Raw genomic sequence first — 72,089 nt, forward strand, 5'->3', positions numbered from 1 at the left:
GGTACAAATTTGGAGATTCTAGAGGGGACCAGGTACCACCGCATCAGGACCTTATAATTTGCTTCAGACGCCACAACATTTTGTGATGAATTTTTGGTGTTGGTCCATATATCGGTCCATGACTCTGCATCAAGGTTGAGTGACAAATCTGTGGCCCATGCGATAGCATAAGGCGGGAGGAGGAAAAGTCACAAACTCTGGTAAGGCCTGCTCGGGACCAGGCTGAAAAAGTGCCCGGCTCCGCGCAGGCCGGGTAGAAATTCGGGTGACCCATAAACGAGAGCAAGGGGAGATGCGGGGATAGTAGTTTGAAGGGGGTACGTACCTTGTGCCAAATTTTAAGGGAGTGACTCGTAACGGGGTTAGTAAGTGACCTACATGCCTGTGGAGGGAGCCAAAGTAAATTGGAAACAGAGACAGGGTGAGCCTCCACTGCTTCCAGACTAACCCACAGTGGGATCTCAGACACAGCGTGGTATAGGGTCAATTGTGATAGCTGAGCTGCATAATAATAGTTCCTAAAGTGTGGGATTCCCAGGCCTCCATGAAGTTTATGCCGGAAAAGAACAGCCTTAGAAACCCTGGGTCTGATATTACCCCATATATATTTGAAGGTTCGACTTTGAATAGCTTTATGGAAGTATAATGGAACCATGACCGGGAGGACTCTATATAAATATAATAACTTGGGTAACAGAGACATTTTAACAGCCGCAATGCGTCCAAGCCAAGAGACACATAAAGGTTGCCAGGAATTAAGGAGGGATGATAATTTACGAAGCATGGGTAAATAATTAATTTGGTATAGGTGGGCTGGGTTACTGGTCAATTTCACACCTAAATAGGGAATATAGGATGTGGACCACTGAAACAAATAATTTGAGCGTAAACCTTGAAGCGTCTCTGTAGGGAGGGAGACCGCAAGGGCCTTAGACTTCGCCTGATTCACCTCGAGGCCTGAGATTTGTGCAAATGAGTCAAGGAGTTTAAACAGGTTAGGTAAAGTAGTATGGGGTGAGGTTATAAATAATAGGGCGTCATCTGCAAAGAGACATAGTTTATGAGTTGTGGAGGCTATCTCTAATCCTCTGATATTGGGGTTAGATCTAATTAAAGCTGCTAAGGGCTCAATGGCGAGGGCAAAGAGCAGGGGCGACAAAGGGCACCCCTGCCGAGTGCCTCGCTGAATCGGGAATCTATTAGAATTAAAGCCGGAGTATCGAACGAATGCTTGGGGATTGGCATATAAGGCCTCAATCCAACGAAGGAAATGAGGGCCAAAGCCCCATTTATGTAGAATATACGTAAGGTAGGGCCAAGAGACGGTGTCAAACGCTTTTCGAATGTCGAGAGACAGAAGATGCATAGGGATACCTCGAGTTCTAGCTAAATTTTGCAATAGAATGACCCGGCGCACGTTATCACTTGCTTGGCGTTTGGGAATGAATCCTACCTGATCTCTATGGATCAACCCTCCAATATGTGGATTCAGGCGTGTGGACAAAATCTTTGCTAAAAGTTTTACGTCTAGATTCAAAAGTGATATGGGCCTGTAGTTGGACCATACAGAGTGGTCAGCATCGGGCTTGGGTATCATAGAAACGGAGGCTGTAAGCGTCTCGCTACCGAGGGCACTCCCTTTCAGGAGGGCAATAAAGGAGTTCGCCAAGAGAGGGGCCAGGACATCAGCAAATTTTTTATAGTACAGCCCTGTAAACCCGTCAGGGCCAGGTTGTTTATTAGGTTTAAGCAATTTGATAGCTTGAATTACCTCAGAAGGTGAAACCTCCTCTTCAAAGGCATTGCGAATAGGGGTAGGGAGGGAGGGAATCGGTAAATCACGGAATAAAGCCTCGGCTTTATCATGAGGGAAGGGGGCAGGGGATTCGTACAGTTTGGCGAGGCGTTTAGAGAATTCATTTACTATTCTGGCCGGGTTACTAGTGTGGGTCCCATTGTGGAGTTTAAGTCTAATTGGTTTGTGGGTACGCTCAGGTTGTCTAAGGCGGAGAGCTAAAAATGTGTCAGGCTTGTTAGATTTTGTGTAAATAGTATGATAGGCCCTGCGCGGGGATTTGTCAGCTGCTTCTGAAAAGAGCAAGTCCAATTCCAATCGGATACTATCTAATTTAGACTTGTTCGCTTCCGAAGGTGTAGTCTGAAACAACAGGAACTGGCGTTGATATTCGGATTCTAGATGCTGTATACGTTTAAGTCTATCTTTTTTGAGGAAAGAGGCGGTAGAAATGCATTTACCCCGTATAACTGGTTTATGTGCTTCCCATAAAAGAACAGAAGGGGTGCCTGGGGTGGCATTGTGCACGAGATAATCACGTAATGCTACTTCAATATCAAGCCGAAAAGATTCGTTCGTAAGATATTTATCATTCATACGCCAAAACCTTTCATTAGATTGCGGTATAAGTGAAGAAATAGTGGTAATCACTGCACAATGGTCAGACCAGGTGATTGGATGAATAGAGGATTTAAGGAGGACTGGGGAAGATGCTACGGGAATAAATATATGGTCTATTCTAGAGAATGAATTGTGGGGGTTGGAGTAAAAATAATAATTTTTCTTTGTAGGATTACATTCCCTCCAAGTATCCAGTAAGGAATATTGTTGGAGTAGAGACCGGAAATGAACCGATAGTGATAGGTGGTCTGGTGCATAGGGAGATTTATCAATAGATGGGTGTATGACTAGATTTGAGTCCCCACACATAATTAAGGTGCCCCTAAGATGGGTTCTAATTACCTGAAAAAGGTGAGAAAAAAAGGGGATGGGATTGGAGTTGGGAGCATAGTAGGAAACTAGCGTAACATCAGATTCTTGAAGAGAGCCCGTCAGGATAATATACCGTCCCTCAGGATCTTGGATAGCTGAGGCGAAGGTAAATGGGAGGGAACGATGGAGAGCCAGGAGGACCCCTCGTTGTTTTGTAGTCGCAGAGGCTGTATATACCAAAGGGTAGTTGCTATTGAAGAATTTAGGGGTACTACGTGTAGAGAAGTGTGTCTCTTGGAGTGCTACTATTCCTGCTCTTAAGGACACAAAAGTGCGAAATGCCTTGACCCGTTTATTAGGGGAATTAAGACCTTTTGCATTTAGTGACAATATATTCAAGGGGGCCATGGGTCCAAACATGGGTGGAAACTATACTGAAACCCGGGACCCCCCCCGGGCCAACCGACCATAAGTAGTAATAAAGGCACGAAAAGAGAGCGGATTGGGAGAAGAAAAAGTGTAGAGGGAGAAAGATGGGGAAACATCGGAGTAAGTACAGTGGTGTGAAAAAGTGTTTGCCCCCTTCCTCATTTCCTGTTCCTTTGCATGTTTGTCACACTTAAGTGTTTCGGAACATCAAACCAATTTAAACAATAGTCAAGGACAACACAAGTAAACACAAAATGCAATTTGTAAATGAAGGTGTTTATTATTAAAGGTGAAAAAAAATCCAAACCATCATGGCCCTGTGTGAAAAAGTGATTGCCCCCTAAACCTAATAACTGGTTGGGCCACCCTTAGCAGCAACAACTGCAACCAAGCGTTTGCGATAACGTGCAATGAGGCTTTTACAGCGTCCTGGAGGAATTTTGGCCCACTCATCTTTGCAGAATTGTCCTAATTCAGTTACATTAGAGGGTTTTCGAGCATGAACGGCCTTTTTAAGGTCATACCACAACATCTCAATAGGATTCAGGTCAGGACTTTGGCTATGCCACTCCAAAGTCTTCATTTTGTTTTTCTTCAGCCATTCGGTGGTGGACTTGCTGGTGTGTTTAGGATCATTGTCCTGCTGCAGAACCTAAGTTCGTTTCAGCTTGAGTGCACGAACAGATGGTCGGACATTCTCCTTCAGGATCTCTTGGTAGACAGCAGAATTCATAGTTCCTTTTATCACGGCAAGTCTTCCAGGTCCTGAAGCAGCAAAACAGCCCCAGACCATCACACTACCACCACCATATTTTACTGTTGGTATAATGTTCTTTTTATGAAATGCAGTGTTCCTTCTACGCCAGATATACTTGGACACACACCTTCCAAAGAGTTCCACTTTTGTCTCATCGCTCCACAGAATGTTGTCCCAAAAGTCTTGGGGATCATCAAGATGTGTTGTGGAGAAATTGAGACGAGCTTTGATGTTCTTTTTGCTCAGCAGTGGTTTTCTCCTTGGAACTCTGCCATGCAGGCCATTTTTGCCCAGTCTTTTCCTGATGGTGGAGGCATGAACGCTGACCTTAACTGAGGCAAGTGAGGCCTGCAGTTCCTTGGACGTTGTTGTGGGGTCTTTTGTGACCTCTTGGATGAGTCGTCGCTGCGCTCTTGGGGTAATTTTGGGCGGCCGGCCACTCCTGGGAAGGTTCACCACTGTTCCATGTCTTTGCCATTTGTGGATAATGGCTCTCACTGTGGTTCGCTGGATTCCCAAAGCTTTGGAAATGGCTTTATAACCCTTTCCAGACTGATAGATCTCAATTACTTTCTTTCTCAATTGTTCCTGAAATTTCTTTGGGTCTCGGCTTGATGTGTAGCTTTTAAGGATCTTCTGGTGGACCTTACTGTGTCAAGCAGCTCCTATTTAAGTGATGCCTTGATTGTGAACAGGTGTGGCAATAATCAGGCCTGGGTGTGGCTAGAGAAATTGAACTCAGGTGTGGACAACCACAGTTAGAGTATGTTTTAACAAGGGGGGCAATCACTTTTTCACACAGGGCCATGATGGTTTGGATTTTTTTTCACCTTTAATAATAAACACCTTCATTTACAAATTGCATTTTGTGTTTACTTGTGTTGTCCTTGACTATTGTTTAAATTGGTTTGATGTTCCGAAACACTTAAGTGTGACAAACATGCAAAGGAACAGGAAATGAGGAAGGGGGCAAACACTTTTTCACACCACTGTATGTAAGGCGAAAAATGAGAAATGAAAGTTGGTACGAATCGGGAAATTCCGGATCGCCCGACTTTAATGTGCGTGGTCCCGACGGCAGACTGTTCCGCCATAGGGAGAGCGCACCAGGTAAGGGGGAAGCAGTGGCTGTCCCCCGCAACATACCGGGAAAAGAAATAGCATTGTTGATGTTAACATAAGACATGCCAAGACAGCTTAAAATCTCTATATTGAGGGTATAAAGAATACACTTACAATGAACTTCATAGAACATAGTGTAACATAAAAAAAAAAGAAAAAAAAAGTAGGAATATAGTTAACAATATTATTGTCAAATCCTGCGTGAAGGAGAAAGAAGGGGGGGTATGGGGAAGGGTGGGGAGAGAGGAGGGAGGGGGGAGAGGAGGGGGGGAGGGGGAGGGAAGGGATAATTCACCTATGAAGGTGACAGTGGAGAAAGTCATTAAACACAGCATGTCAACTCTCCTGGGCTAACGGAAGCTCATGTTCCATGGACCTTAATGAGGAGCAAGTGATCACCATGACAGTCAAGAGGGTCCATGGGTGTGGTAGAGGAAAAGGAGAGAAGACATGCCGTAGAGCGTAGAAGCATAATCAAAATCAAAAGCAAAAAATCAAAAAGCAAAAAATCAAAAACCAAAAATCAAAAATCAAAAATCAAAAACCAAAAACAAAGTCAAAAGTTCTCCTAACACACAGGTGACTGAAAATCTTAACAGGCTATACGAGCCAATGGGCCAAGGCTCAGAGCACCCGCAACATGGGGTAAAACAGGAAAGTCACTAATGAGGTGGCAGAAGCAGTTCAGCGAGGCACAAACACTCTAGGACTATAGAGGTTTGAGGCAGAGGTTTTTGCTGGTGTACCCTTCCGGATGGATCTTGGAGAACGCATGTCCCTGGGATCTCGTTTGGGGGTCGCTGTATGAGGATAAGGAGTTAGGCGGGCAGGGGTGCGTGGAAGTGAAGTCTCAGATTGTTGCTCCGGAGTCGTTAGATGTAGAGACTCAAGGAGGCGTTGCAGAGTATCTGGGGAGGCACAGGTGTATTGTTGACCATTATAGGTGAAGTGGAGAGCAAAGGGAAATCGCCACATGTATTTGATTTGGTGATGGATAAGCACCTGTAACTGCGGTTTCATGGCTCTCCGCTTCGCAATTGTAAGAGGGGCTAGGTCAGTAAATAACTGATAAGTGTGGCCTTGAAATGTGAGGGTATCCTCTTTGCTGCGGGCAGCTGCGAGAAGTTGCTCCTTAGATCTGAAAAAGTGAAGTTTCACAAGAATATCTCGCGGGGGACCGTCAGGTTGACGGCGAGTCAGGGCTCTGTGGATCCTATCAAATTCCAGGCGCTCCATCGGGATCGACGGGGAAAGCTCTTGGAATAGGGCCGTGGTAAAAGACTGTATATCTTGCACCGTTTCCGGAATGCCGCGGAGGCGCAAATTCGACCTCCTGGAGGGATTCTCGGCATCTTCAAGCCAAGAAAGAAGCATGGCGTTTTCCTCACGAAGGGCTAGATGCTCCTGAGCGTGCTCTCTAAGGGTCAGTTCCATGTCGTCCGCCCTGGTTTCAAGGTCAGCAGTGCGCTGTCCTAATTCGCGTATCTCACGTGTCAGTTTAGTTGTTATTTGCTCTGAGATCGCTTTCAGGGCCTTATGGAGCATTTTTTCAAAGTGGGCAAGGAGGTCAGCTTGTGGCATACCTGGAGTTGGGAGTGCAGGGAAGTCCTCTAAGCTGGGTCCACCATCCTCATCAGTATCGTCGCTGCGAGGGTCAGCTATATCAGCGGGAGAGCTGGGGCGCTGTGAGGTAGCCTGAGCTTGTGCTTTCGTGGCCATCTTGGACGAGGCCCGCGCGAGCGCTTCCTTAATCGGCTTTGGCTTCTGTTTACCCCGGTGTCCCGTTAGGACCATCCCAAGGGGGGTGCTCGGCGGTATCGGCGAACCGTACCGGCAGGATACCTGTTAATTACGCTGTCGATGGCTCTGTAAAGTCCCGGAACCGCTGCGGGGAGTGCGGAGCTCTAATGGCAGACGTCCATCACGTCGAGCTGCGCGCATGCGCCCCCGACTCTGCTTTTTTTTTTAATCGCCCGTCGGTTGTTAAATCCACATATGGTTGATTTATCTGATAGCTGTAACATCCAGTTGTGAATGGCTATTCCCTGGATTGTATAAAGAGAGGCATTCAAGTATTAGCAGTTCCAAGAGTACCTGAGCTTTATTACCCATACCCTCTATTCCCTACTGAGAGACTGTGTTCTGTTCAACGTTTTGCAAATAAAAATCCCTAAAGTGGATTCAAGCGTCGGTCTCTACAGTTTATTGGGCCATTAACCTTGGGAAACCCCTAGACGAGCATGAGGAGGAGAAGGTAGCGGTAAGCCCAAAAATAACCAACCACTCCTTCGGGGGTCAGTGCTACACAATTATACAGTTCAGGATGGCAGCTTAAAAGAGAGGGGCTAGCAGCATTTAATTTTTAAATTGTAGTTTTTTACTTACAGCAGCGAGGGGGGGGGGGGGGGTTGGGGGGTTTGCCGAGACAGAAAAAGAGACTCCCAAGTTAACAGGCAGGAAGTGTGGGGAGAGGATGGGGGAGAGCAGAGAGGAGATAGCGGATGGCGGAGACATGTAAACTGACCACGGTGTCAGGGCTCAGCAGCCATGATAAACCATGGTCAGTTTACATGGGGAGGGCAAAAATGGGCAGGATCAGACAGTTTTTTTTAAATTTCCAATCACTGTGTTTAACCTGCTATAAGAAAACAGAATCACTTTTTATTTTCAGGTTAACAATCACTTTAAAGCAGAACTTAATAATGATAATAATAGTACATTTTATTTATAATGCACTTTACATCAAAAGATCTCAAAGTGCTACAGGTTAAAATGAGAAATGAGCAGTTTATACAATAAAACAAACATCTAAAAAGAACAAAAAGCTTTGCTAAAAAGAAATGTCTTAAGACCTTTTTTAAAACAGTTTTTTTTAAGACTTACTGAAGATTCCCGAGGGAATTTGAGGGTAGCCGACAGATTTTTCTAGCGGTGCTGGAGGATTGAAGACCGGGTAGGCACAAATGAAATAAAATCTGTTTAAAAGTAAAGTGAATGTTGAGCAAAGGGTTTCAGTTTTAAAGTGCCCTGCAACAAATTGGTGAACTTTTTGTTTGGATGCAGCAGTGGAACAATCTGTAAGGATTTGTATGAATACTCTGCTCTTGTTTTTTCAATAGAGCAGTGTGAAAGCACCCCTACCTTGTATCCCACAGGGCTTGTGTTCAAGACTGGTATTCACCTGTTGTTTAATAGATTGGCTAAACACTTAGCCCAGCCAGGCCATCTCTCTATTTAAAGTTACACTAAACACAATTATTATTCTGCAAAAATAAGCCATACATACCCACTTTTTAAAGCTCAACTCCAGGTAGAAAAAAAATATATTACTGCCCATACTGCAAGGCTTAATAGCTTGTTTTGTCCAGGGGAGAGGAGAAAGGGTTTTACTTAGTGGATCTTTTGCTCACCCAACAGACAATGCTCCGATCCAAATGTGGACTGTCCCTCAGCATCCTCACATCCAGACCAAGGTTATGGACCCCACTCTGGTCTTGATGATGTCAGGAACCTAGACCAGGGCTGAGACAAGGGGTGGGCAGGAGGGGAGAATTCCCTGGGAATTGTGATATCATGTGAGGTCGGGCGGGCATGAGACAGCCGTACTGTAAGGGATTTATTTATTTGCCAGAGTTTGGCTTTAATGACCCTATAATCTATTTTCATGACATTTTCTCTCTATCTCCTGCATTTTATTTGTGTAGTGCACAGCAGCTGCAGTCATGTACTCTGTTCTACGTACACTGCACATCCCATACTCCATCTCCAAGGTGAGCAAGAAAGGGTGGTTATGTTCCTACATACAGTATGACCCTCTAACAGGAAGTTGGATGACAGCAAGAACAAAAAGGGATTTGGAGGTTTGGAGAAGGCTGAGAGCAAGAGAGGGGGCTTTTTAAATTGAGAACACATACTTGAATATATATATATTTTTAAACCACACTTTAGTGTCACTTTAAGCTGAGCTCCTTCCATCAGGGATTACCTAGGGAACAGTTATGCCGTGTACATACGATCAAACTATCCGGCGGATTTGGACAATCCGCCCGTGTGTGGGCTCCGGCTGACTTTTTTTTCCAAAAGTTCCTAGTCCGCCAGAAAAGTCTGGTTGTGTATGGGTAGGTCCGCTCATTTGGACAGTCTGATCATGTGTACGCGGCATTAGCGTTTCTGACTCCAGGTCCTTCGGTGTTTCTTAGGTCCCTGACTTTTCGAGAATATTCAGTGTGACCTTCAGTGTTTCCTAGTGTCTTTGATTTTAAATAAGGTCCGTTGGCATGGACCATAGGGTGAGTACATGTATTGAAAACTGGCTACAAGGGTGAGTTCACAAGGTGGTGATAAATGGGGAGTACTTGGAATGGTCAGGGGTGGGTAGTGGGGTCCCCCAGGGTTCTGTGCTGGGACCAATCCTATTTAATTTATTCTTAAACGACCTGGAGGATGGGGTAAACAGTTCAATCTCTGTATTTGGGGACGATACTAAGCTAAGCAGGGCAATAACTTTTCCGCAGTATGTGGAAACCTTTCAAGAAGAGCTGAACAAATTAATGGGGTGGGCAACTACATGGCAAATAAGGTTTAATGCAGAAAAATGTAAAATGCATTTGGGTGGCAAAAATATGAAGGCAATCTATACACTAGGAGGAGAACCTCTGGGGAAATCTAGGATGGAAAAGGACCTGGGGGTCCTAGTAGATGATAGGCTCAGCAATGGCATGCAATGCAAAGCTGCTGCTAACAAAGCAAACAGAATATTGGCATGCATTAAAAGGTGATTACCTCCAGGTATAAAGCGATAACTCTCCCACTCTACAAGACTATGGTCTGGCTGCACCTAGAGTATGCTGTCCAGTTCTGGGCATCAGTCCTCTGGAAGGATGTACTGGAAATGAAGTGAGTACAATGAAAGGCAATAAAGCTAAAAAATGGTCTGGGGTATATTAGTTATGAAGAAAGGTTTTGAGCACTGAACTCTGGAAAAGAGACTCATGAGAGGGGATATGATTTAAATTTACAAATACCGTACTGGTGATCCCACAATAGTGATAAAACTTTTTAGTTGAAGGGAATTTAACAAGACACGTGGCCACTCATTAAAATTAGAAGAAAAGAGGTTTAACCATAAACTACGTAGAGGGTTCTTTACTGTTAGAACTGCCAGAATGTGGAATTCCCTTCCACAGGTGGTGGTCCCAGCTGGGGGCATCAATAGTTTAAAAAAACTATTAGATACTACCAAAACATACAGGGATATTCAAGGTAATGCTGACTTATAATCACACACATAGGTTGGACTTGATGGACTTGTGTCTTTTTTCAATCTCACCTACTATGTAACTATATGTAGAGTGACTCAAAGATACCTAATGTCCCTGACTTGCTGAAAAGATTCTGATTCTGAGTGACCCCAAAATTCAGTGTCCCTGACTTTCCGAGAAGACTCTGAGTGACCCCTATAATTTCAGTTCACTTTTTTATTTGTCATATAATTTAAGCACTTACCTACTGGAAGATTTTCCCCTCTTCATGGCCCGGGCAGTTTTTGCTATTCAGCTATTCAGCAATGTGTTATTTTAACTGGTAATTGCTCAGTCATGCAGCACTGTACTGAAATGAAATTTATAAAAACATTTCACACAAATCGAGCTTTCCTTTGGTGGTATTTAATCACCATTATTTTTCTTCTACATAAATGAAAAGAATGCAGAATATTTCAGAAAAAAATAATTCGTTTTTCTTAGTTTCTGCTATAAAATTTTGCAAACAATTAATCTTTCTTTGTAAATTCAGGACAAAATGTAGTTTGCTACATTTCTTTGATAAAAATAACCCAAATCAGTGTATATTATTTACTCTGTAGGAAAGTTATAGCGTCTACAGAGGACAGTATATACAGTATATTTGAAAATTGATCAATCCTGATGTACTGATGGCCTATCTAATTTCTATCTCATTTCTAAAACGCCAGAACAGTAGAACCCCCCCCTCCCGACTCCTTTTTTTGGAAAGTAGACAGTCCAAGGTATTTTGTAAGAGGCATGGCAAGTTTTGAAGTTGTAACATTTTTTTATTTAAATCGTTTTATCTCAATTTTATTTTTACATACTGTAACCAGTACAGTACAGCATAGTGACACTGTACTACTCTGGGGGGATAATCAGGTTTTTTTTTTTACACTGTTGCTTATATCAGTGATGATCACTGTTATAAGCAATAGTTTTAGCTATCATTAATGGCTTTCATTCATGACAGCTTGATTACTATTGTGATCTGCAATTGACTACAACTAATCATATGGTACAGGGTTCTGGGATTGGCCCATGTACCATGTGATAGCTGTGGGCCAATCACAGCATCACAATAGTACGCAAAATAGTCATGAATGGAAGTCATTCAGGACTGTTTTGTTGACATTGTAATCTTGTGATTGCTGTGACCAATCATAGCGATCACATGATACCCCGGCACTCTCAGCGGCTGGGTACCAATCACCGTGAACTGCTGTGAACTAAACATTTGATTTTCGAATAGTCAGTACAAAAATCGTCACACAAAAGGAAAAAGTACAAATGCGTGCTCGGAATCAAGGAACGACTGGGAAGAGTTTGGTCTTGTAAACTACTGTTCATAATCTAGAATTAGCATTTGTGACGTGGCAATTGATGAAATGCCGAAATGCAGCGCACATTCTCATCTTCTTTAATGGGATAATAATGAAATTGCTTTGCTGGTGATACTGATGTAGTTATGCCAAACTTATTTTAAAAGACATTTGTTTTCTACGATCTTAAAATCATGAATCAACGCTCACAAAACTTCTACTAACTTTTCCTAACACGAAATTGGCATAAGGAGCCCAAAGGGTGGCGCTTGAAAAATTAACTTCCTCTTTATACTCTCATAGTCATCACTACGTTTGTGTTTGTCAAACGACAATTCGCGGATAGTTCGTGCGTTAGACAAAATCCTGCATGCACGCTTTTGACAAAAATCAGACGCTCTGTCGTCCAACGATCGAACCGTGTGTACGAGGCCTTAGATGGTACTAACACTATGACTAACTGCTGTTTAGCGTGAAATGCATTAGAACAATTGGTATTCCTCTTTTCCCTATACTAATTTGAGATACAACAATATTCAAAAGTTTACATTGAAGTATCGTCATCCATTTTTTTTTGTCCTGTGGAATATTTTGAGTATGACAGGCACCTGATGATTTATAAAGGTGGAATGTGAGCCAACCTAAAGGAGCACTACATTCTGTACTGAACAGCTCATCTCCACCTTGGTCCATAAAATCGCTTCAATGTTTTCTTAAAAAATGCATATTTTCGCTGTTCCAACTTCTGTAAAGTAAAATCTACTACTGCACTTTGCAAAGGTCTATGAAAAATCCTATAATAACACCCTTTTTCCTGATACTTAGACCTGGCCCATCTAGTTGGGAACATGGACAAGGCTCTTCTAAAGTATTGTACACATGATCGGATTTTCCGCAGACAAAGTCTCAGACTTTTGTCCGAAGGATGTTGGCTAAAAGCTTGTCTTGCATACAAATGGCACACAATTGTCGGCCAACAAACACCAATGTAGTGACGTACTAGACATATTACGAGAGAATAAAGAGGAAGTTCAATTATCATGCGCCACCCCTTGGGCTCCTTCTGCTAATTTCGTGTTAGTAAAATTTTGGTGAGTGTTGATTCGTGCTTTTCATTTCACGCTTTTCAGTTTGTTTCTGAACAGCTGTTTGTCAACCAGTAATTATTATTATTAGCCTTGGAAATATTGCTTTCACCCAAGTCCAGTCCAGGAACAGGAGGAGGAGAATTTCTTGGACCAAAAATTGGTTGCTTTATTAATCGTGACCAATTATGTCTTATGCCTTTGCCGCAGGAGCACGATTTTCTTAATTATCTCCGGGTGGCGGACCCCTGCTTTCACCAGCTCTTGGCATTGTTGACCCCCTATATTAAGAAGCAGGACACATGCATGAGGCTTTTATTTTACTTTTTGGTTGAATAATGATTTGATATGGTATATTTTCTATATTTTTGGATGCATAGAATGCACTTTTTGGTTAAGTTCTATTGGCAGATAGCATGTCTAATTTTATTTATTTTCTTTTTTGAATGCACAATAAAAATTGCGGAGAATAATACTTGGCTATGTGTTTTACTTCAAATGACAGTTTGGGAGTAGGCAGTTACATTTAATATAATACAAAGTAAAATTGACAAGGGACACCAACATAGTTGTATATTTGATCTTAAAAACTAGGGGATAGTGGTGTTGTGGTAACTTGCCCCAAAAAACAAAAACAAAAAAAAAAACAACAACAAGCATAATAATATTATTCTTGATATCACTAGAAAATAATAAGCCTTTTAAATTATGTTTGGCAGAACTCCATCAGTATCACCAGCAAAGCAGCATCGTTATTATCCCATTAAAGAAGAAGAGAATGTGTGCTGCATGTCGAGATTTCATAATTTTCCACGTCACGAATGTGAATTCTCCATTACAAATGCTGGTTTACAAGACCAACCGCTTCTGGCTCATCCTTGCTTCTGAGCATGCGTGTTTGTACATTGGACTTTTGTCCGACGGACTTGTGTACACACGCTCAGAGCAGACATCTGTCTGCGGAAAATTTTAAAGCCTTCCATCCAACATATGTGCACTGTTCACACCACAGTGTTGATGTCACGTCAGCTTTTTTTCCACACAGAAAACTGCATACACGTTGCAGATTCCTGCGCAGAAAAAATCTGCACATGATAGCAGTGTTGTATGATAGCAGTGTTGTAGTGTAAACAGGGCACAAAGAGTAACATTTTTATTTATTTTTTATTTGTGCCCTTGCAGAAAGCGTGCAGAAAAACTGACATCTCCGCACATAGTGTGAACGAGGCCTAAAAGTATAGTACTATGTACAACAGAATGTACTAATGTTTTCTATCTCTCTTTAAAAACCAATAAATACTATTGAAAGAGAAAAGTATAGTACTAATGAAGTCTAAGGTGTATCTGGAAAAAAAGTTCTAAAATTAATTTCATGTGGTTCATAGAAACCAATTAGCTTCCAACTGTCATTTCTACAGCAAAGTATTAAAATGGAACTGAACCCATTGATTTAACTGTTTCCCAAAACAGCTACATTCAAGCCATGTTGTGAATGATAACTATCAAGCCATCAAATAGCTGATGTAATAATTGATCACTTGTGCAACCCATAGCACCTGCAGATCACACAGAGGCTAAGATGGCATCTTCCTTGGCTGTTAAGGATAGGAGGGTTTACTTTCACTTTATACATCAATGACTGATTACTGCAAACAGCAAGGAATTAACTTGTTAACATATGTAGCCCCATCTACCTTTGGTAGGTGCTTAATAGTGCTTTTCTGACAGTGTAGGATATAGAGACAGGCAAATTTAGCCAGGCATGTATCCTTTTGCTAGGCCTGGTTGTTGATTCAGGGTTGGAAATTTCAGAATAGAAGGGGGTGTGACCGCCTACACTTGGGCTCAGGGATACCTTCTCTACTTGACAGTGGATTGTGCTGGAAAGAGAGGATGGCCTGAGACCTGAGTGGCAGGAAATCCATGTGAGAGGATTGACCAATGGTTAAATTACATGGTCAAAGGGAGGTCTCTCATAAAAAGGGGAGTCACATGATCTGGGGGGGTTAAAATTGGAGATTCGGAGGTTCAGGTCCAGAAGCCCGGGAGTTCAGAGATCCTGGAGCCTCTGGGAAGGAGGCGAGTCCAGGGAGGCCGAGAGTCTGGCCCCCAGAGACGGAGCTAACGTAGTGCTGGGGAAATACCAGACGTCCCCATGCGGGGGATGTGCCGGGCAACGTTGGAGGAGGAGGAAGTAGAAGCAAAGAGGTGGAAGAAAACTGGGTGAATGACTTTCTGTGAGTAGAACATGGACTGTTAATTGGGAGAGAGCAAAGGGAATGCAAACCCAGGAGAGCTAATCCAGAACTTCATACTGTGTATCCACGGAACACAGTATCAAGCACTTTCAAAGACTGAGGGAGATTTGCTATACAAGTCATGGAAATAGACAGTGTGGCCTGTGACTTGGAGTTCAACACCCACAGTGTATCTATCAGTCTGGCAGAAGGGATTATTCAGAGTAATGCTTATCTGTCTAGCTCGGAAGTGCTGTACCTTAGAGAGAAATGGAACCTGGAAAGGATCGATATCTGAGTGTTAAGTAACAAAGCTACGGCTATAGTTTAACACCCATCAGAGAAAATGGGGTCAGATGGGGCATCTCATATACGTCACTGAATAGCTCCACAGATGTATTCCCAAAACAAAGAAATATAAATCTGAAACAGTGACTATTTGGTGTCTTGTGGATGCACGGGGGATCTGAAGCGGAGTAGTCTGGCAAAAGGTAAATTAACAAAATCAGCAGCCCCCGTGGGGGTACCGCTACACATATTTTTCATACACTAGCCTATGAGGATTGTGCTTCCAAGGACTAGTGAGGTGGTTATATACATCTCAGGATTGGTGGGATGATTATATATCTTTAAATTACTTTTTTTTATTTTTGCATAGTATTTGCTATTTTGTATAAACATATAATTTAGCAACCTGTAAACACTGCATAGTTATTCCTTCAAATAACATAGCAATTAGATTAAGCAAAAACTGAAGTACATTTGGATCTGGATCCACTAGGGGGCACTGAACACATAAATGTGTGATTTCACACAACAGTTTGTAATGTTCTTAAACCTCCTCCTTTGATTTACAGACATTATATTACAGTAGATTTAATTGGTATCTTGTACTAATTATACTTCTGAAAGGGAAATGGAACAATCTAGTTACAGAAATCTTCCAGTAAGCTGTGGATCGCTGTGGATGCTTTGTTATATCTAAACGCCCTACACTGCCAATTAAATGTATTAGTAGACCCAAAGAACAAACTCTTTTTTTTCCCTCCTTTTGGTTTTTTAAATATTGAATTGAAATTTTTGTGTTCTTTCTGTTAGATAAATGCAAAAAATATACCTTTTGAGCATGACAAAATCTTGTGAGTTGATAACTTCTTAGCTGCACTGTTAACAGTAAAGCCCCGTACACATGGGCAGAATGTCGAGGTGGCATTGGGCAGTTCAATAGAAACTGGCCTGTGTGTACTGCGGCCGGTCCCCCATGTCAGAACACAATAGCACAGCAGGGAAGTTCGCTGTACTACCATCTGATTGTTAGTACAGTGGCTCAAACCTGAGCTGTCAGTGTTTTTCGTTCAGCCTGCTGGGTTGAACGAAAAAAAAAATAGCTGTGTGTTCTAGGCTTTATGCAGGCCATAGGTGATATGTTTTGTAAGACCCCTTTCACACTGGGGCACTTTGCAGGCGCTACAGTGCTAAAAATAGCGCCTGCAAAGCACCTTGAAACAGCCACTGCTTTGTCTCCAATATGAAAGCCCCGAGGGCTTTCACACTGGAGCGGTGCGCTGGCAGGATGATAAAAAAGTCCTGCTAGCAGCATCTTTGGAGCGGTGTATACATCGCTCCTGCCCATTGAAATCAATGGGGCAGTGTGGCTATACCGCCGGCAAAGCGCCTCTGGAGGCGCTCTGCGGTGGTTTTTAACCCTTTCTCGGCTGCTAGCGGGGGGTAAAAACGCCCTGCTATCGGGTGATTAGCACCGCAAATCTGGTGGTAAATCGCCACTAAAAATAGCGGCGCTTTACCGCCGACGCACCTCCCGCCCCAGTGTGAAAGGGGCCTTATTGTTTTCTTTTTCGTTTATCCAGATTACTGGCTCAACAGATTCTTCCATCCTCCAAATCCTCTTCCCCTCAGAAATTGTATTCTGAGAGTGTGACTGTGGCTGTCACTGTCAGAATACATTGATCAAACAATCAACTTCTGTCAAGCAGGGATGGCTACACACTGACTTAAATTCGGCCGGTGCAGAAGGTGATTTTGATCAGAATACAGAAAGCAAAAAAAAAAAAAAACAACCTTACAGATGTTCTTATACTTCTCTACACTACTTACATCATGGTTTTAGTGTTTTGTATGTGTCTCCATTACAGAGATATATTTCAGGATTAACCAGTGAAATTGACAACAGTAGTTTTAACTAACAAATAAAAACTGGTTACAAATGCTTTCATTATGTAATAAGTTCACCTCCATTGAAATACTATGTACTGCTATTTGGACCATGATTTACACAAAACAAGAGAAAGCCAAATTACCACTTTTTTCAATGACTTGAGCCTGTAAACAACACAAAATTGAGACAGTTTAATTGGACAAAAGGCTGGTGGAAACTGAATACAAATTCTTCAAACAGTGGTTTAGGATGCACCCCTGTCATGCCGTATGGAGTGCAGCCTGTGGGTCAGGTCCCAATTTGAATCCAATATTATAAGTTTTTTCATATGATCAAATATGGACTTCTACTGGAATATGTAGGAAACACATTTTTGTTGCCAGAAAAATGTTAGTGGTGTAATAACAGCTTTTCCTCCAACATGAAAAAGACTGAGCACCTTTGAGAACCACATTATGTATTCTCCTTCAGAGGGGAGGCCTGTATAAAATACACTTTCCACACCAAATGTTTTTTTTAGGTCTTCTGATTTTATATAATTATGGATTACTGCAATTCTCAGCTTCTGAATAAAGTAACCTTACTCATACCTTACTGTTGTGCACCTTATACCTTACATTTATCACTCTCCTTATCCATAAATCGTTACAAAATTTACATTTGTTTTAACCATGACTTTTGTTGGAAATATTTTGTTTACAAAACTGCAATCTTTTTATCTCTGAATTAAAATCATGCAGTGCATTATTTCTTCCTGAGCAAGTTTGAGCAGAGGGAAACAAATTGTGGACTGAGCCGCAGAGACCTGTGGATTCCCATTTGGTCAAGGAAAGAAAATGTTGTCATATATACTTATAAATGTTACAAAAATCATCTTTACGGAACTGTCTTTCGTAAGCAAAACAGGAGCATTCATGATTAGTTGCTTTGTTCTGTACAAATTAGGAAGGCAACTTGAGTCATCACTGTATGAAAACGTATGTCATACTTATGTTCTTACACAGAGTTCAAAATGTCATTTCAGTAGTTTCCATGGAGATTTGACATCACTTTCTGTACAAGAGTAATTCTTCCATGCTAATTGGGCAGTGATTTGCTTCTGTTTTGTGTAGTGTAATTTCCCCATGTCCAACATGCCAACATATTTACATTTTTCCTCTTCTATATTTCAGTCCTTAAATCGCTGATTCTGAATCTTCTTGTAAAATGGCTCTTCCCCCTCTTCACTACCCTCCCTTTCGCTTGTATGGGGTTTCCTTCTCAGACTAGCTTCCCTGCTAGCAAGGCTAATAGCTTCAGCTATTAGAGGTGTTGGCACACCTCCAGCAACATTGACAGTTGGTCCACAACGTGGTTCAGAGTCAGGCTCTATGTCACTAATGGAGGAACCAGGAGACACCCCAGCACCTTTTGGTGGCCTGTAGCCACGAAAATCTTTGCTCATGTCATAACTTCCTGGTTCTTGGGCATCCCCAACTTTTTGTCCTGCCTTCCACTCCCATGGGCCATTGCCTGAGGAGAGATGAACAACAGGGTGATGAGGTGCATGAGCGTCAATAGTGACAATGCTGGAACTATCTCTTTCTGAGGGTGAGCGATACTGTGAAGAGTCAGAACTGCTGGTTGTTGAAGAGGAAGATGTTTCAGAATGTTTTGGAGTACCCGCACCTAGCGCTGTTGCCTGCTGCTGTTGCTGTTGCTTTGACATGGCAATCACTTGCATTAATCTAGGAGGATTTGTAGTTGCTCGTGGTGCCCCACCTTTTTCAGCCATCATCATCCACTTGGCTCTAATTGCTGAACTGCTTTTTGGGGAGCCAAGTTGATTTTCTTCAGGGATGTGAAGAAGTGGTGGAGCTGCAGGGCGTGGCTGAATAAGTACCCGAGGAGCTCCTGGCCGAGCTTGAACCGTGGGATAAAGTGATGGAGGAACTCTGTCAGGGTCTGGCTCATCAAGTAAAATACCTGAAGTTTCAGAGGCTGCTCTTCGATGGGCTTGTGCCAATGCTACCTCCTCCCCAAGTGTCAGACTACGCCCTTCTATAGGCTTTGGCTTCCATTCAGGACCTGCTGGCCTCTGACGAGAGCCTTCAGTGGGCATGTGCATAGTCATGTGCCGACGGCCAGTTTCGTCCATGGATGGGGTACTCACCCGGGGCAAAGTGTTGCTAAAAGTCACCATGTTCTCCTTTCCCATGGGACTTCTAGGGGCTAATAAGTCAACATCCACGCTGGCACGTTTTAGGCTGCCGAGAGAATTTTTCTCACGCTGAACCTATAAAGAAACATCATCAGTCAATGAAATCACTAAAAACAAAGCAATTCTTTTTCAATAGATGTATTTATGGAATAGATGCTGCCCTTAATCTCCTGACATATGCTACAATCTGATTGTAGTCTCTACCAAAAACTGTGTAGAAGAGGGGCCTGCTTGATTTCAAACAAATTCATTGGATACTTTAGGTAAGTTCTCATATTACATGGTTTTAGTAAAGAGAGTACACAGAGATTGTATGGTCAGACTGTAATATGTATGGTGAGTTTAATGATGAGTATGCTTAAAATGTATGCTGGCTTCCAATCAAACTCATTTGAAAAGGAAGCTATAAGAAAGTTGCATCACAAGACAATTTTAGTGAATTCATTATTTTATTTATTTCAGGTACTTAATATGATAAGTATCGTGGGTTTTGTGGACCACCTGTGTCACCAGTAGAATACACATGCACCCCCCTTCCCATCCAAAAGGAAATAGGTCTAATGATTTCTTAATGTTTGCCCTGCAAAGTGGTGTAATTTACGCTATATGACACTCCAAGAATTTGAGACAAAAAAACTGATCACAAGCCATGAAGCAAGACAGTAAGTCAAAACATTGTTGGGGCAGACTTTGTTTAGGTCTCAAAGATGACCGGCATGGGCAGGCAGAAAGAAGAACAGTAATTGGTAGAGGGGATAGAGTAGTTATTAAAGGGAGCAGTCGGGGTCCCTGGAGCACCTATTGAAGCTGAGTTTGTACTTGCCATTTACCATGTCTGCATTGAAAAAAAAACTACTTTGATCCAATATGCTCACCCTTCGATATCAAAGGCCAGTTATACATTGCTATGAGCACTGAGGCCCTGGGGTTCTGGCTGGGGTGCTCCTGGTGTCTTTTTCTACTTTCAGCTTTTCTTCGCCCCTCTGTCTCCTCTCCTTCTCCTATCTACTTAGGCTCTTCCGTAGGGATGGTCTCTACCTACGAATTCCTTTGTTTCTTGTATAGTGAACTCAATATATAAGCATCTCATCCTACTTCCCTGGTATAGGTGCATGGATTCTATTTCCTTTTATCTACATTGCTCTCTGTTATGGTATGAATAATGTGCTCTTTGACATGCTAGACGTGTTGTCATTTGATATAATTTATCTGCTTGATGTACGACTGCTACTGACTAAGTCACCGTTATTATTCTTCTGTCTGTATATCTGATCGCAGTTACACATTGTATTTCTTAAAACTTTAAAATAAAGATTTATTGAAAGAGAAAAACCCTACTTTAAACAACAGATTGCATTACGCACTTGTTACCAATGCGCATAACCAGGGTATAAAAAGTTGGCATAAGAGTCAGTCATGGTTACGGAGGACTGGTGGCTGGTCACAGTTTGTGAAAGAGAACAAGAAAGTAAAAGACTTCTTAATCTAATTAATGGTTTAGGAGAAATATATAATTAATAGAATTTATTTTCATTATTTTAATATATGTTAACATTTCATATTCTCTCACCAGATGAGTTGGTCATCTGGATTATAGTAATGAAATCTCTGTCAGTAAAATTTTTAGGATTCTTTATAAGTACTGTAAACTTATACTTGATTGCTCTAGCCAAGCTTACAGTATCATTCATTGCATTTAAAGGAAATGTATAGTGTTTTTTTTATATTTTTCATAATGTATTAAATTCAGGAAATAAAAATGCATTTATTATGAATAGTTTTGATTTATAGTCTAGTTAATGTGACGCTGCATACAGCAACATCTCGGATTGATTTCAAATGCAAGTGAAAAGGGCTACCTCCTGCCATACCTGCCCTCATTTTATCCAGTGTTATACGTACAGTATATGGAAGCTCTCATAGTTAAGGGTTAGGACTACACTACACAGAAGCGGCTTGATGAGGCAGCGTGGCTTCCACATATGTATAGTTGCAAAAGTTGTGCAACTAAAACCTCTGTTTTTAACGCAGATTGATAAACAATGTAATATTTTTTTCGTTTTTTTTATGCTGGCTACCTGGTAAGTTTGGTGGGAAATGTTTGTTCTGTGCAAAGCCCTTCCATGTGCACCTTACTTTAATAGCTAGTCATAAATTGATTGGAGCAGTTGCCATTTTTATTTAAAATGCAAGCGAAATGCACCTGAAAATACACTACATTTGCCCTTTGACACAACCTCAAAGCCAACAGTCACAGACCATAATGCTGCAAAGAGAGCTCCATAATTTGAGAAAGATCCAGTTATATGACCTAGCTCTCCTCCTCCTGAGACCTTTTCCCTATTGTTATTACTGGTGTTTTGCTTGTGTCAGAGTCATAAAGCCAGTGCTGTCCTTTATAAATAAGGCAGTGAAGCCTTAAAGCGTGATTCCGCCGTTTTTTTTCTTTTTCTTACCTGTGTCACAGGTGGGCGACTGCTACCGTCGGTTAGCATCCACGTTCGGCGTTTTTTTGACCCCCGGCGCGACGATTCTTTTGCTCGGGATAACTTTTAAAAAAGTGCTCAGGCGTTTCCCATTTTAAGTGTGGGCGTCTGAAGCCCACAGGCACTTACTTCCTCTATATTGATGACGCTCGGCTCCCAGCATGCTCCGCTCCATCTCGCGCATGCTCACTGATACTTCCTCGTGTGCAATGGTGGTAATGGCAGATACAGCTGCCTGCCCACTTTAAAAATGGCAAATTCGGACACGCCCTCGTCACGTGACCGGCGTCCTAACAAAATCTCATGAGATTTTGCAATTTCATTGTCCCCCCATGGATTCTTGGGAAATAGCTTAGAAATTTCCCAGGGACCATTGCGAGGAGGATAACCACGCCTACTCCCACGGGAGGACAACCCGGAAGTCAGCAGAAACATCTGAAATATAAGGTAAGTAATGAATATTTTTTTTTTCAGGGTTCATTTAGGTAAGTATGCTATCTTGTGATTTTAATAATATGAAGTTGAATTTTTAGGTACAAAACCGCTTTAAGGCTATATTCACACTAGTGCAAATTGGATGCTGATTTCTCCACATTCAATTTGCATGACAGGAGACTGTCACCTGCTCTCAATGGAGCTGGTTCACTTATCTCCAGGGCACAAGGATCCTGTGTGTTTTTGGCTCTGTTTCAGGTCCGAATTCAGGCAAAAATTCAGACCTGAATTTGATGTTTATATTAACTGATTGAAGAATAAAAACACTATATACAGTCTTTTAGAACATTTGGTATTTATTTGAAACCCAAATGTTGAGGAGGGTGGCAGCGGTGGTACTAGAGGGGTGGCAGTGGTGGTACTTGAGGGGGTGGCAGTGGTGGTACTTGGGGGGGTGGCAGTGGTGGTGGTGTACTTGGGGGGTGGTGGTGTACTTGGGGGGGTGACAGCGGTGGTAGTGTACTTGAGGGGTGGCAGCGGTGGTACTTTGGGGGGTGAGAGCGGTGGTACTTTGGGGGTGGCAGTGGTGGTGTACTTGGGGGGGTTAGGCAGTGTGGTATTTGGGGGGGTTAGGCAGTGTGGTACTTGGGGGGTGGCATCGGTGGTACTGCCATCCTCTCCCACCAGCACCACCTCTGCCTCTTACTGATCCCATCCCCCACCAACACTGATATCATCCCTACCCTATCCCCCCCATCATCTCTGTTGTAGAAGTGATGGTGGGTGGGTAGGGAATTGGGATGGGATCTGTAAGAAGCAGAGGCGGTGTAGGACTTGGGATGGATCGATTGCACTGCAATTCAAATCATCAGCCACTTGAATGCCTCCAGGGATGCCTTTCCTCATGGGGAGAGAGAGAGACCCTCCCCTTCACTTGATTGGTGTCAGCTGGTCAGCTGACTTCATTTTTCAGTGTCCACCCCGCCTCCCTACATTCTCTCTTTGGATAGGCGGGGTGGGATATGGTGGTCCAGACAGTCTCTCTGAGTCTAAGCCTCTACTCAGCTCAGCTGGCAAAAGTCCTCCTCCCCGTGGCGGAACGAACGGCCAGGCAGCACAGCCACGGCGGGCCTCCCGAGTTACCATGAGAGGAAGAGTAATCAGTTAGATTACTCGTTACCCTCTAAAGTAACTGAGTTACGTATCAGTTTATTTTAACTCAGTTACTTACATCACTGGTAACGAGTAATCTTAACTGGGTACTCTTCCCCTCATGGTAACGCCGTTCCCATTACTTGAGCAGCGTTACCACAATTACATCCTGTCTGGACCGCCCCATCCCGCCCCGCCTATCCAGAGAGAGAGAATGTAGGGAGGCGGACACTGAAAAATGAAGTCAGCTGACTAGCTGACACCAATTGAGTGAAGGGGAGGGTCTCTCTCTCTCTCTCCATGAGGAAAGGCATCCCTGGAGGCATTCAAGTAAGTGACTGTCTGACGAATCGAATTGCAGTGCACTGTGCAATCGATCCATCCCAAGTCCTCCTCCACCTCTGCTTCTAATGCCGCATACACACGATGGGACGCCTGTGCGTAGGCCCCAAAACTTAGAAAGAAGTCTTGGAGAGGCCCTTGTCCTCATCAACATGGGGACAAGGTGCTTTGGTGTGGGAGGGCTGCAGGGGTGGGGTGGGGTGCACAAGCACAAGGTGCTTTGGGGTGGGGGTCCCCATGTTGAGCGCACACGGCCTGGTATGGTTCGAGGGGAGGCACTCGCTCATTCCCACCCCCTTTCCTGACTGGCCGGGCTGTGGGCTCGGATAAGGGTCTGCTATGGATTTTGGGGGGACCCCCATGCCGTTTTGTTCGGCGTAGGGGTTCCCCTTTAAATCCATACCAGGCAACGGGGCTCGCGAGGTGTCAATCTCGCACTTGGAGGCGGCGACATTCACTTCCTTTGCTAGTCCCGTGTATAGAATACTGGTATTTAAAAAAAAGTCACAGTTACTTTGCTGAGTAACTAATTACTTTTCCAATGTAGTAACCGAGTTATTAACGCAATTACTTTTTGGGAGAAGTAATTTGTAACTTAACTAAATACTTTTTTAAAGTAAGATGACCAACATTGGACGCAACGGACCCTTTATGTCAGCCACATTGTTTTTAGTGTGAACCCAGCCAGAGATGAAAGCAAACTGTTGTGCTCTCATTTTAGAAAATTCTACAACCCATTGCAGTGCACCCCACGGCATGCACAAAAAAAAGCAGTCACAAACCTTCTTCTAGATTTTCACTTGGAATAAATAAATAGATATCAGATTGAGATCCTTATGTGAAAGTAGAAATAGAATGTGGCCTGAATGAGCTAGGGAAATAGTAATACTTTTCCAAAATCCTAACAGCACATTGGTCATTTATAACCTAATAAGAACAAATGCATGCTGGAGCAGTCAGTTATAAAGTATGCCCTTTACTACACCTTTAGCATGTTACATCAGGTTTTACATTGTCATAGTGGCCATTGTGCAGGAAATATTTTTTTTCCTGATATCTGTGCCAGGAAATTGTCTGTCTGGGGGATTAGGGTATTGGTTTGGTGAGTTTTTAGGCTACTTTTATATAATACAATAAGTCCTGTCAGTGAGTGTGTCTAGTATATGTATTCTATACATATTTAATTTAACATGATGTTTTAGGCTTCATTTTTTTTAGAACAATCAATGAATATTTGTATCTCACTAACCTGGCGCTGGGTAGCCTGGCCACCAGGACGGGGAGACAGTTCATCATTGCTTGAGGATTTGTTCTGGTGATATACAGATTCATGTCCACGTTGTGTCAAAGCACGTAAACCGTCTTTACTTGGGGGAGCTGGCAAAGAGTCCTCAGAAGATGCCCGAAAATTACCCACAGCATGATAAGCCTAAAATTGATTGATATCAAGCAAGGCTATTAGTTCATAAAGCATGAATAGTTAACGCATATTGAAAGCTCATTATATGACATCTGCACAGTGATGTAATAATAAATTTTTACATAGTTGGTAGGCTTGAATAAAGACACCAGTCCATCCAGTTTAACCTGCGTGGGTGTGTTTATGTCAAAACCTTACTATATCCCAGTATGTTTTGTTTGTTAAGATGCCCTAAGGTTTTTTTTTTAAATGATCGACCCTTCTGATTTTGGAAGGCAGTTCCACATCCTTACCGCTCTGACAGTAAAATTTTCCCTTGATAACGTGCATGCGCTTGAAATGCATCAGGGGGGGCCTATGTGCTGATGTCATCATCGCCGCGTACTCATGCTAGGAGTGGCAGCCATTTCTGTGGATTTGGACAATCTGTTTTTCTTGCTGCAGCATTGTATTTGCTTTTATTGAAATTTTAAATTAAATACTACACTATATTAGTACTCTTTGGACTCCCAGTGGCGAGATTGTTTATACAGTTTAAAGAGCTTTCTGGATCCCTCCATCCAATTGACAAGAAAGTTTGGGAGAATCCCCCACTCCATAGGAGCAGTTAAAGGCATATCTTTGCCTTACTTCTGGTGAGTGCATATATTGGTGGAGGCTCACCGATGGTGATTCAGTGTTCACAATACTGAGTGGAGTGTAATGGCAGTTTAAGGCTATATTTTCACTTGTTTCTGGTGAGTGCATAGATGTACTACATTTAGCCACTGGATGATCCTTACAACACATGGTGGATACCCAAGTCACTTTACGGACAGTTTTTTCAACATTATTATCATACTTTGGACTTTCACACATACCTTTTTTATACTGTTTGATATCAATATCGAGTGATGGACACCACTGGCATCTTTTATTACTTTAGGTTGTTTTGTTCTAGCTGCTGTAGTCCACATAGCACTCACTTTTTATTTTTTGCATTTATAAAAATATTACAGTATTTAAAAAAAAAAAACACAAATGATCACTCACCAAATAAGCAGCGATGCCTGCTCCAATAAGGAATCCTGCATACACATCTACTGGATGACTGCGGTACTGTGTGATCTGGGTTAGTCCACACACTCCAGCAGCAATGGCAAATGAGAAAACTAGCAATGGCTTCAGAAGTTTTGTACTATCTGTTATGATGGAGTTAAAATACATCTGAAAAATAAAACAGTGGTATTAGCCTGTATTGTGACCCAGTATGTTGCCATTAGCTGTCTTACATAGTTACATAGTTAGTCAGGTTGAAAAAAGACACAAGTCCATCCAGTTCAACCACAAACCACCATCACTCTAGCATGTAGGCACTATACAGTGGTAGCTGCTTCATAAGGGGTGCAGGGGTGCTGTCCCCCCTAATCCATGCGCCCAGCCCCTAATCTACATGCAGGGTTATTTCTATGGTTTTTTTTTTGAAGCATGTGATTAGAGCCTGAGGCTCTAATTGGCTTCAAAAAAGGGTGGTGGGATCAGTTTGACTGATCAACCGAATGAATGAATGGGGGGGAGTCAGGTGGTTTGTTTGCCGGCCCCCCCCAAAAAAAATTAGAGCACCAGCCGCCACTGACACTGTACTATACACTGTATACTATGAATTGCATAGTTAGGTTGAATAAGTCCATCCAGTTCAAACAAAAAAAAAACATACAATCCCATATACACAATCCTTTACCCACAGTTAATCCAGAGGAAGGCAAAAAACCCCAGCAAAGCATTCTCCAATTTGCCATAGCAGGGGAAAAAATTACTTCCTGATCCCCCGAGAGGCAATCGGATTTTCCCATGATCCACTTTACCTATAAATGTCAGTACCCAGTTATATTATGTAGGTTCGGGAAAGAATCCAGGCCTTTTTTAAAGTAATCTACTGAGCTGGCCAAAACCACCTCTGAAGGGAGTCTATTCCACGTTTTCACAGTTGCTTTCACACCGAGGTGTCGGCAGTAAAGTGCCGCTATTTTTAGCGGCACTTTACCGTTGTTTTATCGGCACTATTTGGCCGCTAATGGGGTGCTTTTAACCCCCGCTAGCAGCCGAAAAAGGGTTAAAAGTGCCGCTTTGCTGGCGGTTTGGTGGCGCTGCCCCATTGGTTTCAAAGATGCTGCTTGCAGGACTTTTTTTACCATCCTGCAAGCGCACCGCTCCATTGTGGAAGCACTCTGGCTTTCACACTGGAGAGACAGGAGAGGCTCTTTGCAGGCGCTATATTTAGTACTGTAGCGCCTGTAAAGTGCCTCAGTGTGAAAGCAGGCTTATTGTGAAGAAACATTTGCGTATTTGCGCACCTTTTCTAATTTAAAAATTGGGATAACAGCCTAGGAAGCTGCTATGAAAGCAGAAAGCGAGCCAAAACTTATCAGTGCAGTGCCAGTAACTTGCAAATTGCCCCATTGCTATAGATGATTTTATATAATTTTCCTTGTAGAATGTTCATGCAGGTTTGCTCTACTCTAGATAGACCAGTGTTATCAATTAGGCCAAGTTGTGATGCTATAAAGTTTTAAAGGAAACCTGTAATAAAGGGTCATGTAGGCTCCCATCATGGACCACCTCTTGCTTATATTCAGGTATTTGCATGGACAAAGTGTCAGTTTCTCTTTTACCAATAATTAGAAATCATGATGAGCATATTCATCTGGTTTGTGATCATGTGGTTATTATGACAGCCATTCATAGTAATCACATGAGTTTCTTTATAAACAAGCCTGCCTCTTCAGCTGTCATTGTGTCTAGCAGAGAGAGAGAGAGAGAGAGAGAGAGAGAGGGAGGCATTTTGACAGCAGTGGCCTACAGGCTGCAGCTGTTAACACAATATATAGACTGCAAAGGTGATTGATATAAAGACAGCGTTATTATTAAAAGCCGATAAGTATAAATTGCATTTTTTTTTATTTTTGTACATTTGACAGCTTAAAAAAAAGATACACAGATATTTATAGGTTATTATATAATTATAGTCAATTTAACTGATGCGTGCAGTTTTAGCATCCAAGCATCAATGACCTGGTCTCAAAAAAGCATAATGCTGACTTTGTCCTTTTTGTTTGCATATAACATCCTTTTAGATCCTGCTGTGTACAGATCTATCCTTCAAACAGATAACGTGGAAGAAGCCTTGTTTGAAGGAAATCCTTTGCATCCTTGACCTCAGTTTCTTATTTTCCTGTTTTCTAAATAAGACACTTTTTTTTTTTTTTTGTCTTTTTGCATTCCATTTATAGTATTTATACTTGTCTATACCTAATGGAGAAGGTATAATAATAATTACATGTTTCATTTCTCTTGTGCAATACTGTGTCCTGTGGCAACACTACCTATTGGAATGATACTAATGAGCACTTTCAGGCCAGCGGATACTCACAGATACGTAGACAGCTGCAAAAGCCGAAAGTGTGGCATGTTGAGAAGGGAACGTCTTCCTGGAAACATAATTTTATGACATGCATAGGTAAATAAAAATAGTATACAGGTGCATATTGCAGCAAAAGAACACAACTAATAGCAGATACATAACAAAAGTGCTTTTTAATAAAGAATGTCTACGTAAAGACATCCCTGTCTTTGGTCTGCTGATGGAGAATTCAATGTGTCATCATTCTTTTACAACACTCTTTTGACATGCTATATTTACCTCGCACATTATTTTCTGGAAACTTGCTGTAGGTGTGGATATTCACGGTGACATAAATTGCCCCATTTTTTCTGTTTTGCAACTGCAGTTCACTGTTGCTAGGAAGCAAACAGGGTTGCTTAGCTACCTTTCCTTTGATGCACCTGCCCTCGCTATGCAAACGCTTTCTTGAGTCTGTGCTTTACATGGTCTTGGTGTATCTTACCAGTTATCTAATATGCAGATAAATTTACTAGTTAGATTTTTTTTTTTTTTTTTACATTTGTGCTTACCTGGCAGACAAAATAGCATGCTGGTCATTTCCACTGCATATGTCCTGTGTGATATAGGGGTTTGTGGCACATGAAGTGCCAAGCCTTGTGTAGTTAGGCTTACAGACCGTGAGGAAGAATGGAGCATGATATCCAGTAGCTAGCTGAATGACATCAGTGACCAATGCAGTTGCACACAGGCCAAAAACATGAACACCTAAAGAAAAGAGAAGAGACCAGTGTAAAACAAACGAAACAAAATCAGAGAAAAAATCATTTGAAATCCTGCTTACCTACAAATCGAACTGTCCTCCGCAAAAAAGAATTGAAATTGCAGCCCCCTGCATTGATACTTCCTTCAGAGCTTCCACGACCCTTCAGTTTGGACTGGATACAGTAAAGGATTCCCTCTCCAAGCATGATCTGAAGGAGCGCAGAAGAGAAATATATTAGCATAATGAACTTCTGCCTTCAAAGCAGTATCACGAAGAAAAGAGGTACTCACAGAGGCTGCAGGGGCAGCAAATGCAAGACTGAGCAACATGAGTAGTGGGATAAGCTCTTCATTGCTCTCAACATATGGCATAGAGAGTGATCGATCATGACACTGAAATCCACCCTGCGCGGGCCGGAAAACGTCGGTTAGCTCCAGAAAGTACAGAGATACTATGGAGGAGGCCACAATGGGAAGCTTAAGGAAAGGGAAAGAAAGAGCGTAAGGTAGAAGACAGCAACATACATTTGGGTCAATTTTCTGATTTGTATTGCATTTACAATACATATATAGATATATATATATATATGTACATTAGGGGTGCTGAAATGAATCATTGCATCCATGCATCGCGATTCGGGTGTCCCCGATGCGGCATTGATACATAAGGACCGGAAAATCGATTGCGGGTGACGTCATCCCGACTTGCTTACTCTGGGGGCACTCAGCAGGAGGGAGTGGTCTGGGGCACCACCCGGAGGACCCAAGTAAAGGAGGATGCGGGCTGCTCTGTGCAAAACCACTGCACAGAGCAGGTAAGTATAACAGGTTTGTTATTTTTGTTTTTAATGTGTTGTAGAAACTGACAGTGAGGCACAGCTCACCCTGAGTCCTGAGATTGCATCACTGAAACCTTGGTTTCTACAGTGAATTAAACTTTTACTTCACTTTACTAGAAATATCCCACAGGTGCTTCCTGTCTACTGGATTACATTTTTGTTGATTTGCAAGTGCACCCTACTTGTGTGTGTGTGTGCATGTATGTATATATATATATATATATATATATATATATATATATATATATATATATATATATATATATATATAGTGCCTTGAAAAAGTATTCATACCCCTTGACATTTTCCACATTTTGTCATGTTACAACCAAAATCATAAATATATTTTATTGGGATTTTATGTGATAGACTAACACAAAGTAGCACATAATTGTGAAGTAGGAAGGAAAATAATAAATGTTTTTCAATTTCTTTTACAAATAAATATGTGAAAAGTGTGGTGTGCATTTGTATTCAGCCCCCCCGAGTCAATAGTTTGTAGAACCACCTTTCACTGCAATTACAGCTGCAAGTCTTTTTGGGGATGTCTCTACCAGCTTTGCAAATCTAGAGTGACATTTTTGCCCATTCTTCTTTGCAAAATAGCTGAAGCTCTTTAAGATTGGATGGAAAGCTTCTATGAACAGCAATTTTCAAGTCTTGCCCCTGATTCTCAATTGGATTTAGGTCTGGACTTTGACTGGGCCATTCTAACACATAAATATGCTTTGATCTAAACCATTCCACTGGAGCTCTGGCTGTATGTTTAGGGTCGTTGTCCTGCTGGAAGGTGAACCTCCACCCAAATCTCAAGTCTTTTGCAGATTCTAACAGGTTTTCCTCTAAGATTGCCCTGTATTTGGCTCCATCCATCTTCCCATCAATTCTGACCAGCTTCCCTGTCCCTGCTGAAGACAATAATCCCCACAACATGATGCTGCCACCACCATGTTTCACAGTGGGGATGGTGTGTTCAGGGTGATGTGCAATGTTAGTTTTCCACCACATATAGCATTTTGTTTTTTGGCCAAAAAGTTAAATTTTGGTCTCATCTGAACAGAGCACACTCCATATGTTTGCTGTGCCCCCCACATGGCTTCTCACAAGCTGCAAATGGGACTTTTTATGGCTTTCTTTAAACAATGGCTTTCTTCTTGCCAGATTTGTGGAGTGCACGACTAATAGTTGTCCTTTGGACAGATTCTCCCACCTGAGCTGTGGATTTCTGCAGCTCCTCCAGAGTTGCCATGGGCCTCTTGGCTGCTTCTCAGATTAATGCTCTCCTTGCCCGGCCTGTCAGTTTAGGTGGACCTACCATGTCTTGGTAGGTTTGCAGTTGTGCAATACTCTTTCTACTTTTGGCTGATGGATTGAACAGTGCTTCGTGAGATGTTCATAGCTTGGGATTTTTTTTATAACCTAACCCTGCTTTAAACTTCTCCACAACTTTATCCCTGACCTGTCTGGTGTGTTCCTTGGCCTTTTATGATGCTGTTTGTGCACTAAGGATCTCTAACAAACCACTGAGGGCTTCACAGAACAGCTGTATTTATATTGAGATTAACCACTTCAATACCAGGAACTTTCGCCCCTACCTGCCCAAGCCAATTTTCAGCTTTCAGCGCTGGCTGTTGCACTTTAAATTACAATTGCTCGGTCATGCTACACTGTACCCAAAACATTTTTTATAATTTTGTTCCCACAAAAAGAGCTTTCTTTTGGTGGTATTTGATTACTGCTAGGGTTTTATTTTTAGCGCAACAAATAAAAAAAAACGAAAATTTTGTAAAAAAAAAAAAAAAAAAAGGTTTCTTTGTTTCTGTTATAACATTTTGTAAATAAGTAAGTTTTCTCCTTCACTGACAGGCACTGAAAGGCGGCACTAATGGGCATTGATGATGGGTACAGATAGGTGGCACTGGTATGTAACACTGATAGGCATTTATAGGCAGCACTGAAAGGCTGCACTTATGGGTACTTATGGGTGACACTGATGGGCACTGATAGGTGGGCACTGATAGGTGGCAATGTCACTGATGGGTGGCACTGGACACTGATAGACGGCACTGATGGGCATAACTGATAGGGAGACATCTGGCATGCATTGGTAATGGACACTGGCACCATTTGTGGGCACTAATTGGCATATTTTGGGCACTGACTTTCATCCCTGGTGGCCCAGGTTGGTATACCCGTTCATCCATCCGTGGTGTTCATCCCTGGTGGCATCCACGGGGGGGGGGGGTGCTGATAATCAATCAGTGCAGACCCCCCTTTACTCGCGCCTGACAGCCGGCTTTTCCTGTTTACACTGTGATCATCCGTGATTGGACACGTGGTAAAAAGCCTCCATCAGAGGCTCTTTACCAAGATTGGTGTAGCGGTGTGTCATACTGACGCGTCGCAGTATCGATCGCCGCGCTGTGTGCCCCCACAGGTGTGCACCGCCAGTTATCCTGAAAGACATCATATGACGTCCAGTCAGGATAACTGAACCACCGCCTGGCCGTCATTTTGCTATGGACCGGGTGGGAAGTGATTAAATTACACACAGGTGGACTTCTGGAAGCATTTGGTTCCACTAGATTTTAGTTAGGGGTATTAGAGTAAAGGGGGCTAAATACAAATGCATGCTACACTTTTCATATTTATTTGTAAAAAATTTTGAAAACCATTTATCATTTTCCTTGTGAATGAATACTGTGTATGAATACTTTTTCAATGCACTGTATATATTTTATATATATATATATATATATATATATATATATATATATATATATATATTCATTTAAAAATGTCATTTGTTTCCAGGAATGCATATCGAAGAATGCATTATTTCAGGAAATGTAATGATTGCATCTTTAGAGATATGAGCCCGGAAAAAGATAAAAATAACCACCACTATAATCATGCTTTGGTATACTTAGATATATATAGATATTTGAAAATACAATAATAGCAACATTAACTATTAAAGCATCAAACCACTAATAACATGCTTAATGTGCATCTACAAGCATGAGTGGTTAAAGTTAGGAGGGATACCACTAATTTCAAAAAGATTGCTGTTAAAATTCGATGAAATGAAATGCCTTTCCACAGCACTAAGAGCACAATATTTTGTGAACAGAGGGGACAAAAGATTGATCTTTGCTACATGTGCATAGTATAATGTGTTTAGAAAATGAAAAGGCTGCATACCAACACAAAAAACCTCATGTATAATGTTATATCTTTTTTTTTTATGGCCTTGGAATCTGGATGGCTTATGCCTTGTACACAAGACAAGACTTTCCCGCAGACTAGGTCCGATGGGATCATTCAGTCAGAAATTACGATTGTGTGTGGGATAATCTGATCTTTTTTCTTTTAAAAATTCCGAAGGACCTATAAATAGAACATGTTTCAAATCTGTCCGACGGACTTAATTCCTATCAGGAAAACCGTTCGTCTGTATGCTAGTCCGAAGGGCCAAATACGATGCAAGGACAGCTATTGGCTACTGGCTATTGAACTTCCTTTTCTAGTGCCGTCGTACATCATCACATTTAAAACTAACAGACTTTAGTCCGTTCGTGTGTGGGCAAGTCTGTTCGTTTGCAACTCCGTCGAAAGTCCATCAGGAAGACCATCAGACCTTTTCTGCCGGAAAGTCCGGTCGTATGTACACGGCATTAGACTTATTAAGAAAATTTTTATTTAAAATCGTGTTAGCATACTTTACAAGCGCATATGAGGACACCTACCTATAATATGGAACCTAAAAAAGGTTACATAATCAACACAGTGGTTCAAATATCTAAACTTCTATATTCAGAATGGCCACTTCAGGGTCTAGATATCAATGGCATTGAAGTACACTGGCATGACCTGCAGTGGGTTGTTTAAAGCAAACTATGCCAAAATATCCATGAACCAAAACTATTTTCTGGGATAGACCAATATACCTTCTCACGGAGGTGTGATCAGCAGCTGCAGAAAACATTTGCTTGAGGTTAAATATAAGGGTTTATATGCAGTGCCTTGAAAAAGTATGCATACCCCTTGAAATGTTTAACATTTTGTCATGTTACAACCAAAAACTTAATTGTATTTTATTGGAATTTTATGTAGTAGACCAACACAACGTGTCACATAATTGTGAAGTGGAAGTAAAATGATAAACGGTTTTCAAATTTTTTTTACACATAAATATGTGGCGTGCATTTGTATGCAGCCCCCCCCCCCCCAGTCAATACTTTGTAGAACAACCTTTCCCTGCAATTACAGCTGCAAGTCTTTTTGGGGATGTCTCTACCAGCTTTGCACATTTAGAGAGTGACATTTTTGCCTATTCATCTTTGTAAAATAGCTTAAGCTGTCTTGCCACAGATTCTCAATTCGATTTAGGTCTGGACTTTGACTGGGCCATTCTAACACATAAATATGCTTTGTAGCCTGTAAGAACGATCAGGTGGCAGAACTGCCACTATGATCAATTCTTATGATGCACAGAATCACCGGCGGAAAACAAGGATATCTGAATGATGCCTGTAGCTGCAGGCATCATTCAGATATTCCCACTGAAAGTCCAGGACGTCATATGACATCCTTGGGCGGGAATTGTTTTAATATTAGATGAAAAAAAAGTCAGGTTATTGAACGCCATGTGCTCTTTCCCTGACATGTTTCATAGTAATAACTTTGAGGGTGGAGCTAACTGACGTCTGCTAAGTGTTGATTTCATAGGGAGCGGGATTTGTATATAGAAGATACAGCTGTTTGAGAATTGTCTTTTCAGCGGAGTACAATCCTATCTACCTTATTGAACTGCATATTTTATGCTCATTCCCTTAATCATACCTTAATCCCTTAATGAGTTTATATCAACATAGTTGTTGATTTATGAGCGCTACTTGTTTGTGTTACATTTATGTTTGTTTCTATCTTATCCTGAAGATTTTTTAGCAGCAGCCTACAGACTTTTTTTGTTGTGGATTTTATTAATTTCCTGATTTTAATTTTTATCTATTTCACTGTGCCTTTAAGTGCTTGCTGTGTGGGCCCCTTTTGCACATTTCATTCAAGGTTATTCGAGTACAAATGTATTAGTATTAGCTTATTGAACACAAGATAGCATTTTAAGTGTCATTCTTGCAATAATCCAGAAAACTACTAAGTGTTGACAAGCTTTGACACACTACTAGTTTTTTTTTTTGTTCAACCCAGCAGGATTGAATGAAAAAAAAAAAGACAGCTCAGGAGGAGCTGCTGTACTAACTACCTGGTTTTAGTACAGCGATCTCCCCTGCTATTGTGTTCTGACAAGGGGATGCCCCCCGCCAGAACACTCCTGTCGGTGTTCTCAACCATTAACTGAAAGCGCTAATCAGGAGCCAATTGGCAGACCTCTTTCAGTCAAGCCCCTTCAACAGAAGCTGACCGAACGGCCGACTTCTGTCGAACGGGCTTCGGTACACACGGGCCAAATGTTAGCTGGTTTCTTTGGAACCGACCAATGCCATCCGATATTCAGCCTGTGTTTACTAAGCTTAAGGGTTTTGTTGTTGCTAAGATGGAAGTTGTGGATGGGATGTGCTATAGTGAGAAGCCCATCAGTTAGAAAAAAACAAAACAACAAAAAGATATCGGGGTAACTGATGCAGAAGTATAAAAGCCAGGACAGGTGTAATTTAATCTGGACTCAACAGATGCAAATTCTCCAGGGTACCAGATTTCTATTTTTAAAGCATATTGTCCTCATTAAAGCCCAATAGAGCAAAGTAAAGTAAAATAAAGTAAAGTAAATAAAATGTAATTTATGTTGTGTTTTATTGTGTTGATGCTTTATTATTATATGCAGCTGTTCTACAACATGCTATAGACCCAGACCACTGGTCTTATACAATCTTCAGAAGCCTTACAGGCATATAGGTGTGCGCAGCTTATGGCATTAGGGTGTGCACCCCAAAGCTCAAAAACAGAGCAACAGAGACAGTGTCTATTGATGTGCACATGTCATGGCTGCAATGTCATGCTTTGCACTCATGGCAGGAAATATAGAAGCACATGTGATTGAGTCCTTAATATCTGTTTTCTTTATTTTTAAGAATTTTATTTGTTTTTTATCTTTTTTTTATTTATTTATTTACATTTTTAGCTGCCCTGTTGGGGGGATTTGGTGATTTATCAGGGGTCTAAACAGACCCCTGATGTTTCACATTTAAGACTGAGAAATGGACAGAGGATATAAATCAGTCCCTTTCCCTGCAGTCTCAGCTGCACAGAGGATAGGAAGCACTCACAGGCTTCCTGTTAATAGCATAGTAAACATAGTTTACTATGCTTCAGCGATGAATGGACAGAGTAGCGATCGGTACTGGTTCATCCAGAAAAGGATATATCTACTGACCTCATCTCCTACTCTACATACTGAAACATCCCAGCTGCCATTGAGAGAAGAGAGGAGAGAAGCCGGAAGCATTGCAGGGGGGACACACAGCAAGGCGAAGGGGGTACAGATACTAGAACTGATCCCCCTGCAGAGCAGGTGGAGGGCGAGAGAGGAGGAGAGAGGGAGAGGAGGAGAATCCAGCAGTTATCCAGGGTAGGGAACAAAAGGATCGGTGTGTGCAATAAGACAGTACAGTCGGGCCTCCTACTCAGCAGGTGTATGGGCCCCCATTTTTGAACTGATAGGGCCCAGGCCCCTGTACAGGAGGGCCAGTTCTATTGCCTTATCAGGGCCCTGGCACACTGGGTGATAAGGGTGTGCCCAGGCACATCCGGCACACCCACTGCTTACAGGTCATCTGCACAGTGCTCTAATCAGCTCTGCCTGTTCTTCCTGACTAGTAAAGCACTAACCCATTAAAAAATATTTTTAAAAATCCCATATTCTTTCCTTTTTATGCAGACTTACGGGAATTTTTTTTTTTTAATATGCAGGTTTAATTGGGTTTAAAAAATATATGCCTGTCTGTAGAGAAAATGTGCTTAATAATGCAGCACTGTGACTTTATTCTTAAAACATGCAAAACAAATGTGCCTGCTTATTATGTGGGCCAATGTCTTGGAGCCATTTCTAAAAACACAAAGCAATCAGATTCATTATTTGCACTGGAATAGTTTCCTTTGTCTCCATAGTAATTATGCTTGAATCACACACTCTTCTGATGCTTGCTTTGTTGGATTTTAAGGATTATGTAAAAGTCGTGATATGAAGTAGATGTTAGACATTAGTCATATGAGGTGCAGAAAACACATTATTATAGCTGAAGTAAGAACCATAGGGATTAGGAAAAAAATGTAACAACGTAACTGAAAACAAACGCTTCACATTGTAAACATTTGTATCCAGTTCGTTTCAGACTCTTCTCTCAAGACCATTAAAGTGGTTGTAAACCCTTACAACCAATTTTGACCTACAGGTAAGCCTAGATTAAGGTTTACCTGTAGGTCCAAGAAATATCTCCTAAACCTACACGGTTTAGGAGATATTTTCTGAAAGACAAGCACCGCTGTGCGCGCCGCGGTCAACGGCGATATGCTGCGAGTGGCAGCTCCTGTGCGCATGTGCGGAAGTGACGTCATCGCGGCTTCGCCGAATGACAGTGGCGGAGCAGCGAGACCCACCGAGAAGATAGATGCTCTGGACTACAGGGGACAACGGTGACTTCGCTGGCTCCTGTGTCAGGTAAGTGACACATAATGGACTACTATGAGATGCATAGTAGTCCATTATGCTTTACCTTTGCAGGGAATGAAAGAGGAAGTAACACTCATCAGGGTTTACTTCTTCTTTAAAGTAGAACTATAGGCAAAACTCTGTTTTCATTTTGGATAGAGTAAGGGAGGGTCATAACCCTTGTCAGATTTTTTTTTTTTTGCCATCTGTGTCCTATTGCAGAGATTTCCTCTCACTTCCTGTTCCATAGCCAAACAGGAAGTGAGAGGATATTCCTGCAAATAAAGGGAATTCCTTGGGGACCTCCATGTCACCAGAACTAGTGTCCCCATTGGAAGATTTCCCCTCTATTACTTTTCTGGGGACAACCCTAAATTTGGGATTTTATATTACTTTCACTTTGGCTGATTTCACACCTGAGTGTTTTCAGCTCATAAAACGTTTGCAAAAAGCACGAAAAAAACACCCAGCAAGAAAATCCCATTAATTTCAATGGCACCTGTACACATCTAAGCGTTTTGTCACCTGAAGCAAAATGCCTGAAAAATGCCTTAAGCCTTGTACACACGGTCGGAGAATCCGTCAGAATGCGTCTTATCGGAGAGTGTCGTTAGATAATCCGACTGTGTGTGGTATGCATCGGACTGATTCCGTCCGAATCTCCGTCGGACCCAATTTTCCAACATGTTGGAAATATTTCCCAAACAACTGGTTTGATCGGACATAACGAATTTTGATCGGACCAAGTGCCACGCATGCTCAGATCAAATTCCTACATCAAAGCTATTGGCTACTAGCCTGAATGTAGTCCCATCGTAACTAAATTACGTCATCACAATCTGAAAGATCGGACTTTTCGACAACTTAGTCCGACCGTGTGTATGCAACAGTTTCGGACACAATCCGTCGGACAAAATCCGACGGATTTGGTTGGCAGAATCTCCGACCGTGTGTACGTGGGCTTAGGCTGCATTCACATCTGAGCATTGCAAAGTCGCACGTTTTTACCGCAATTTTTCACATGTCTTTGTGGCGATTTTATACAGGCCACTAATGTAAAAAGAAGAAAAATGCCTGTAATCTGCCCCAAAGAAGCTTATGTTCTTTTTTGAATTTAAGGCGTTTTTCAGGCGTTTTGCTTCAGGTGACAAAACGCTCAGATGTGAACAAGTACTGTTGAAATGAATGACATTTTGCTTGTTGGGCGTTTTACAGGCGTTTTTTCAGGCGTTTTACGAGCTAAAAATGCACAGGTGTGAATGCAGCCTGGGTTCACATTAACGTAATCTCAGAGACTGCATGTGATTCACACCTGCGCAACAGGTGCCGATCACATGCTATCTCTGAGCAATGCGAGTACTCGCATTAGATTCACACAGAAAATAGTGCAGGGACCTGTTTTCCCCACACTAGAATAGGATTGCATGGTTGTTCTCACTTATGCCATCCGATTTCTGTGCGAGTTCACAGTTCGCGCTGCGATCTGTGAATGAAACTGGGGGTGTCATTAACTTTGTCAATAACACCCGCAGCGGTTCACACAAGGCAGTGTGAACTGCCTGTGGGAGAGGAGCGATGTGGGAACTGGTGCTGGAATCCCACTGGTTCCCGCATTGTATTAGTGTGAACCCAGGGCCAATGATAATGGTAAACAGGACAAATAAAGAGGGTTAATCTCCTCAACAGGGACACAAAAAGCAATAAAAACTGACAGATTTTCTAATCCATCTTCACTCTATCCAAAAGTTAAAAAAAATTGCCTTTAGTTATACTTTAACCTCTTGATGACTGCCCCTGTGGGCAGAATTATGCACAGGTACATGATTCTTCGCTTACAGGTCTAGGACGTGTATGCACGCCGCCGGCGACCCATTCCCGCTGCGATTGGACACAGAGGGAGCCAATCAGCAGGTCCAGCGGGCGCAATGTCCTCCGGGATCCGACGATTGTTTAAGGCACAGGCAGAACCGCGATCTGCCTATGTAAACAAGGCAGATCACCTAAGCAGAAACACAGATCTCTGTCTTCCCACAGTAAATGAATCTCCCACACAGTAACCAAGCACTCCCTATGAACACATTTAACCCTTTGATCAATTTAGGCCAATATGTATTCTGCTACATATTTTTGGTAAAAAAAAAAAAAATCCCAATAAGCGTATATTAATTGGTTTGCGCAAAGGTTATAGTGTCTACAAACTATGGGATAGCGTTTATGAAATTTAATTTTTTTTTCTAGTAATGGCGGATGTTAACCCCCTTACCTGCCAGTGCCATTAGTACAGTGACAGTGCATTTATTTTAGCACTGATCACTCCATTAGTATCACTGGTCCCCAAAAAGGGTAAAAAGTGTCAGTTAGGTGTCCAATTTATCCGCCGCAATATCGCAGTCCCACTATAAGTCGCTGATCGCCGCCATTACTAGAAAAAAAAAATTCCAAAAATCTAGTCCATAGTTTGTAGACACTATAACTTTTGAGCAAACCAATCAATATAAGCTTATTGGGATTTTTTTTGGTTTACCAAAAAATATGTAGCAGAATACATATTGGCCTAAATTGATGAAGAAATTAGATTTTTTTTTTTTTTTTACTGGACATGTTTTATAGCAGAAAGTAAAAAATATTGTTTTTTTGTTTATAGCACAAAAAATTTAAATTGCAGAGGTGATCAAATACCACAAAAAGAAAGCTCTATTTGTGGGGAAAAAAAGGACATCGATTTTATTTGGGTACAGCAACGCAGTGCCGTTTCTCTAAAAATGGCCTGTTCATTCCGGAGCTGAATGGGTTAATGGTAACTAGATACAAGACACACAGTGATATTTTAAAGATGTTTTGGAAGTGATTACACTGTTAGGTAAAAGTGGAATAATGTACATTATTAGCTTTTGCCTTATTCTCAACTACACATACAAGTACTTACAGCCCTAGGAGTTGTAATATTATATGTTAATCCACACTGGGTCCTGTTTATTACATCTGTCAGTTCTATACAGTAAAAGACTCACCTCCACAAAATAGAAGCATGGTAAGAGAGTCATGCTGTCCTTTGGAGGCCGAGGTTTGGTCTTCTCTTTAGTGGATATCATGGCACCCAGTGGGTGACTATTGAGATGTGGGACCAGTGGATGCCTAAAGACACAAAGTACAAATTAAAATGGTTAGATTGCTTATATTTTTATTTAATCATTACTTCAGGTATTACACCTGTATACACCCTTAAAGACCAAAGGTATTTTCCCTAATCATCTTTCAGGAAGCACTGCTACACAAACTTTTAAAAGGAGGCTCCTCCCCGCAGAACTCTATTGTAGGTGCACTCTTTCAGGCTTGTCCTGTTAGTGTGGTTCTCTTACCTTGTTCAGGAGTCCCAAGAGGGTAACCGGAGCCATTGTGGCAAAATGTGGAGAATTTTCATCTCATGATGCGAGATGAATAATTGTGAAGCTTCGGGTTTTGGAATTTGTGCAGGATGGAGCTGACAAGGGAATAGCCATTACCATGCTAAAGGTGCAGTGTTTTTAAAAAAAATCTTTTGCTAAGGAACCTTTGGGTACCAAATTTTACGCACTAGGTAGATGGTGTCTCTTAGAGGATTTCCTAAGTGGGACTTCTCTGTGGTTCTACAGGCTTTGACCAAGAACTTCTCGATTCTGGAAGCTTAAAAGTCCTCATACTTAGGACTATTCTTCTGGTGGCATTGACTTTGGCTCCCCAGATGGAGTTGCAAACTTTGTTTATAAGGGAATTTTTTCTGCCAGTCTTCCCAGACTGAATTGTATTGAAGACAGATCCAGAGTTTTTGTCTATCATCGCTCTTCTACCATCGTTTTCAGGACATTATTGTGCCCACCCTCTCTTGGTTTGGATGGCTCTTTATCCTAAAGATCACAGTTTTTCCCTGTCTGCTGTCTATCCCGATCCAATTACCGCCTTGCCTTTTTGCGGCCTACAGGAAGATGTGTAGGTCTTTCCTTCGGGGACCCAAATCAGCAGCTGGTGGGCCCCTCTCTGTTATCTTGTGTATGTGTCCCCTCCCCCCCATTCTGTTATATTTATCTCTGCTTATTTTTTCCCTTCTTTGCCCTTTCTTCCTATCTTGTCTCTTACACATCTTCTTCTTTATTTATTTCTCTCTCTCTTTTCTCCTTTTCTGAGATCTAGTTTAGGGCGGTAATGGAGTAGGGGGTTGATTGGAGTAGTCAACCCTGATCTCCAGACCATACTAGACCTACTAAACAACTAGCATACAATGCATTCCTAAGACCTGCTATTTTCAGTTGGTCTTGCTAGATTTCCGGATAGACAATTCAACATTATGGAGAATAGAACCGATGACATCTTCAATAGTGAGGCATTGATAATCATCGTTTACATGGTCATTGTGCCTTATAATCTGTAATCCAAATTGTTTTTTTTTTTTTTTTTTTCTTATCTTGTTTTGTTTTTTTCATCTTCTCCTCCATACGCTATGTTTATGTGTTTGATGTACAACTGCATGACATGCTGCAAATGGAAATGTATCCTATTTTGCTATTGTACTCTGTATGGTCTTTAAAACCTACAATAAAACCTTTATGTTAAAAAAAATAATAATAATTTGAACTCCAGGAAAGATAAAAATCCGCTTTTGCAGTGGGGTTGTGCTGCATGAGTTAACTGCTCATGTCTGTCTAAAGCAGTGGTTCTCAACTCTTGTCCTCAGGACCCACTAACAGGCCAGATTTTAAGTATTACATTGGGGAAATGCAGACTAGAATACTCAATCACTGAGCAGCAAATGATATCACCTGTGATGTATTTCAGTTATCTTGAAAACCTGACCTGTTAGTGGGCCCTGAGGACAAGAGTTGAGAACCACTAAAGAATTTAGAAAATTAGTATCACCTGCACCTCCAGGCTCTTCCTTTCAAGGAGAACCCGCATTCACTATAGCCTTTCAACACCCAGAAAGTTTCTCTTGGTGGACTTTTAACTCTTTGGTCACATTGGTGGACCTGCAGTTTGGTAATTCCTTCACTACATTTGACCTTCTCCGCACTCAAAAACAGATTCCACTTAGGGAATATCATCATTATTTGCAAATAAGACACTTTTTTATGTCCCACTTATCCCTTTCACCCTCCTCTCCCTCTAGTATGTTTGAACAGATCTGCCGTGACTCTCCCAGGGGAAAAGGCCTGATTTCTATCCTTTACAAATTGGCTCTATCCACTGGATTTCCAGGGGAACCACCTTATAAATGTAAATGGGAGTCGGACTATGGTGAACAGTTTGACTCGGGGGACTGGGACACGATGCTGAATAACTTACGCAGAGCTTAAAAGTCCTTAGCGATCAGAGAAACGGCTTACAATGTATTAACTAGATGGTTACACCCCATCCAGACTTCACTCTATCTTTCCTGGGGCCTCCGAATTGTGTTTTAGGGGTGTCCTGTCCCAGGTACTTTTAGGCACATATTTTGGGACTGTAACCAGCTCTCCCCGTTATGGGGTGGGGTGAAGGCCATGGCCTCTCCCATATCTGGTACACCTGTACAGCTCACACTCCCTATATGCCTTCTTGGAGCATCAATTCCGGGTGTCCTTCGCAGTGAAGAATGTCTGATCCACACTATGTGCTTGGCAGCTCTATGGGCCATTGCTCTACACTGGAAATCCCCCACAGTTCCCCTGTCCTCCGTTCTTAACAGAATGGATACTATTATGCTCATGGAGCTCAAAGAATTCTATATACTTTAGGGGATAAAATGCACCTATTCGAACGCAGATGAAATGCCTGGAAATCTCACAGAGATACCCTACTACTTTAAGAGTGAACACCAGTTTGAGTAACCAGTCCTCACAAGATTATAACTCGCAAATATACCCTCTCCCCACTTCAAACAGGTTATGCTCTGTTAGATACTGATGGTCTGCATCTTGTCTAATTTTTCCTTGGATGCTTCAAAATGTTATTTATTTGTTTTCCTTTTGTTATTTTCTTGATTTTCACACATTTACATGTACTGTCAATCGACTGTATTGCTATTTTCTCAATAAAAAACGTTTGTAATAAAAAAAAAGAATTTAGAAAAGCAGTTTTACTTTCCCGATTCCTCTGTTCCTGCAAGCTTCTCTGTGCTGCTATTCAGCAGCCTCTTTTCTACCATCCTCCTGCAGCTTAGGGTCACCAAGACCGATACAGGGTCCATAGCCCTGCATTGGAGAAGAGAACATTGAGGGACAGGCCAACCCTCTCGATCAAAGGGTAATGCACCACCTGCAGTGCGGAGCTTTTACTTAGTCCCCCTAGACGAAACAAAAAGTTAACCATTGCAGTGCAGGCACAGCCCCAATACAAAGAAGCATTTTTGGGGTTCCTGGAGTTTGGCTTTAAATGAAGGGTTAAATAAGTACACTTTAAAATATAAGAAAACCTGATTTTTTCACTTGCCAGGTTGCTATAACCCGCAAAAAGTGTTTATAGGCTTTGTTTTACTACTGAGTCCATTTTCAGCACCTCTGCAGCACAAACCAGGACTTGGCTGTCAAAATGACAGCCACTATTGGCAATTTCCAACAGCTTCAGAGCAGACAGGAAGACCAGGGTGAACCAGGTGCATCAAAGGTACTTTATTGCTGTTTTTGTGGATGGACCCAAGGTCCATAACTGGTTAAGGATCGTTCTACAAAGTTTAAATTCCTTTTAGTCTATTTTTAAACAGATTTTTTGATGAATTTTAGTCTACAAGACCGAAAGTGTCTCTTTTCTTGTTGTTATGTGCTACCTCAGCTGTTTGCTGAATGGAAACTTGTGCTGACAGAAATATGTGGTTACAGTTGCTAACCTTCAAAATTGATAGAGGCCGTACTGCTCATTTGATGCCTTCCATACTTTTTAGGTCACTGATCCAAAAACAAGGGAAGTCAGAACTTCTGATTGTCTTACTTGCTCAAGGTCAGTAACTTAGTAAGCACCAACGATATTGAGTTAGCGAGACAGCCAGGTATCTTTCATTTTCAGAAGAAGAGATCGGCAATAGCAGCTTACATATTTCCCTATTTCCAAATTTCCTTTAAGATGATCACAAAAAAAAGGATTGTTCTGGGTTTGGTTTGTCTGCCTCTCCAATACATTACATACATATCTATACCCAACCCCATACATACAGTACATACCCCTACTTCTCCATACATACCTACATACTCCACCCCATACATGTATACCCTGCCTTTCCTTACATTATATAAATACATACCCCACCTCTCTATACATTACATACATAACCCACCCACCTCTCCATACATTGCCTTCTCTGGGGAATAACTGATTAGTTGGTTTAGATTTTTTCAGGCTGAGATCAGCAGATACCATAGATGGCTCCCTTTCCCTCACTACCATGGGCACAAACATGCAAGCCTACATGATCCATTAATTAATGGTTATAAAAGATCTTTTGTCTAATCATGTTTGCATGGCTGACCACAATCTAAATTCACACTGAGTTGAGGTAAGTAACAGTTGCTGTATAAGGTGAGTTGACAGTGGTGCCTATATATGCACATGGTAATGGCCCCATATACTAGTGCTGTATCATATGTCTGCTCTCTTGTCATGAAAACAGAAGTAATGGTGCTTAAGAATAGCACATAATGGGGACCTTTGCCCAAATCTGTCAATTTTGCTTTGGTTAACCTATCCATCTTCTGAAGATTCAGTTCCTAAATTATCTCCCTCTTGCCTATTTTTAATCTGCCCATCAGAATTTGTAGGCTGGCACTGGACTCTTTTTTAAGGTTTTGCCAAGTAACTGAAACGGGCAGTCCAAAATAAGGATTGCTGAATCCTGGAATGGCCAGTCAGGATGCTAGCTCTTCGGCAAACATGAATTTCTCGTGGGTAAGGAGTGCCTTTTTAAAAGAGTCATCAAACTTTGTGTTAAGTATCCAAAAGTTTATTTTTATTTTTATTATTAACACTTTACTGAAAGTATTGTACTGTCTTTCAATGTAAATAAACATTTGGTGTCTCATGACCCTTTGAAAAGGGCATTCCTCACACACCACACAAGTCAGAAATGGGTGAGCATTCACTAAATCCCATGCTTCTCGCAGATTGGAGAGCTCTGGGTCTGACTCAGAAGGGAGTGTGTCTGACCTCTAAAGAGGGACCACTGCTTCCACCAAGAGCATGCTGGCAGGAGACAGACTTTTAAAATATGTGGCTACTTTTAGACTTTTCACACATTTTGTTTTAATGCACATTTGATGTATTCAGCTGATTTAAACTAAAAGTTCAGGGCTTTAAAGGAAATCTGTAATATGAGTCAGTAACTAAAATAGTATTGAAGGCATAAGGACCACCATGTCAACCATGGGACCTCTATATTCAGAAAGAGAAATCAGCAGCAGTAGCCCCCATTTTCCTTTAATTCACAACCGTTCCCCTGGATGTAGAATGCAATTGGATTTTGTTGGAATTTGGATTTCTATTGTAATTTCATGACACGAAGCAGTGTTTTAATTTTGTTTTTACCATGTATTACTGTTGTTCCTCTGTACAAGTCAATGTGAATGCATGGTAAATGCATTTCAATTGGTAACCATTCTTCCCAGAAAACATGTTAAAATTGGTCTCAAAGTTTGCTGGTAATGTAGTCGCATTTTATACTGTTTAAATTTTGCTTAAAGCATCTGATAATTTCCTTACCAATATAATTGTATGTTAATCATAGTTAAACAAGTGTAGGGCTGCATGATAGCCAGTTTTTTAAGATCGAGTACTAGTACCGATACAATTTCTCAAGTACTCGCTGATACCAATTACCGATGCCTATTTTTAGTGTCATGTGACAGTTGTTTTAGGACTTGTTCACACCATGCATGCATGAAAATTGATGGAAAAGCAGCACAGAGTTCACTTGCATAGATGTGAGTTTCACATCAGTTTTCATGTATGTTTCATTGAGTTTTTACAGCCTGATTTGAAAAAGAGTCCTATGCAATTTCAGTCCATTTTAGGTGGTATTTCTAATCTCATACACTACAATTAGCACTGGAATCACCTGAATGGCTGAACAAAATCGCATTGGACCAGGCTGGGCTTTGAAGTTGCACTGCAAACCAGCCCGTACATATGTGAACCAAGTCTGAAGGTATTGGTTCCAGTTTTGGAGCATTTGCACAAGTACTTGCACCGATATCGGTATCGGTGCAACGCTAATTCTGGGTATTTGTTACATAGTTACGTTGGACCAGCTTGTGCCAATGTTACTATGCATATACCATATCTGTGGGATTTCTCCAGAAGCTGGACATAGCTACTCTAGTGATCTCCAACTTGCTGCGGAGTCCTATGCTGAATGGCTAGACATAGCTACTCCAGTAATCTCCCACTTGCTGATGAGTCCTGTGCTGAGCGGCTGCCTTGCTGCAGTGTGAACACAGGAGGTCGGCCAGTCAGAGACCTCTTTGCCTTTTCTCAATAAATGCAAAACATTCACTGATTGGATGAGGTGGAGAGCCTGATATCATCACCTCTCCCCCCACATCATCCAATCAGAAAATGCTTTGCTTTTGTTGAAAAAAAGCAAAGCATTGTCTGACTAGTGCCCATGCCAAGCTACAGACCTCCTGTGTTTAGTAAACATCAGGGCAGCCACTCAAAGCTAGTGGAGATCACTGGAGTAGTGATGCCTACTTAAGTGATTTCCAGTTTCTACAGGGATCCTGCAAGTATAGTATGAGCATAGTTACATTGGTCCACTGTATTTAGGTATAAAATATCCATACCTGGAATTCATCTTTAAACTAAAAATGTGTCTGCAAAGTTGCTAATGGTATTGGTCACTGGAGAAGTCAAACTCAATAGTTGGTCTCCATGCTTTAGGTGCACCATGCTCTTGCTATATTTCAAAGTTACTACTGTAATTACTGTATAATTGCAAAAGAGTATGTACAAATACAGTATGTTTAAAGTGATTGTTGTAGAATTCTATTAGTGAATCTAGTCATTATTTTCCCCATTTATTTTGACAGTATGTAATATTTTATAAAACATATTTGATTCTAAAATTCTTTTCAGTTCCTGCTTCCTAAGGCATGTATAATCTTAATTACGCTCATACAGGCAAACGCAAACCTTCTCTAGGGCCAGTTTGGTAATATGCCAGTGCATGTATCAGTATGTATTTGGGTTGGGGGAGGAAACAACCAGAATAAACCTACTCAAACACAGCAAAACAATACCAACTCCATGCAGATAGCGTTCCTAGCTGGACAGGTAAAACCACATTTTCTGTAGTCTGTGCAATGATAGCTATTGTACAATGCAATTGAGCAAATATTGTCCTACATGCTTGAAGAGTACATGATTGACACACTGACCACTGCCTTGACCCTAAATACGCTAGTATACAGCCAAACATTATAAATGTTTAAAATTAAATAAAAAAATCAACTAAAAATGATAAAAATAGGTAGAAAATTGAAACACGCAAGAATGACAACACTTCAGATATCAGATAACTAGAAACATAAGAACGCATGTGGTTTTACACGTGATATTAATACTGTTTAGTAGTTACAAAGCCAGTCCTGCACTCAAGCAAGTAAGAATGTGCAAAAATATTGTAGACAAATAAAATCAACTGGTATCTTTTTTATTTTTATTTAAGTGCCATAAATACCGCAGCCATGATATTTTTCAGCGTGGTATAACTTGTTAAAAGATGTAATTACTGCCAGGGATGCATTTCAGCACACTTAATGATATGGACTGATTGCAGCTGCATATTACTAAGGAATATAGCATTTCACAGTAATCAATAGAGCCTCACCATAAATTGCAAATGGAGAAATGACATAAGGATAATGCAATCAGTGTTATATCTAAGAATTATAATAGACGAAGATGCGTTTACATGAACACATAGCCAACTGCTGTATGCATATTCTTACTCAGTGAGTATTCCGGTAAATCATTAGCCCAGCCCTGAATATATACTCCATGCAATCAAACCAGCAAGATCCACAAGCAACATCTTGAGAGCTAGCTAAAAATATATTTACCTGTCAAGGGAGGGAGATGCAGGGTAGAGAAGGAAACATCAAACCGACTTAAAGGGGGAGACCAGGAACAAAGAGAGGTAGAGCAGGATGCTGAGCTACAGTAGTAAGGAGCCCAAAGGATGCCTGTGAATGAATACAGAGCACATGGGGGAGGGTCTGCAAATCTCTGTATCCCGCTGTAACAAAAGAGCAATTCTGGACACCTTACAAAAGGGCTCTCCTACAAAAGGTACCCTAGTTCCTTCCGTTAACAATGGGAGAGATGCCCTACTGGAAGACTCTAACTCTAGTGTGGTTGGTACCCAGGACAAGACAAGGGAGAAGAGGAAGGAGGGATGCTGTCCAGGAGTGATGGAGGGAAGGAACCAAGAGAAGGGACAGACAGAGGAGGAGACAAATAAAGAGGCAGAGTCTGCACTTCACACAAAAGCCATCAGGGTGATAAAGTGTGTGCTGCATGTGCACTCTAGCGTGTCTGCCTGGATTTTGTCTAATAATCAGGACACATTTAGTTTAGGTGTGTCCCTGCCTGCTTGTCATTTATTAGGGATACTGAAGAGATAGGCGTGAGAAAATCAGTCATTCAAGATATTGAAGCATTTCTATTCTCAAGAATAAGACTGCATGTGCTTATATACATGAGGGTGCATCCCATGAATGCACATATGACAGATTGGCAATATTACCATATTATAAAAGACACAGGTTAATGCATCTCTTTTTTTCGAATGAAGCAGAACTAAAGTCTAAAATTAAAATGCAATGTCTCTTTTGCCACAAAATAAACTTACCTGCCCGCTTGCTCACATTTTTCTTTAAAATGTACAGTGAGCTGTGCATGCACAGTACCTGTGCGCCCAGATGACTGAACTCCTGCGCATGCGCGGGAGAGACATCATCCTGCACTGACCAATCAAGATGGCTGAGGACCAGGACCGGAAAAAAGCTGGGGAGAAAATGCAAGCACTAACAAGGGACCTTGTGGGCATCTGACTGTTGAAGCAGCAGTAAGTATTGCAGACTTTTATTACACTTGAATACATTCCTAATTTTTTTTTTTTTACATGCAAACCTGAATTTGACCTGGTATAAATCTCTCTGTACAGCAGAGCTCAGACTGGGGGAGGGAGAAGCAGCACAAATAACCAACTAGTTGTGCTGCAGTGTAGGTAGCATGCTGATAGAATGAGAGGGCAATCTGCTGCTCTCACTTCACTGTTCAGTCACAGGTGGGGGACAAGGACAAGGACGTTACCTTATTGCAGAAGAGAAAAATCAGGCCTCCCTTTGTCAGAATTGGCAGGTAGTGATGGACGAACTTCCGACGGGACGTTTCGCGAACGCGAAACGCGAACGGACACAAACGTTCGCGAAAACGACCGTTCGCCGCGGGCTCCATTGACTTCAATGGGAGGCGAATTTCGCAAACCTTTAGGTCGAATTTGCGGCCACGGGGTAATTATTAGGGGGTAGCACGTAGTCCCACCACCTGGACAATAGCATAATACATGTATGAGGTGAATTTGGGATCGATAACTACAAGCATTTTTTTTTTATTTGGGAAATTGTTCTGACAATTCAGGACTATGGAGCTAATGAAGGCAATGGAGGAGAGGGAAGGTCAGGGACCAGGGTAGGCAAACAAGAGGGTGCAGGAGATACAGAGCACTGACAGCAGCACCGTAATACAGAGCACTGACATCAGCACCGTGACATACAGCGCTGACAGCAGCTCCGTGACATACAGCGCTGACAGCAGCTCCGTGACATACAGCGCTGACAGCAGCTCCGTGACATACAGCGCTGACAGCAGCTCCGTGACATACAGCGCTGACAGCAGCTCCGTGACATACAGCGCTGACAGCAGCACCGTGACATACAGCGCTGACAGCAGCTCCGTGACATACAGCGCTGACAGCAGCTCCGTGACATACAGCGCTGACAGCAGCTCCGTGACATACAGCACTGACAGCAGCTCCGTGACATACAGCGCTGACAGCAGCTCCGTGACATACAGCGCTGACAGCAGCACCGTGACATACAGCGCTGACAGCAGCTCCGTGACATACAGCGCTGACAGCAGCTCCGTGACATACAGCGCTGACAGCAGCTCCGTGACATACAGCGCTGACAGCAGCTCCGTGACATACAGCGCTGACAGCAGCTCCGTGACATACAGCGCTGACAGCAGCTCCGTGACATACAGCGCTGACAGCAGCTCCGTGACATACAGCGCTGACAGCAGCTCCGTGACATACAGCGCTGACAGCAGCTCCGTGACATACAGCGCTGACAGCAGCTCCGTGACATACAGCGCTGACAGCAGCACCGTAAGCAGCCCCAGGAGGAAGTCAGCACAGCACAGGGATGGTGTGATCCCCTCATAATAAGAACCCCCAGGAGGAAGTCAGCACAGCACAGGGATGGTGGGAGCCCCTCATAATAAGAACACCCAGGAGGAAGTCAGCACAGCACAGGGATGGTGGGAACCCCTCATAATAAGCAGCCCCAGTAGAAATATGACACCGCTCAACCTCTTCAAAGAGGAGGGTAGGGGCATATAGTACGGTGTGCTTTTTTGGGTCAGGGAAGTGAGCCAAATGAATTAAGAAGGTCTGTGTGCTTGATTCCAAAAATTGTTTATAGACATATACATGGTCTACTGATCACATGTGTTGAATTCCTCCGAGATCCATGCCTCATTCATTTTTAGAAATGTGAGGTAGTTAACACTGTGGTGAGCTAGGCGAGTACGCTTATCGGTCACAATCCCCCCTGCTGCGCTGAACGTCCTTTCGGACAGGACACTGGATGAGGGGCAAGCCAACAGTTCGATTGCAAATTGGGCAAGCTCTGGCCAGAGGTCAAGCCTGCCCACCCAGTAGTCTAGGGGTTCATCACTCCTCAGAGCGTCCACATCGGCCGTTAACCCAATGTAGTCGGACACCTGACGGTCTAGGCGTTCCCTGATGCTGGATCCGGATGACACCTGTCGATGGGTCGGCTGAAAGAATGACCTCATATCCGAAGTCACCAACACATCTTCAAACCGGCCTCTTCTTGCAGGCGCTGTTGGATTGGTACCCGCAAATCCTTCTCTGGGAGTGGGAATTGCTCCTCTGCCAGCGCACGCAAAAGCAGAATGCAGCATTTCTCGAAGCAAGGCCTGGAAGTGCTGCATTCTGACAGCCCTCTGCGACGGCGGTAACATTTCCGCCATTTTGTGTTTGTACCGGGGGTCTAAGTACGTTGCCACCCAGTACTGGTCCTTGACCCTCATGCTTTTTATACGGGGGTCCCTATTAAAACACTGGAGCATGAAGGCCCCCATTTGCACTAAAGTGGAAGCGGTGTGGTGGCCTGGCTCCTGCTCATCATCCAGGATAATGTCGTCCTCTTCATTCTCCTCTCCCCATCCTCGCACAACAGGGATCCCAGAAAGGTTTAAAGCATGCTCTTCTTGCTCCTGCTCATCCGCCCCGGCACCATCCTCCTCTGACTCCTCATCAGACTCCTGTTGTTGACTTGTCTCAGATAGAGTAGCCCCCCCTGGGAATTCATCCAGCATTGCGACTTCCTCATCTTCCCGCTCCTGCTCCTCCACAGCCTGATCAATGACACGACGCAATGCACGCTCCAGAAAGAAGGCATAAGGTACCATGTCACTGATGGCGCCATGGCTGCGACTGACCAGTTTGGTGATCTCCTCAAATGGCCGCAGAAGTCTGCATGTGTCGCGCATGAGCAGCCACTGGCGCGGTGAAAAAAAACCCAGCTCCCCAGAACCGTTTCTTTCGCAGAGTTCATACAGGTAGACGTTAACTGCACGTTTCTGCTGGAGCAGCCTATCAAGCATATAGAAGGTTGAGTTCCATCGCGTCGGGCAATCGCAAATAAGACGTCTGACCGGCAGATGGTGTCGCCGCTGAATGTCAGCAAGGCGAGCCATGGCCGTGTAAGATCTTCTGAAATGGGCCGAGATTTTCCTTGCCTGCCGCAAGATGTCCTGGACCCCAGGGTATTTGACAAGGAATCGCTGCACGACCAAGTTTAAGACGTGTGCCATGCACGGCACGTGCGTGATTTTGCCCTGTTTCAATGCGCTAAGCAGATTGGCACCGTTGTCACACACCACTTTACCAACTGTCAAATTGAGCGGTGTTAGCCACTCATCTGCCTGTGAACGCAAAGCTGAAAGGAGTGCCGGGCCAGTGTGGCTCTTTGCTTCCAGGCACAACAGACGCAGCACGGCATGGCAACGTCTCACCTGGCATGTGGAATAGGTTCTGGGGAGCTTGGGCGGTGCAGTGGAAGAGACGCTAGCAGCGGAAAAGGAGGAGGCAGCTGAGGAGGAGAGGGAGGAGGATGGAGTAGGAGGAGGAGAAGAAGAGTCAGGCCTGCATGCAATCCGTGGCGGTAAAACCAAATCTACACGGGTGCCACGGGTTACATGCTTGACGGCCGTCAGAAGGTTCACCCAGTGGGCAGTAAAACTGATATACCTTCCCTGCCCGTGTTTGCTAGACCACGTGTCTGTGGTCAGATGTATCTTGGCACCGACACTGTGTGCCAGAGATACATTCACTTGCCGCTGAACATGGCCATATAGCTCTGGGATGCCCTTCTCTGAGAAATACTTCCTTCCTGGGACCTTCCATTGTGGTGTTCCAATGGCCACAAATTTGCGAAAGGCCTCCGAGTCCACCAGTTTATATGGCAGTAGTTGGCGGGCTATGAGTTCTGACAAGCCAGCCGCCAACCGTTGGGCAAGAGGGTTATCCGGCGTCATCATTTTTTTACGCTCAAACATTAGGCCCACGGAAGCCTGCCTTTTTGCAGAAAAATGTGAGCTTGGCGTGATGGAAGGTGGAGTGGAGGACAATTGTGAGGAGAGAGGAGAAGGAGAAGTAGAAGACGAGGCTGGACGGTGAGAGCCTGCAGTGTGGCTTTGTGTGTTCCGTTGCTCCCACTGGGCTCGGTGATGGCTGCTCATGTGCCTTCTTAAGGCGGTCGTCCCTAGGTGAGTATTGGGCTTACCGCGACTAACGCGTTGACTGCAAAGATTGCAGATGGCAACGCTATTGTCAGCAGCGGACACGTTAAAAAAAGCCCACACTGCGGAGCCATGTGCCGGTGTCCTGGGAGCGCCAGATGTGACCGTACATGGTCGATGACTCGCTCCTGATACATTTGCAGTCTGCTTTGTCCCTGCTGTGCAATGTAAGTCATTGCTGCTTCTCCTCCCTATCTGCTGGTCCATATCTCCCTCTGAACTCCCCTCCTCTTCCTCTCTTGTGGGCACCCACGTGACATCACTAGACACGTCATCATCAACGTCACCTTCCCCACCGCTATAAGTAGAGTAGGCAGCAACACCGGGGACCAACCTCCTCCTTGGGCTGATCTGGGTACTGGCGTCAGACTGCTGAGTAGCGCTTGTTGCTACCTCCTCTTCCTGATCCAATACCAAGAGTGGCTGCGCATCAGAAATGTCCTCTTGATATGGATCGGAAAATAATTCCAGTGACTCAAGCGGAAGGTATGTGGTGGTGGTGGTGGTGGTCGTGTTGTTGGTGGTAGTGTCTTTGGGGGTGCACATAGCAGAGAGTGAAGAAGAGGGTGCAGATCGAGAGGATGAGGAGGGTGCAGAAGAGTAAGGCTGAGCGAGCCACTCAACCAAGTCTGGTGCATCCTTTAAAGTAATTGAACGCACCTTCTGCAACTTCCCACTTTGGCTCAAGCCTGTTGCTCCTGCCCTACCCCTACCACCCCTGCGGAAGGGCCTGCCTCTTCCTCTGCATGTCATTTTTTAAATGACCCTGTGACAAAACTCTTAGTCCCTATACCGCTGAAGGACTGCTGCAGTATAGGTGAGCGGTCAGCAGTGGTGCACGTCAACCCTATCTATTGTGGACCTATAGCGGTCCTTACAGAACAGCAGACTGTACCGCACTCAAGCCTATGTACCGTAGCACCCTATACCAAGTTACCAGTCCTTATAAGAACTTTTGTGGACCAAGCAGGTTGTGTATTAGTGTTTAGCAGACTGTACGTCAGTCCCTATACCGCTGAAGGACTGCTGCAGTATAGGGCAGCGGTCAGCAGTGGTGCACGTCAACCCTATCTATTGTGGACCGATAGCGGTCCTTACAGAACAGCAGACTGTACCGCACTCAAGCCTATGTACCGTAGCACCCTATACCAAGTTACCAGTCCTTATAAGAACTTTTGTGGACCAAGCAGGTTGTGTGTTAGTGTTTAGCAGACTGTGCGTCAGTCCCTATACCGCTGAAGGACTGCTGCAGTATAGGGCAGCGGTCAGCAGTAGTGCACGGCAACCCTATGTATTGTGGACCGATAGCGGTCCTTACAGAACAGCAGACTGTAACGCACTCAGGCCTATGTACCGTAGCACCCTATACCAAGTTACCAGTCCTTATAAGAACTTTTGTGGACCAAGCAGGTTGTGTGTTAGTGATTAGCAGACTGTACGTCAGTCCCTATACCAATGAAGGACTGCTGCAGTATAGGGCAGCGGTCAGCAGTAGTGCACGGCAACCCTATGTATTGTGGACCGATAGCGGTCCTTACAGAACAGCAGACTGTAACGCACTCAGGCCTATGTACCGTAGCACCCTATACCAAGTTACCAGTCCTTATAAGAACTTTTGTGGACCAAGCAGGTTGTGTGTTAGTGATTAGCAGACTGTACGTCAGTCCCTATACCAATGAAGGACTGCTGCAGTATAGGGCAGCGGTCAGCAGTAGTGCACGGCAACCCTATGTATTGTGGACCGATAGCGGTCCTTACAGAACAGCAGACTGTAACGCACTCAGGCCTATGTACCGTAGCACCCTATACCAAGTTACCAGTCCTTATAAAAACTTTTGTGGACCAAGCAGGTTGTGTGTTAGTGTTTAGCAGACTGTGCGTCAGTCCCTATACCGCTGAAGGACTGCTGCAGTATAGGGCAGCGGTCAGCAGTGGTGCACGTCAACCCTATCTATTGTGGACCGATAGCGGTCCTTACAGAACAGCAGACTGTACCGCACTCAAGCCTATGTACCGTAGCACCCTATACCAAGTTACCAGTCCTTATAAGAACTTTTGTGGACCAAGCAGGTTGTGTATTAGTGTTTAGCAGACTGTACGTCAGTCCCTATACCGCTGAAGGACTGCTGCAGTATAGGGCAGCGGTCAGCAGTGGTGCACGTCAACCCTATCTATTGTGGACCGATAGCGGTCCTTACAGAACAGCAGACTGTACCGCACTCAAGCCTATGTACCGTAGCACCCTATACCAAGTTACCAGTCCTTATAAGAACTTTTGTGGAACAAGCAGGTTGTGTGTTAGTGATTAGCAGACTGTACGTCAGTCCCTATACCAATGAAGGACTGCTGCAGTATAGGGCAGCGGTCAGCAGTAGTGCACGGCAACCCTATGTATTGTGGACCGATAGCGGTCCTTACAGAACAGCAGACTGTAACGCACTCAGGCCTATGTACCGTAGCACCCTATACCAAGTTACCAGTCCTTATAAGAACTTTTGTGGAACAAGCAGGTTGTGTGTTAGTGATTAGCAGACTGTACGTCAGTCCCTATACCAATGAAGGACTGCTGCAGTATAGGGCAGCGGTCAGCAGTAGTGCACGGCAACCCTATGTATTGTGGACCGATAGCGGTCCTTACAGAACAGCAGACTGTAACGCACTCAGGCCTATGTACCGTAGCACCCTATACCAAGTTACCAGTCCTTATAAAAACTTTTGTGGACCAAGCAGGTTGTGTGTTAGTGTTTAGCAGACTGTGCGTCAGTCCCTATACCGCTGAAGGACTGCTGCAGTATAGGGCAGCGGTCAGCAGTAGTGCACGGCAACCCTATGTATTGTGGACCGATAGCGGTCCTTACAGAACAGCAGACTGTAACGCACTCAGGCCTATGTACCGTAGCACCCTATACCAAGTTACCAGTCCTTATAAGAACTTTTGTGGACCAAGCAGGTTGTGTGTTAGTGATTAGCAGACTGTACGTCAGTCCCTATACCAATGAAGGACTGCTGCAGTATAGGGCAGCGGTCAGCAGTAGTGCACGGCAACCCTATGTATTGTGGACCGATAGCGGTCCTTACAGAACAGCAGACTGTAACGCACTCAGGCCTATGTACCGTAGCACCCTATACCAAGTTACCAGTCCTTATAAGAACTTTTGTGGACCAAGCAGGTTGTGTGTTAGTGATTAGCAGACTGTACGTCAGTCCCTATACCAATGAAGGACTGCTGCAGTATAGGGCAGCGGTCAGCAGTAGTGCACGGCAACCCTATGTATTGTGGACCGATAGCGGTCCTTACAGAACAGCAGACTGTAACGCACTCAGGCCTATGTACCGTAGCACCCTATACCAAGTTACCAGTCCTTATAAAAACTTTTGTGGACCAAGCAGGTTGTGTGTTAGTGTTTAGCAGACTGTGCGTCAGTCCCTATACCGCTGAAGGACTGCTGCAGTATAGGGCAGCGGTCAGCAGTGGTGCACGTCAACCCTATCTATTGTGGACCGATAGCGGTCCTTACAGAACAGCAGACTGTACCGCACTCAAGCCTATGTACCGTAGCACCCTATACCAAGTTACCAGTCCTTATAAGAACTTTTGTGGACCAAGCAGGTTGTGTATTAGTGTTTAGCAGACTGTACGTCAGTCCCTATACCGCTGAAGGACTGCTGCAGTATAGGGCAGCGGTCAGCAGTGGTGCACGTCAACCCTATCTATTGTGGACCGATAGCGGTCCTTACAGAACAGCAGACTGTACCGCACTCAAGCCTATGTACCGTAGCACCCTATACCAAGTTACCAGTCCTTATAAGAACTTTTGTGGAACAAGCAGGTTGTGTGTTAGTGATTAGCAGACTGTACGTCAGTCCCTATACCAATGAAGGACTGCTGCAGTATAGGGCAGCGGTCAGCAGTAGTGCACGGCAACCCTATGTATTGTGGACCGATAGCGGTCCTTACAGAACAGCAGACTGTAACGCACTCAGGCCTATGTACCGTAGCACCCTATACCAAGTTACCAGTCCTTATAAGAACTTTTGTGGAACAAGCAGGTTGTGTGTTAGTGATTAGCAGACTGTACGTCAGTCCCTATACCAATGAAGGACTGCTGCAGTATAGGGCAGCGGTCAGCAGTAGTGCACGGCAACCCTATGTATTGTGGACCGATAGCGGTCCTTACAGAACAGCAGACTGTAACGCACTCAGGCCTATGTACCGTAGCACCCTATACCAAGTTACCAGTCCTTATAAAAACTTTTGTGGACCAAGCAGGTTGTGTGTTAGTGTTTAGCAGACTGTGCGTCAGTCCCTATACCGCTGAAGGACTGCTGCAGTATAGGGCAGCGGTCAGCAGTAGTGCACGGCAACCCTATGTATTGTGGACCGATAGCGGTCCTTACAGAACAGCAGACTGTAACGCACTCAGGCCTATGTACCGTAGCACCCTATACCAAGTTACCAGTCCTTATAAGAACTTTTGTGGACCAAGCAGGTTGTGTGTTAGTGATTAGCAGACTGTACGTCAGTCCCTATACCAATGAAGGACTGCTGCAGTATAGGGCAGCGGTCAGCAGTAGTGCACGGCAACCCTATGTATTGTGGACCGATAGCGGTCCTTACAGAACAGCAGACTGTAACGCACTCAGGCCTATGTACCGTAGCACCCTATACCAAGTTACCAGTCCTTATAAGAACTTTTGTGGAACAAGCAGGTTGTGTGTTAGTGATTAGCAGACTGTACGTCAGTCCCTATACCAATGAAGGACTGCTGCAGTATAGGGCAGCGGTCAGCAGTAGTGCACGGCAACCCTATGTATTGTGGACCGATAGCGGTCCTTACAGAACAGCAGACTGTAACGCACTCAGGCCTATGTACCGTAGCACCCTATACCAAGTTACCAGTCCTTATAAGAACTTTTGTGGACCAAGCAGGTTGTGTGTTAGTGATTAGCAGACTGTACGTCAGTCCCTATACCAATGAAGGACTGCTGCAGTATAGGGCAGCGGTCAGCAGTAGTGCACGGCAACCCTATGTATTGTGGACCGATAGCGGTCCTTACAGAACAGCAGACTGTACTGCACTCAGGCCTATGTACCGTAGCACCCTATACCAAGTTACCAGTCCTTATAAAAACTTTTGTGGACCAAGCAGGTTGTGTGTTAGTGTTTAGCAGACTGTGCGTCAGTCCCTATACCGCTGAAGGACTGCTGCAGTATAGGGCAGCGGTCAGCAGTAGTGCACGGCAACCCTATGTATTGTGGACCGATAGCGGTCCTTACAGAACAGCAGACTGTAACGCACTCAGGCCTATGTACCGTAGCACCCTATACCAAGTTACCAGTCCTTATAAGAACTTTTGTGGACCAAGCAGGTTGTGTGTTAGTGATTAGCAGACTGTACGTCAGTCCCTATACCAATGAAGGACTGCTGCAGTATAGGGCAGCGGTCAGCAGTAGTGCACGGCAACCCTATGTATTGTGGACCGATAGCGGTCCTTACAGAACAGCAGACTGTACCGCACCCAAGCCTATGTACCGTAGCACCCTAGACAGACCAAGTTACCAGTCCTGATAAAGAGCTTTGTGGAACAAGTGAGTTGTGAATGATTAGCAGACTGCAGCAGAAGGGCAGCAGTCAAGTATAATATTCTTTCTATATTTGGAAGAAAGAATATTATACGTGTACAAGCCTATTACCGTACCACTGATACCAGTCCTGAAAAGAACCTTTGTGGAACTAATAGTAACAGCAAGTCTTTAAAATTATCCTCACTGCCTGACACACTGCTTCCTGCCTGTCCCTATACAAATTGGCAAAAAAGAGTAGGCTGGAACGATTAGCTGGAACAGCTCTTTTGTGGACCTGATAGTAACAGCTAATGATGATGATGATGATGATGATGAAGAAAGACTAATCTGGCTGAGCTGTCCCTAAAATAGCAGCATACAGCGCTCTGTCCCTTTATCTAAACTGACAAAAGAAACTCAGGCTGCTGACCTAACACCTATACCAGTCCTGAAAAGAACTTTTGTGTACCAAATAGCTAGCGTTTTCTCTGTCCCTACTCCACACAGGATCCTTTCCCTACAGTGACAGAAGAAAGAATGTAAAATGGCCACCGGATCGGGTGTATTTATAGGTTAGGGGGAATGTCCAAGTGTCCATGAGCTGTCATGTCTCAATTGGTTGTCCTGTAACACATGATAAACGTGTCACGAAAGGTTAAAGTTCTTGTATACATTAAACACGTAAGTCCGCCGGGGCGAACGACGGAAAAAGGCGTTCGAACCCGCGGACGGCGAAAGTCGGAAATTCGCCGCGAAACGACCGCCGGGCGAACCGTTCGGCCATCACTATTGGCAGGGCCCAACTCTTGAGAACACTGTTTTTTTACAAATTTGTTGGAGTTGTAACTCCGGATGTGTGCCTTTATTTGCATTTCTGTGTTCACCTGTTTATAAAAGTTCCTAAAAAAAATGATGAAAAAAAAAAATCAGGTCTCCTGCCCTGCCAGATGGGGTTATAGTGTGACATTTTGACTTGTCAATTCGCATGCCAAATCGGCAGCTATTGCCGTCAATGGCACATCTGAATTGGTGTGGTGCTGACTTTGTGGCGCTGCACCAATTCCCAAAAGTAGTTTCTGTACTACTTTTGGGGACTTCAGGGGCAGATTTGTATCATGCAGGAACCCGCACACAGATGTCTGTCAAATCGCCCCTGAAGTCGGACTGCGTTGCCAGGTTGAAATTGGGCGAGTTCAGCTGAACTCGCACAATTTCTAACCTGCAGCAATGTGAATCTGGGCTTAATCTCAGGAATCAAAAATGCAAACCTTTGGCAGGTAAAACTGCTCTCTGATAGGTATTTATAGGTAATTCATCTCTGTATTTAGCTTTTTTCCTGCAGATCAGCTTTAACACTATCCTGTTAATTTACCTATCACTTTGGTGATTGTGGTGAAAAAAATCACTTTGCAAAGTGTCCCAAATCACCAGCAAAAAAAATAAAAATATGAAAAATAAATAAAAAAAAAAACAGCATTTTTGCTTTCACATGATTGAAGTCAGCAGCGCTTCGCCTATTTCACTAAGCTAAGAGAACATTCCCTTTGCAAAATTAACAGCCTATTTACCATTAGTAAATCAATCCCCATATATGTCAGTTTCTACATGTATCATGTTTTTTTCTGATGTTGAGCTGATTTACTAGAGCACAAAAGCCTATAGCAACCAAACAGGTGTTTGCTGTTATTTTCTTACATGTGCTGTAAGAATATAGATATTTTATCAGTTGCTATCACTCATATCTTCAATTGCCAGTTTCACTGGACAACTCAGACCTTCCTTTTCCAGTTTTTTGGAAATCCGCCCGACTGGGTGCGGAAAAATGCAGAGGAAGCCCAGCATGCAGCCCTATACATTGCTTGAGCCACTGCCTGTGCATATGTAGTCTATCTATGCACGTGATCAGTTGCTACCATCGTTACCATGGAGAATCCACAGAACTTCACGGGAACAAAAGAAAAATGGAGGAGGATGGGTTTGTGTTTGTGGAGGACGTGAGGGGCTCTTGGAACTCAAAGACAAGCTTTTATAATGTTGCCATTTATTAGGCTGTAGAAAAGGGCAAGCACAACAGCATGTATGTGCTGGTAGATGTGTTCTGCTCAAGAAAATCATTCGGTACAGACTGTGTGTGCCAGTTACCTAGCAACAAGAAGATATGAGATTGAGTACCTGCCTTCCTGCCCCCACACACCTCCCTGGGGTATCCTCATTGATTGCAGGTTACAGTTTGCGTTCTCGGGGATTTTGCATGCTATGGTGTAAATAAAGGGTTAACTGCACAAGCAGTTGTTAACTATTCATGTGTTATATATAAAGAAAGCTTATATATCTAGAGGAGTAGGTAGGTCAAACTGCGAGATTCATTTTTTTTTTTTTGTTTATATTGGCCATGCACGTTAATATTTTATTTTAATTTGGATATAATCGAGCTGCTTGATTAGATCTGAGATTTTTTTTTTTTTATCACCAATTCATTAGTTTCTGAATTTTTTTTTTTTTATTTTGATCTAAAATATGGGAAAACATCAACTGATGGAATTTATATTTTAATACCAATTAATTGACTTTGGATTCAAGCTGTAATTAGATAGCATGATCATTTAATGACACGTCAAAAAAAGGAAGTGATTAAATAGGCATGGTCAAAGGATTAGATTAAAAAAATTGAAAATTATTATCAAAATACTTACCGTAATTTTCCTTCCTGATGGACTCCATGCCAGCAACGTGTGGGTTTAGTCCTCTCTCTACTACCCTATAGGACACTACTGCCATAAATCTTTGCTCCCTGCCAGCGGCCGTGTTCGATAACTAGCCTACTCCAGCTATTTGGGAAGGAACCCCTGCTGCTATGGAATCCATCAGGAAAGGAAAATTACGGTAAGTATTTCGATAGGAATTTACCATTTTCCTGACAGACTCCATGGCAGCAACATGTGTGAAATAACTCGCCATACACACCCAGGTGGGCAAAAATGTTGAACAAAGATTTATTTAACGTCAACCGGCAGTGCTTTTGAACCAAAATTGACAGAAGATAAAGTAGCTGGCTCAACACAAAAATGAGATGTAAAAGTATGAATTGATGACCAGGAAGCTGCTCTGCAGATCACTTCAGGTGCAACATGCCATGAGGCCACCCATGAAGTTGAGAGATTTCTGGTTGAGTGCGCGGTAACCGCCTCAGGAGGAGCCAAGCCTTTCTCTTTATAAGCCCATTTTATAGCTTAAACAACCCATGCAGCAATGGATCTGACGGTAGCCCTGAGGCCCTTGTTTTTTCAGTGGAACAGAACAAAGAGATAGTCAGATTGTCGAAAAGAAGCTTTCCAGGTATCGCTTCATTGTAACTCCCATATCGAGGGGATGTAGCTCCAGACTTCCGGCAGAATTGAAGGTAGGAAGTGTTATTTCCTGGTTCTCATGAAAGATTGAGGTGACTTTGGGATTTGTCCCCAGCATCAGAATTAGAACCACTCTGTCCGGAACAAATGTGAGAAAGGGCTCCTTTGAATCTAGAGACTGAATTTCAGAAATTCTCTTTGCCGAAGTTATGGCTATCAGAAAATAATTCTTGACAATAAGCTCTCTGACTGAGAGTGGCTTGTCAAGTTGTGAAAAAAATCAAGGACTAGTGGAAGATCCCATTTGGGGAACCTAGGTTTCCTCTGTGGTCTGAGCCTGACTGCCCCCTTGAAGAATTGTTGGACCAGAGGATGTTTGGCCCATGACACCCCAGAGAGAGCTGAAATTTCTGATACTTGAGCACGGAGAGAACTAACAAAAAAGAAGATATCTAGTCCTGAACTGCCGGAGCACTACAAGAGTTGGAATGGAGGACATGTAGCATGTGAATTTAGCCCAAATCCTTTCATATACCCAATTGGTACTTCTTCTTCTTGCACTCAGGAGAGTGTGAATGACCTCTTCAGGGCATCCTAATGCCTCTAACCTTTCCCTCTCAAAAACCAGACCCTTAGGTGCAGGTGAGCTGGGCAGGGATGTAGTCTCGAGCCCTGAGATAGAAGATCTGGTCTGAGTGGCAAGGGGATTGGATCCCAGACACTGAGGAGCATTAGGAGGGAAAGCCAAGGTCGGTTGGGCCAGTAAGGTATTATGGCTATCACCTCCGCTGCTCCTGACCTGAGTCTTCGCAGGAATTGGAGAATAATGGGGGTTGGTGGTAAAGGCATAAGCTTTATGGAACCACCATCACTCCATCAGGACATCCACCCCATAGGCCTGAGGATCCCGGAACCTCAAGTAGTACCTCGCCAGTCTCTTGTTGCAAGGGGAGGCAAAGAGATTGACTTCTGGGGAGATCCCCAAGGTCAAGAGCCAACTGAATACTTCCTCGTGGAGAGACCACTCATTGTTGTCTAAGAGAACTCGAGATAGGAAGTCTGCCTGGACGTTCTGAATCCCTGGTACATATGTTGCCGTTATGTTGACCAAGTTCCTCTGAGCCCAGGTCATAATTGGTTCTACCTCTTGAAGCAGGGACGGACTTCGGGTTACCCCTTGTCTCCTTATGTATGCCACCGCCGTCATGTTGTCTAGTCTGAATAGAACCGAGGCTCCTGATATCAGATGGCGAAATGCCAGAAGTACCTGGAACGCTGCTCTCACTGTTCCACTGGAAGTAATGTCCCAAGTGCCCTGTGCTATCTCTGTCAAGCAGTGGGCCACCCAGCCCTTGTTGCTGGCATCTGTTGTTATTGTTACCCATGTGATGGGAAGAATGGAGTGGCAGTTGTAAAGATTTTCCTGCTGGAGCGATCAGGGAAGGGAATTTCTCATGGTTGAAGTAGTGCGAATAAGCTGGACTTTGTTGCCTGACTACTGATGAAGAAAGCCTTTTTGGAAGGGTATCATCTTCCACTGCGCCCACTTCACCATCGCTATCATGGCCACCATGGTGCAGACACTGGAGGGCATGGAGATGCGAGGCAGAGGAAGCCGGGCGAATTATGTCTCGTATTACCAAAATTTTTTTCCTCGGATAAAGAGATAGTGCCTTTCACTGTATTGAAGAGGGCTCCTAGGAACACAAGAGACTGAGACGGAACCAACTGACTCTTCTCCAGATTCAGGATCCATCCAAATTCCTGGAGGGTGGAGATGACCTGACCCATGTGTTCTAGGAGTCGGTCTCTGTCTTGAGCCAACAGTAGAAGATTGTCCAAGTAATGATGGAGACAGATCCCTTTGATTCATAAGAGAGCCACCAACAAGACTTTTGAAAAGACACGTGGAGATGTCGATAGCCCTAATGGCAGGTACGTGAACTGCAAATGAAGCCTGCCCACCGAGAATCAGAGAAATTGTTGAAAATCCTTTGCTACAGGAAGGTGAAAATAAGCATCCTTTATATCCGATGCTGGATTGTGGATAGCGTCTCCACCTTGAACTTTTCTTTTTTGATAAAACAGTTCAGATGGGTTGGATCTATGATGGGCCTCCATGCCCAGTTCTTCTTTTGGACCATAAAGAGAGGAGAGTAAATTCCCATGCCCCACTGGTTGTCTGGGACAGGGATAGCAGCACCTTGAACCAATAAAGATTCTATGTAGGCTAACAGAATCTGCCTTTTTTCTTCTGAGGCTGGAAGGCCGATGCATGGCCTGAAGGGACCATCTTGACGGTCCAGAAGTCCTGAATTGAGGCTGCCCAGACGTGCCAAAAGTGGAGAAGGCGAGCCTGGCCTATCTGAGTTGGCCCAATCTCAAAAAGACTTGGCTCCCTCTCCCCCATCGAACCGCCCTTGGCGGGTTTTTTGAAGGATGACTGCCTTGCTTTCTATGACCTGGAGAATTCACAACCCTGCCTGTAGCTACGAGCTTCCCTAGCTCGTTCCTGGTACTATTTCCTTGGGAAAGATCTTCTCAGGCCTTGCAAACACCTATCCTGAGAAAGGAACCCTGACTTTATGGTGCTATCCAATTTGTTGCTGAAAAGGGAAGATCCTTCAAAAGGAATTCGGCACCACACTTGTTTCGATGCTGGGTCAGCCAGCCAAGGACGGAGCCACAAGGCACGCTTGGCAGTGACAGCTGAAAGCATGACCCGAGCCACCATATAATTCGAAGCCTCCCCCAGAAAGACAGATGCTAGCCTCAGCTTCTGGATTGGTGAACTTCTTGCTACATCTTCCGAGATGTTCCTGAGTGTCATCCACATTATCAGTCCATACTTCCATGGCCTTGGACATTGCAGCCAGAGCTAAAGCTGGCTTGCAGGCCATACCTGCTGTAAGATAAACTCTCTTCGGATCAGAGTAGTCGATCCGTCTATACAATGCGTCTTTAAAGGAAACTGTGTCCTCCAAGGGATGGGTCACGTGTCTTGACCTCTTCCTCTTTGAAGGCATAAAGCTTTAGAACTTTAGAAAGCATGGAGTTCTTTTTCTCCGCCTTACCTCATTCGTCTGTGATGACTTCACAAAGTTCAGCAAGGAATAAAAAGTTGACACGTTCCTTCTTCAATTCTTTGAAGTATTTTCTTTGTTTGGAAGGAGCGGCCACAGGATCTTCCGAATTCAAAGCTTCTCTAAGGGCCTTGACTAAGGGGGAGAGTAAGGCAAAATCAAAGCCCACGCAGGGATCTTCCCCTTCAGAGTCACTATCTGAGTGAACAGCCGAAGGATGACTTGGCAGAGAGGATTCCCAGGTGTCCCTGTGACTCCCTTACTGGTGAGTGTAGCGGCTCTGAAGGAGGATTGTAGGTCTGGCCGGTCTCAATACTTCTCATAGACTCCTTGACAACCCTTTTGACTAGAGATTTCAGCTGCTGGCCCATACCACCTTTTTCGCCAGCTGCTTTGGCATAGCAGGGATTACATGGTTAGACACAGCCAGATGAGCGGCTGGAGTGAGCTGTGGAAGAACGAGACACGTCCTTGCTATGGTACCCCGATCTTGAGGGTGAACCATGGTGGTTAGATCTGGAAGAGCAGTACAAGCGATGAGATTTAGAAGAGTCACTTCCTCTGTGAGAGCTGTGACGTTGTTTGGACCTAGAAGGGCTAACAAACAAGAAAGAAATACATGTAACAATAAATCAGGAAAAAAAAAAAGTGGTCATAAAGACCAATAACAGAGACACCCGCATCCCCCATCAGCTGGACCCAGAGAGGGTAAACATCTCTAAGTATCTGCTACGAGATTGCTGGCCACAGGCAGGCGGTGGAGTATCCATGTCCCTGGGAGCTTCCATCAGAACTGCATAAAAAATAACATTCTCCCAGAGCCAGTAACAGGGCATAAGCTGCTTACCTGTCCATGAGATCCACTCACAACAGGCAGAGTGACAGGGGGCCAGAGGAAGTCACTGCAATAAGCCTGCAAGCATTCACAAAACTTGCAGGCTTTTTCCCCGTTTAAAAAGGCCACCCCCGTGACGTCCCTGCTGCACCAGATACGGTGCCAGTGTGCATGCACGATTAGTGTCCTTTTGACGCTACTGCTCATGCGTGAACCAAGCCTTATTCTCATACCACACTCGCGTATGTGCACTGCCGCTGTATCCGCCGCAGCAGTGACATCACGGGGGTGGCCTTTTTAAACTGGGAAATAGCCTGCAAGTTTTGGGAATGCTTGCAGGCTTTTTGCAGTGACTTCCTCTGGCCCCCTGTCACTTTGCCTGTGGTGAGTGGATCTCATGGACAAAAAGACGAGACAGGAATTAAACGGTGGCTGAAATGCAGAAGGAACCAGCCACCATGCCTGTCCCCAGAAAAAACGGAGAACCTGGAGAAAGAAACATCACAGAAAGAACAGACATAGTTCCATAGTTAGTAATGTTGAATAAAGACACCAGTCCATCCAGTTCAACCTGAGTGAGTGTCTACAATTGTCTCTACCCCTGTACATTGCACACTCACATCAGCCCCTACCCTCAAGGAGCCCACAATCCAAGGTCCCCATTCATATACTAGGGCCAATTTTGGACAGAAGCCAATTAACCTACCTGCATGTCTTTGGAGTGTGGGAGGAAACCAGAGTAGTAGGCAGGTAGTGTTGTGGTTGGGATTCGAACAAGCGACCCTTTTTACTGCTAGGTGAGAGTGCTAACCACTACACCACTGTGCTGCTGTACATCTTGAACAAAAACTGCTGCCATGAAAAGGAACGATCCGATAGGGTCACCTGCTAATAGCTGGGTTGTTTGACCAATGCACAGTCTGCCTGCCAGTGGCTAGGTCTCAACTTCTTCCAACACCTCTTCCAGTGCCCACTCCATACCCCGCTAGTAGCTAGGGCTTAGAGGAGTATTGCGACTCTTTGTTCCAGGGTCTCAGTTCGGCCAATCTCGATAGTGGGGGAGGAATCTTCGGGTAGCAAGACCATCAACTGGGTCCTACGGAGGAGGACAAAAAAAGAACACGGCCACTGACAGGGAGCAAAGATTTATGGGAGTAGTGTCCTATAGGGTAGTAGAGGACTAAACCCACATGTTGCTGCCATGGAGTCTGTCAGGAAATACACTATAATATGCTTTTAAATCTCAAAATGACTGAAAATATTTTGACCTTCTTTTTCATTTTAACCTGAACATAAAGTGATGAAAAAGGAATTTTATACTCTAAAGTTTTGCTTAAATTCGATCAAAATATAAAACGTTTTGTTACTTTGAACAAGCAGATTAAAGTATAGGTGGACACCATTATTTTATTACATTGAAATACACCGATCATCCATAACATTATGACCATTGACAGGTAAATGGAATAGCTTGTTACAATGGTATCTGAAAATTGGTGGGGTATCTTAGGCAGCAAGTGAACATGTTGTCCATGAAGCTGATGTGGTGAAAGCAGAAAAAAAAACGGCAAAGCAGTTTGTTGGGTATGGGGCTGTGAAACACATGTTGACCCATGTCTACAGCCAAAAACTTCTACAATGGTCACATGAACATCAGAACTGGACTACAGAGCAATGGGAGAAGGTGGCCTGGTCTGATGAATCACATTTCCTCCTGACTTGGCCAAGGATAACGTTCTTGAAAATATTCTTACCATAGGCATAATGCATGTAGCAAAAGCCAGGAGACCAAAAAGAGATTGAAGTTCTTTCAGTAAAATTTTGTTTTCTATGCAGGAAGAAAGAAATAAAGGATCGAAGCCTGCACATTTTTAAAGCAGGATGTCCAAATTGGAACAATAATGTATTCATTTTTATACCTAAAAATTGAATGATTGTAGATAAAAAAATGGAAAATTGTATACTCACCTTCCGTAATTTTCCTTTCCTGACGCATCTTCATGGCAGCACACACTGGGTTGTGACTCCGCCCCCACAACGTGACAGGATTGGATTAGCTATAAATTTGAAGGGGAGACCCCCCGCTGCATTCTCTGTATATATCATCACAAAGAGCCAGGGAGGGAATTGTGTGCTGCCATGAAGATGCGTCAGGAAAGGAAAATTAAGGAAGGTGAGTATACAATTTTCCGTTTTCCTGACGCCTTCATGGCAGCACACACTGGGAAATAACTCGCCAGTCGGGTGGGTGCAAGTAAAAAATAAACTTTAATTACTTATAACGCAGAAGAATTTGCTTTAATGATAGATCTGCCGAAGTCAGTCATGGACAAGTAAGCTGAATCCACTTTGTAATGGGAAATAAAGGTATGCCTGGAGGACCAAGATGCTGCTCTGCATATCGTCTCTGGAGATACTCTACAATATGCTGCCCAGGAGGTAGCCACTGCCCTTGTAGAATGAGCCCTGATGCCTTCAGGAATTGTCAGTTGCTGGGAGGAATATGCTTTTTTTATGATCCTAACCAGCCAGGATGCGATGGTGCGTGAAGAGGCTGCTTGACCCCGCTTGGAGCCGTGAGGGATGACCAAGAGAGAATCTGTCCTTCTGAATGAGGTAGTAGCGGATAGATAATTGATGATGGTTGACTTCACATCCAGAGGGTGTGGATCCCCCTGATCGTTACGGAAGGATGGAAGAATGATATCCTGGTTGTAGTGGAATGGAGTGGCTACTTTGGGTATGAACTGCTCCGAGGGTCTTAGAACCACTTTGTCAGGAAAAAGGACTAAATGAGGTTCCGAGATCATTAATGCTTGTATTTCCGATACCCTTTTTGCTGATATAATTGCAATCAGGAAAGTCAGTTTTAAGGTCAAGTCCCATAGAGAGATTTTTTCAGATGGAATAAATGGAGGTGAAGACAGGGCATGAAGAACTACTGATAAATCCCATGACGGAAAAAACGGCTTCCTGGGGGGTTTGATTTTCAGATAGGCTCTTAAGAACTGGACAACTAGAGGATGAAAGGCCCACTTCGTGTTCGTTTTGGCTGATAGGGTAGACACCTGAACCTTGAGGGTACTTAGACTCAGGCCCTTCTTGACCCCTGACTGGAGAAATTCCAGAATGTGAGCAGGCTCTGGAGAAACGCTATTCCATCCTTTCTGTTGAGCCATGGAGCAGAATCTTTCCCATTATTCTAGAATAAATAGAATTGGTCGTGAATTTCCTAGCTTGCATTAGAGTCGATATGACCTCCTGAGAACATCCCTGGGCTCTCAGCCTAGCCCTTTCAATTTCCAGGCCATCAGGTGCAACTTCTCCTGAGCTGGGTGCAGGAACTGACCTTGGGACAAAAGATCCGGAGATACCCGAAGGGGAATGGGAGGTTGAAGGCTGAGTTGGAGAAGTGTCGTGAACCATGGTCTCCTTGGCCACAGTGGTATAATTGTGATCACCGTCGCTGAGGATCTCCGGAGTCTGGATAGAAACCTCGCGATCAATGGAATTGGAGGAAAAATGTATCCCAGCCTGAAATTCCATGGGTGACTCAGACAGTCCACCCCTTCTGCCGATGGGAATGACCCTCTTGATAGGAACCTGAGGCATTTGGTATTCGCTGGGGTAGCTGCAAGGTCTATCTCCGGCATTCCCCAAAGTTCCGTCAAAAGAGCGAAGGTTCGAGGGTTCAGGGACCACTAGTTTTTGGAAAAAGTCTCTCGACTCAGGCAGTCAGGCTAACATGTTTTGCGCTGCTGGAACATATACTGCTCTTAGACTTGAAAGATGTATCTGAGCCCAATCTAAAATGGGCCGAACTTCCTTCATAAGAGTGATACTCCTGGTACCTCCCTGCCTCTGAATGTAGGCCACTGCCACTTTGTTGTCCATGCGGATAACTACATTCTTGCCTCTCAGGAGTGGCGCAAAGGCTCTGAGCTCCAAGATGTTGGAGACTAAGCCAAAAGTCTTAAAAAGCCACTTCCCCTGGGCTGCCAGGTCTCGAAAATGGGCTCCCCAACTCGTCTGGCAGGAGTCCGAAGTTACTACTTCTGGATCTGGAGGGACTATCGGCCTGTATTTCTCAAAGGTTGCTGTGGTGTGTCCACCCCCATATTGACTGCTTCGCTGTACTGGAGAACCAGATGGTTTGACGCATCAATACTCCATCCCACTGCCTGAGAAACGAGTTCTGGAGAGGTCTCATGTGCCACTGGGACCACTGTATCATAGGTATTGTTGCTGACATGGACCCCAGTATACTTAGGCAGTCTCTGGCTGGCAACTGATCTGTTGACAATAGCTTTTGCATTTTCCGTACTAGAGGTCTGACCTTCTCCTGTGGAAGCTGTATCCTGTTTAATTTGGTGTCTAGGTCTGCCCCCAGAAAGACCATCCTCTGTGTAGGTTGCAAACTGCTCTTCCTCCAGTTGACTATCCACCCAAATTTCTGGAGGGTCGCAAGGAGAATCTCCCTGTGGAGAGTCAGAGATTCTTGATCCTCCGCTAACAGCAGGATGTCGTCCAGATAGTGGCGAACTCGTAACCCTTTCTCCCTGAGGAAAGCTACTAGTGGCAGCAGAACTTTGGTAAATGTCCTGGGAGCCGAGGAGATGCCGAACGGAAGACACTGAAATTGGAAGTGGTGTTGATTTATGGCGAAGCGCAGGAATTTTTGAAAAAACGGGTTAACTGGCACATGAAGATAAGCGTTCGACAAATCTATAGAAAGCATCCAGTTGTTTAGGTTTATTGCTAGGAGAATAGACTATAAGCTTTCCATTTTGAAGGACTCCACTTGGATGCCTCTGTTGAGTCTCTTGAGGTCCAGTACGGGTCGCAAGTTGCCTGTTTTCTTCTTCACTAAAAAAAGAGGGGAATAGAATCCTCTCCCTTTTTGGTGTGATGGTACTTCTAGGATTGCACCCTTTCGTCTCAGTTCCGTTATATATTTCACTAACAGGCTCCTTTTGGACAATGAATACGGAAGCCTGGTTGCACGGAAGAAGCTTTGTGGAAGACTGTTCTTGAACTTCCATTTGTGACCAAATTTTATTGTGGAAAGTGTCCATGAGTCTTTTATGCGTCTTGACCAAATTTTGGAAAAGCTTTTCAGCCTGGCGCCCACCTGGGCCGGGTGGGCAGGCGGATCTTCAAAACGATTTTGGCTGATCCCTAGCCGGGTTGGCCTTGGATTTTTGTAGTTTGAGAAAGGAGGGTTTTATGCTCCTCCAGTCCCTTCTAAACTCCCTACCTGGATGGTAGGATCTGGATTCCCGGTACTTGTCTGGCAAATTACGCTTGAATGCTGGACCTCTCT

At 43.5% G+C, this 72,089-nt stretch overlaps 1 protein-coding gene across 1 annotated transcript; it reads right to left on the bottom strand.

Moving 5' to 3' along the window:
- Positions 1–17,314: 17,314 nt before the first annotated feature.
- Positions 17,315–49,273, bottom strand: PLPPR3 (phospholipid phosphatase related 3). The gene is made up of 9 exons (XM_077475643.1): positions 48,883–49,273; positions 40,837–40,960; positions 29,609–29,794; positions 29,397–29,526; positions 29,125–29,320; positions 28,583–28,640; positions 26,206–26,379; positions 25,003–25,182; positions 17,315–19,413 (listed from the first exon to the last, which is right to left on the bottom strand). The coding sequence occupies exons 2-9, from the start codon at positions 40,915–40,917 to the stop codon at positions 18,307–18,309; spliced, it is 2,112 nt and encodes a 703-aa protein (XP_077331769.1). The 5' UTR covers positions 40,918–40,960; positions 48,883–49,273; the 3' UTR covers positions 17,315–18,306.
- Positions 49,274–72,089: the final 22,816 nt, after the last annotated feature.

Source organism: Lithobates pipiens, unplaced genomic scaffold, assembly GCF_037356315.1.
Source record: "Lithobates pipiens isolate NorthernLeopardFrog02 unplaced genomic scaffold, aLitPip1_a1.2 Scaffold_13, whole genome shotgun sequence".
Taxonomy (NCBI): Eukaryota; Metazoa; Chordata; class Amphibia; order Anura; family Ranidae; genus Lithobates; species Lithobates pipiens.

What these genes read in the sequence shown, in the direction of transcription:
- PLPPR3 (XM_077475643.1), bottom strand. Translation starts at nt 40,917, where the DNA reads ATGATATCCACTAAAGAGAAGACCAAACCTCGGCCTCCAAAGGACAGC. An exon ending in GAGGACAGTTCGATTTGTAG is followed by an intron (nt 29,321 to 29,396) that starts GTAAGCAGGATT and finishes TCTTTTCTTTAG; the next exon opens with GTGTTCATGTTTTTGGCCTG. An exon ending in CATGCTATTTTGTCTGCCAG is followed by an intron (nt 28,641 to 29,124) that starts GTAAGCACAAAT and finishes TTATGTTTCCAG; the next exon opens with GAAGACGTTCCCTTCTCAAC.